General features: G+C 38.1%; 1 long non-coding RNA gene and 2 pseudogenes across 2 annotated transcripts; 1 reads left to right on the top strand and 2 right to left on the bottom strand.

Annotated features, from left to right (window-relative positions):
• The first annotated feature begins 15,573 nt into the window (after window positions 1-15,573).
• Window positions 15,574-16,503, top strand: LOC100688252 (annotated as a pseudogene).
• Window positions 16,504-48,963: 32,460 nt separating this feature from the next.
• On the bottom strand, window positions 48,964-54,839 carry LOC119867791. 2 transcript variants are annotated; one of them, XR_005384482.1, is made up of 3 exons: window positions 54,770-54,839; window positions 53,025-54,649; window positions 48,964-49,076 (listed from the first exon to the last, which is right to left on the bottom strand). It is a non-coding gene; the product is annotated as an uncharacterized LOC119867791 (long non-coding RNA). The 2 variants fall into 2 exon arrangements; XR_005384483.1 differs by lacking the exon at window positions 48,964-49,076 and adding an exon at window positions 52,041-52,608.
• Window positions 54,840-68,614: 13,775 nt separating this feature from the next.
• On the bottom strand, window positions 68,615-68,939 carry LOC106558279 (annotated as a pseudogene).
• Between the last annotated feature and the right edge of the window lie 3,150 nt (window positions 68,940-72,089).

The raw sequence follows: 72,089 nt of genomic DNA, 5'->3' as shown, positions 1-72,089 counted from the left end.
AGTCTAGCAAAGAAGTCAGGTTTGAACTCCTGTGCAAAAGAGAACAAAAGTCCAAGCAACTCAAATCACACCATACCAGCTCGAACCAAGCCTAGTGGGGCACCATCCATCAGAGGAAGGTTGGAGACCAGGTCAGTCACAGGAATATGGGCCTCATTTCCCATTCATCCTCTGGCAGCACAGATACTTGGAATCTGGGCAAGCATCAGACTCTGGGGAAAGGTAAATTCTTGCGGGGCTTTTAAGCTGCATGGTTAAGGAGGAATCTCTCCCACTAATGGTTTGATCAGAAGGCCCCGATCAAGGATATGACATTAGAGCCCAGATTTAGGCCTTATCTTGCAGAGTTCGTGTTTTTATTTGGAATAACACAAGCTCCTCTTTTGTTGTGATCAGGTTTGCGGTTCAAGGTTTACAGTTCCTGCTGAGTGAAGCAAGCCAGGGGAAGGATTCACCGCATTAATATTCATGGTTGGGGCTGAGATCCAAACAATGGAGTTGACCAAGATTGATGGTCTTAAGCAGTGGGCCTTGCCAAGTTTGCATGAAGCGTTGCGGAAGCCTCCTTCCACGGGGGCCTACAGAGATCAGTCAGTACTCAGTCCATACCCTGATCTTAAGGGAGTGCCCCCTCATTATCAAGCTACCCTGCCAGTAATGCTCCCCATTTCAGGCTCTAATACCTGAGGCGCTGGCCCCTCATATTCCAGTAGGAAACACTCAAGGATGGTGAGGAATTCCAGGTTCCATATCTAGTGGGCATGAATCACGTACATAGAAGCAGGCAAGAGAGAAGCATTTGTAACATTAGCCTGGGAAGCACATAAAGTCTAACAATGCTGGGGTCTGGGTGGCAGTCCTGAGGTCTCAGAAATTCTACTAGGACTTAGAACATTGCTCCCAAGTCCATTTCAATGATTGAGGATTTTTTTTTTTTTTTTTCTGAAACAAAGACAAACTACGCTGCATGGCTTGCTCGGCCTTAGATGCTAGGATCCATAACTGACAGTCTCTAATTAAGAATTAAGTCTCATAGCAAATCTCTAGTCCCAAGGAACTCCCGACTGAGAGAACCAGTCACAGGCCTTAGCCCCCAAGGAGTGAACTGGCTCTGATCTCCTGCTTCATATGGGGTAATTCCCATTAGATCACCCGAGTCTAATTCCCAGACTCCTTTCTGACTTTGGTCTACAAGCAAAGTCCTCACTTACTGATTGTATTTATGTACGTTCTGGTTCACAGAGACGTTCATCTCATTCTTACAACGGACTCCTTCCTTTTGGAAATATCTACCATTGCTTGATGTTTGGAAGGGAGTGTGTCGGGGTACGTTTGTTTAGTATTTGTTATGCGTGAACTCCCAAGACCTCTGCATCGAAGTCTCCTTATATTCTTTTTTAATAATAGTATATTATTGAGTATATTATTATTGAGTATATCAAGCCAAACCATGACCCTCTTTATTACACGTGTGTCCTTATTATTTTCCTTTTTCAGTGCCCATGCTCTTTACTTTTCCAAATGGTCCTTCTCTGTTTTGTCATTTTGTTCAAATTCTGTTCATTTTTTCCTATTCAACTCTCAAGTCACTTTCAGAAAGCATTCCTTATTCCTACCAGCCAGAAGTAATACTCCCAGCTCTGACTTAATATGACACTTTGTCTCTTTGAGAACCCATTAAATATCCTTTCAACAAATTTTTAGGGGCCTATACTGTATCAATACATGTACTTTGTTCTGCCACCAATAGAAGTATAATTCTGACATCTTGTATATTATGCCTATTTATTATGCAAATGAGTTATTTCCCCCATTGAGGTAAAAGTTCCTTGAAGCCAAAAAGTCTATTTCATTCTATTTATTCTATTTTGGCCTCTTTTTGCAAAAGTAATACTCACTGAACTAATACAAATTGAATAAAGGAATAAATTCATGAATAAGTCAGATGATATTTTCTCAGCCCCATGCAATTGCACTTACTGAGAATGACCATGTTTTCTACATTTTGGGCTCTCAGGGTCTAGAAATGTGGTCTGTTAAATAGTCACATTCAACAGGTAACTGTGGAGAGGGATAATGGTGTTATTTCAAATCATAGTTTAGTCAACTAAGGTGTGCAAAACCTCGTCACAATATAAAGTATATTTTTAAACCATCATATTATAAATATTCTATATTCAAAGGGCTAAAAAGTATGTTTTCCATTCATGTCTCAATCCTGAACTAGAACAACTTTGCTCCTTTCCTTCCTGTTGTAATGTATGCTTTATTGTTTTCCTTTGGAATTTTAATCAATCTATCTTCCCCCATTGTGCTAAATTATTTCTTATTTTATCTTTACCGTTATGTAAAATCCTCCAGAAAATTATTTGAAGACTCTGTTACTATTTTTCATCTTCCAATCGGATTTCCCTCTTCTGATGAAGCAAATGCAGATGCCTTTCTTCTAAATTCTCATATTTCTTCCTTTAATGCTCACTGTGTGGTTTCCTCTCATTCCTCTGCCATGAGATTGATGGAAAGGCAATTGTTGGTTCTAAACAATACCTGTTTAAGCCCCAGATAAATAAAGTTTTGATGAGAGTCATATTCTTCTTAAGACATCTAAGGACACTTTATTTCTCTTGCTAGTAATAATTTTTGAAAAAAACACTATTTTATATTTTAATGTTTTTGACTTCTTCATGCTGTCTGCAGTTTTCAAAAGTTACACACATAAGGGCAAAGTTAAGAATTATCAGAAATTATCAGATTCAGAACTACTGATTAAATACTTTTCAGAAGACAGGAGTTTTACAGGGTGAGGGGAATATGTGGGTAAGATAATTGAATGTAGTTACCTTAATCTTTATAACACACTGCTCCCAACTTCATTGCCTTTTATTCCTGCAGCTTCCCTGACACTAAAGCACTTTCCATTTGTTCAGTGAAAATTTAATAAAAGGAGAAAACTGCTATGTTATTTTCCCAAATGTTTACTGTGTGCATTTTTCATTTGCCAATGTTTTGATTGGCAGCTTTATATGACCCTGGATTTTAATTTTATATGAAATTTGATGGGAAGTATATTTTAGAAGTCATAATCAAAAATGACTGCAGCTCCCCTGTGTCTTTCTAAGAAAGCTTTTGTTTCCCTAAGTAGAGGCGAATAGTCCTGAGACACAATGAGAAGGACTGCACTGACTGGCCATGAGCTCTTTTGCTATTTGTGGAAATAAGTAAATAATTGCAAATCTCTTGAAACATTACTTTGGTGGAAATAATTTAGTACAAATTTGTTACATTTTTATAAGTTTCCTGAAATCTCCTGCATGGCTTTCTTTTTGGGGGGAGGGGGGAGGGGGGAGGGGATAGGTGGAGGAGGGTCTTTTGAAATGCCTTCTGACTAGATAGACCATAGAATAATGGGGGCAATTGCCTCACAGTGAAGAAGCTACTTTCATTATTGCCTTTGGTTATCATGCTCAAGACTCTCTGTTCTATGTTCTCTAGCATCTAGCTACGGCATGTGCAAGTGTGGCCCATGGACCAGGGCATTGGCAGCCCCTGGCAACTTGTTACAAACTCCGAGTCATAGATCTGAGGGGGGACCAATAATCTGTATATTAAGATAAACCTCAGGAAAAAAAAAAAGAGAGAGAAACCTCAGGTAGGGGTGCCTGGGTGGCTCAGTTGGTTAAGCATCTGCCTTCTGCTCAGGTCATGATCTCAGGGTCCTGGGATGAGCCCTGTGTGGGGCTCCTGCTCAGCAGGGAGCCTGCTTCTCCCTCTGTCCCTCCCTCCCAGCTCATGCTCTCTCTCTCTCTCAATCTCTCTCTCCTCCTCCCTCCCCCCTTTTCTATCTCTCTCTCTCTCTCAAATAAATAAATAAATAAATAAATAAATAAATTCTTTTTTTAGTAAAAATAAATAAATAAAAGAAACCTTTGCCTTTCGAATTTTGAGAAACACTGCTTTAGATAAATCTGTTGTATATTTTCAGACTATTCCCACACTTTTAATTAGCAGATTTTAAATGTTCCTTACGCCCCAACTTAGTTCCTCTTACCATGAAGTTCATATGGTCTAGGCATCCAGAGAGGGGAGTTTTCATTACAGTGGTGAGGAAGGGCATCCCAAATTTCTAGCTAATATGAAGCTATCACTTTTTGCAGCATTGTTTCTTTATTTTCACTATTTGGATGGAAAAACTGCCCAAACTCTATCATGTTATTTCCTAATCTCTGAAGATAGGGTGAACTAAACATAATTAAATCTTTTCTTAATAAATACTCGTCATTATTATGAACTTCCACAATAACACTGCTGGAAACACAAATAAGCTTAAAAGTTAGTGAGTTATTCTGGCATTAATAAATCTAAGAGGACTTTCAACAGACTACTATGCTGCTTTAATTCATTTATCTCTTAATTTAATTAACTTCTTTCTCCCTGTACTCTCCCCTCCATATTGTCCCTTTTTCATTAAGTTTCACCGCTTTACATGGGATTTCTTCTTCCCACTCATCCTATGTGTATGCTTACACAGCCCTCGCCTTATTATGGCAGGCTGCTCTTTCTCGTTTTACTGTGTTTATTTTTGCTGTTGTCTAGAATTTTTCTTTTCCTTGTTTCTGCTTTTTCTTTTCCTATGACATATTATCCTACCTGATAGCTTTAGTCTTTTAAATTACAATATTTAGTCCATTTACATTCAAAATACAAAAATGATACATTTAAGTTTATATTTACTATCTATCGATACAATCTCTATATCCATATATTTCCATTGAACCACCTGTTTTATGCTGCTTGGTTCTTATCTGATTTTTGCATTAATAAAATTGCTTTATTATTTTATTTCCTCTCTAAAATGTAATAATTGAAAATTTTTAATATTATTGCTGCAGTTACTCTAGCTTATACATTTTTGATTTATTGAGGTCTTATAAAAATTAATAATTTCACCACTTTCCAAATCATGTTAAAATTTTAGAATATTTTAATCCCATTTACTTTTTAAAATCATATTTTATTATTCTCATGCATTTTAATTGTACTTACATATATATTTAAATTCTACACACATATATATTTCTGTTCTCAGACATATTACTATTGTTTTTACATTATTGTGTTTATACACTGTTATTGTATTATGTCCAGTCAGTATCCATTTGTATTTACCCAACTATTTACCCCTTGTGTTGCTCTCCATTCCTTTGTGTAATTTTATATATCTTTATACTTTTCAGATTGCAATTTTCTTTTAGCACTTTATGATGTTACCCTATTGTCTTTTGCTTCCATCATTTCTGTTGATGAGTCAGCTGTCTGTTTCATTGTTGCTCTGTTGAAGGTAATATTCTTCCCTGGTTACTTTTAATTTTTTTTTTTTCATTTGGTTTTCAGTTATCTGGCTATGTGTCAAGGTGTGTTTCTCCTTATATTTGACCTACTCAGGCTTATAGAATGTCTTGAGTCTGTGGGTTGGGGTGTTTTGTTTGAGAAAATTCTTAGAATTATCTCTCAAAATATTACTTCTTCCTCACATTTGTTTTCATTATTTCTAGGACTCCATTGACACATACACAAGACATTCTCCTTATCACAGAGGTCCAGAAGGAACATCTGCTCCTGGATGGGGTCAAATAGTCTGCAAAAGAAATGTGCTGCTGAGGCCATGAAATCAGAGGAGCTAAAACAAAAAAACAGAACCTCAGAAAAATGAGGTATACACGCAGTTGCTTTTACTCAGTAATTTAGATTCTTGACGTAGGTAAAAGACTGAGAATCCAGAGTTCAAAGTGTCCACTTTTCACACATCTCATGGATTGCTAAATCAAAGAAAAGAAGTTATTTGTTTATTTATTTATTTTAGGATGATGGTCAGATTTCAGATCCTGTTTTCTCATGTCCTGCAGTACAATAATATAGTGCACATACCATTGGCTCTAAATTTAAGTACATCTGCATTTGAATCCTGGCTCCACTGTAAGTATATGACCTAGGGATACCTGGGTGGCTCAGTAGTTGAGCATCTGCCTTGGGCTCAGGTCGTGTTCCTGGGGTCCTGGCATCGAGTCCTACATTGGGCTCCCTATAGGGAGCCTGCTTCTCCTTCTGCCTGTGTCTCTGCCTCTTTCTGTGTGTCTCTCATGAATAAATAAATACAATCTTTAAAAGAAAAAGAAAGTATAGGACCTAGAATACATCAGATAATCTCTCAGAAAATGTTTAGACATATATAAGATTGGAATAATCATAGTAAAAATAGTTTGGACAACTGAATTAAATGTGTTTGGCATGAAGTAGGCCTTCAAAATGGCACCTACTGCTAGTGAGGAATGCCTAAATCATCACTGTTAACCTTTACATGATTGATGAATTAGTATCAGGTGCTTTAAAAATAGTACTATTCTCTGTGCTGAATCAGAGGCCTCTGACTGAAACTTTGCAATAATGACTCAGATGTGAACTAAAAGACAGGAGTGATATCATCTGATTTCTACATGACCAAATTGGTTAGCTCTCTAGGCTCTTATCTGTAGATGTGAGTGTGATTCTGTAGGAATGTGAATTCTCAGACCGGTCCTAGCCCTCATTTTACCGTACTAGCATTTCTTGATCTGTGTTTACTCATGTTGGAGACTCTAAGACAAAGAACTTTATAGGAAACAGGGAAAAATTGTTTCCATAGGTCCATGTATCATACTTTGATCATATTCAAAATGTTTGGGATGTGTACATGCTTTAATATTTATTAAGCACTTACTGTGTGTCAGACACTAGTCCGATTATTGCACATCTATTAATATGCTTTACTCCTCATAACAATGCTGTGAGTTAGGTACTACTGCAATCCTTATCTTGTAGATGACAAAGCTAAATGAAATGGATATTTTAAATAATTTTTCCAACATTTCACAGCTGGGATGTCATAGAACCAGGATAACAACCCTGGTGGTCTAGTTCTTAATCACTATTAATAATGGCTTTCACAATTACTACTATTTTCATTATGAACATTACCTGAGGGTTTGGAATATTGGCTGGTTAAAATCATTACTCATTATGGCCAGGAAAAGGAATGTTTGTAGGTTTTCTTACAACTAAACTTGGGAAATTCATTGTCTTGTCATGCATACATTAATAAAAATTCCCTGGGGAAAGCCATGCTATTCTTTTAAAACTATATTGCAACTCATCTCAATGTCAGATAAGTACAACCCTAAAAGTACATAAAAATATACACTGGAGAATTTTTTATCATAATTTAATATTTTTCAAGTGCTCATAGAATAATAGTTCCACATTTGGCAGTCGTCTATTTCTAGTATGAAATGCTTTCCTGGATCTATTTCTTCAATAATAAATATTTTTGAAAAAGGGTTATTGTTATAAGAGAGTACCTCTTTGAAATTATGTGATGTTAATTAACTCCCTTATTCACACCAAATCATAACGTTGGTTGGGAATCTTCTTGTATTTCTGCTCTACTCCTCACCTATTTAATTGAAAAGCCTCACAGACAGATTATGAAAAGGTTTAACAGTGTACTTATATTTTCAAAAGTATAGCAAAATTAAAATTCTGCGAAATAAAACCCAACATTTAAAATAGCAAATTTAAAATTGTCAGCAAGTGTTTTGGACGTGTGAGTAGGACAGCCAGTCTATCTATTCATTGTGCATATCCAACCCCATCATTTTTTTTTTTAACCTTAGGTGCCAGTGGAAGAGTCATCAGAGTCTAGGTGAAACCAACCTGAAATCAAGATTAACTCACAGTTTGGAAGGTTTCCTAGAATATAAAAATTCAGAACACAAATGCCACTGGTCTGATGGCCTCGCCAAAACCCTAGCTATTAGATGTGTTATATGTGAACAGTCAGATTTTTTGAGAAAAGGGGTAGAAATGGAATCCATGAAACATTTTCTGTCTTTCTGCGTTATGTTCGTAGCATTCCATGTTAACTAAACGTGTTCTTTTCACAAACTCTCTCTTCTGTTACTTGCACATTTGGGTAGCAGCCATTACCATAAGCTGGCTTCAGGAAGCTCAAATATGTGAAATGTAAAGAATAAAAAATCTGGCCACTTTTTCCAGGCTCAGGTTTTAAGCACATGAACCTAATCCTGGTGTTCTCTGGGTTCTCCTCCTTCTGCCAGTCGCAATTTCTAATTAGCTCTCCCAATAGAGGAAGAAGATGGATTATATTTTAATATCTAGAGACTAAAATTAGTTTATATTTTAGCAAGTTAGCACTTCTTAGCAGTTGATTTACTCTTGAAGCTACAAAATCTGTGAGCTTGCAATTAATCATACGTTGGTCATTTTCTTTCAAAAATGTTCAGTTTGGCTGTCTGTATCATAATAGGGGAAAACATGTAATTTATGCAGTTTAGAAATTATAGCCCTGTGTTTAACTATGTCATAATATATTTTCTCACCCGCTCATTGTTCTTAACACTATAAAAGAATGTCATTTCACTGGGATTTATTTAAGCAAAACCTTTAAAGTGAGATCCCTAGCAAAACAGTAACCTCTTGGAGTTGTGCTTTATTTTTCTTTAAATGGTTGCTTTTAGGATTGGTTTTGACCACTCTTGATTTTGTGGCAACTTTTAAAAATGCATTTTTAAACAGAGGAGCACATTCTTGGCTTTCTTCTTGCAAAAACAATACTTTATCTTCTGAAAATTGTCTTTAATATTCTCATGTGCATAACACATGTAAAAGTATTCTGTTAATATGCAGATACACAAAACAACTCCCCGGTGGCAACATGATAATTTAAAGACACTATAAATTCAAAGCAATAGATATCTTTTAATTCACTGAATTTTTTTAAAAAACGGGCATTTGTTTGAAAATCAAAAAACAGTACATATTTTAAGCGGTTTCCCCAACTAACCTCTGCCAGAAAATTAACCCAAAAACTGTTTGACATCCTTGAATAGTATATCACAATGCTGCCAGCATACTGATCACTCACTGTGCTCTGAAACAAATCAATTAGCCTGCCAATTGTGTTCATTAGAATTCATTCATATCTTTATAAAAAGTTAATTAAAAGTAAGAGTGAGGAGAAAATCATGTCTAACATTCTTATTAAATCCAAATTACCAAAGTAATTTCAAATCTAAATCAACAATCCTTACTAAAACTCTCCCTCCAAAGGTACAGTATACCTAAAAAATCAGATAAAGCAGATGTGAACCTGTAACTCTTTGAGAAAGATTTCCAAATTGTTTATTCTATTATTATGACAGTGATGATTATATTTTCTTGCCGATTTCCCATTATTCTGGTAAAGGTGTCTCTTTTTGGCTAAACCTCTGAATTTTATTAGCATAGGTGAATGCTGAGACTAGCACTGTACCTCATTTTGCAAGAAACTCAGCTTAACATAACATTTTAAAATGAGTGACAGCACAGAATAACCAGTGGAACATGGCATTCTAAACCAAATGAAATTATCTTGATATAAGGACCACAGCGTGTAGAAACCAGCTGCCAAAACAGAAACAAGTCGGCAAGCCGTAGCTTTCCGATTCCTAAGAGAGACTCTATTCCTAACATAATATCTAAATGCCTCTGGTAGAGCTGTTAAAAGCAAAAAGTGTTTGAATGTGAAATGTTCTGACTATAACACGAGGCTCTCTGGCCCAGCCCATCCCTTCCATGTTGGGGAAGGTACCAGTCCCTTTTGTTTCCAGAGGTCCAAGCGAGAGCACCCTCTGAGGGTGGAAGAAACGTCCTGACAAGCCTCGGAAAGCTTGAGACTAATTTCATATTCAGTTCTTGGCACTGAGGTCTGGGTGGAGGTGGGCAGGTCCACCCTGCCTTTCAGTCTCATTAATCATTTGGCTTTCCCTGGCTGCTCGCAGCATCTTCTGGAGGAACCCTTCTCTTTATTCATTCAGACAACCCTTTGGATTAAACAGAGCCAGCTAAATGTCAAAGCAAATCTGAGTCTTGATGCAGATAATCATTTCAATAATATTTCTCCATTTGTGCCCAAACACCAGGGGAATAAAGCTTTTCTGCTGTCAGGTACTGTAAGACTGCAGTTGGTGTAAATGCTTGACACTGAGCCAGATGGCTTAGCCGTGCCTCAAACATATGTTCAACAAGCAGGCTTGCACACATTGGAATTTTATTATTTTGAACTGGTGAGGCTTGCATATTTATTTACTTGACCCCCTTTGGTGTCACTTTGGTATTAAAACAATCAGTTATAAAGCTTCTCCAAGCAATAGGGTAGGGCTAGTTTATAAACTACTTGTCAGCTTCATATCACCACCTGCAGTGAAGTATTCCTCATCTGTGGCCTCCTCGTGATAATTTAAAGAAGAAAGGTGGCAAGGTGCATTTGGCTGAGGGAGGGTGGAGATGGAAATTGAAGGAGAGGATGCCGGCCGGCCCCCAAAATAAAGATGAGTGTACCCTTTCCCAACTCAACTCTCAATATGACCCGGGGACAACTAATTTTCTCATATATTACCATGTATACTTTCACTCACAAAAGCTTGTCTGGGCGTTAGGGAAATCAACCATGAATATGCACAGCTGTATATACCCTTCAAAATATCAGAGATAAATCTAAATATGTGTACACACAAACACACACGCACACACACCTTTGCACCTACTATCATATAGATGTGTAACTGTATGTTTACATGTGTAATAAAAATGAAAACTCATGGTACTGTTTTGCCAAGGAAGAGCTTGCAGTCATTATAAATATTTATCATGCGGCTAATATATTCCTCAAAATAAAATGTAAGTGGTTTACTACTTAGTGAAAAATTTATGTATATAAAAGCTAATTTCATATGATTTTATAGGTTCAAATGCAGCATTAAAAACTATGAATATTGCAAATGAAATATGCAGGTTTCTGTATGTAGATTCTACACCATGTAAATAAATTTCTACCCATAATAAAATGTTGTCTTAGGGATTTTAGAGCTCATCAATTCCAACACTTTAATAGAAAGAAAAATCAGGCCCAGAGAAGTCCATTGATTCACTCCAAATCACACAACAAATAAATGTGCATCAACTCCCACACCTTCCACCTTTTTTCCATGTTACATACATCTGCCCTCCCACAGGGTAAACTTTTGGTGAACAATTGCCCTGTTAGGAGACATAAATCTCCATGAGACAAAATGCTCCTAGGAGAGTTGTTCTCAACATTATCAGACCAAATACACCCCATTTTCTAATAAACATATCTCAATCCTCGCATTACTACCCTGAACTAAAATTCACAGATAGTAAAACTTAACCTACATAGATAACTTTTAAACATCAACTCAATGCCTTAACTATAATATAAAGAACAAATGAAAGAAAATCAGTAATTGATGGAATATGTACATATGTGGTAGGGAGTTGATATGTTAAACACTTGGAAACAACTATACTAGATAATACAGGAAAGTAATTAGACACTCCCCCCTTTAAAACTTGTCATGAACACAGAGCTACAAAATGCAGGGTATATAGTCAGTTACTCAAATACCATGAAGGATTGTTGCTGATGATTGACAAGATTTTCCATGAGGGTGAGCTAAATCTTGGTAAAATTCCAAACCAAATTGCAAGCACTGAAATTTTATTATTTTGATTACTCTTGTCGTATATGTGTTTTTGCATTCTTAGAAAATTTTGCAGGTATTAAAACTGTGCAGATGTTCTTCGTCTTAATATGTAAATTGAAATAGGTTCTAGGCTCCAATCATTACCAACAGGATTTTCAACTCCCTAAATGTCTACCTGGAGGAATATTTGAAGACTGTGCAGTGTTCAGGACAATTCTTTTTTGTAGACACTGTGAAGTATAGCATGTCTAACATCCTACCTCCTGTCCAATAAGCAACATTAGTTCTCCTCCATAACCGCAACAACCAAGAGTGTCTCTAGAACTGTCATCAGGGAATGTTGTGTTTAGGGTTTCTTCAGCATAGGAGTCAAGGTAACTAATATCAAAGCCATGAAAAAGTTCATCATATATGGAGAATATATCATTCCAAATGAATTTTTAATTTTAAACATTATGCATGCCTGAATTTACATTCTTTATACATCTGTAGAAAGAAATTGCATTTTAAAATCATGAGGTTGAGTGTCTTTGCAAATAGGTAACAACACAATTTCAAAATCAGAAGTCCTAAACTAACACTAATATGAAATATAGTTTAATTTAAAATGGAATTCATGTTAAATTTAATATTGCTTTAATTACATTTTATAAAAACCCAATACTTAAAAACATTATTTTTTTGTAATAACATGTTTTTCTTATGTATGAATAGTGAATAAATGCTATTTACTCATAGAGTTTACAAAAGATTTTTATGTCAGTCTGGGGAAACAGTACAACTTCCTTTGGAAATGAAAGATAACACATTATGAAACGTAACTTGTGTTAGTTATCCTACACATTTGCATCTTTATATTGGCCTGTGATTCATAGCAATCAGACCCAATAATTATGTACTTTCTGAATTCTTAATTGACAAGAATGCTGAGAATTCCTTTTGAAGATTTTATTTATTTGTTGAGAGAAAGAGCAAGGGGAGAGGCAAAGGGAGAGAGAGAAAATCTCAAGCAGACTCCTTGATGAGTGTGAAGCCCCAATGTGGGGCTCAATCCCAGGACCCTGAGATTATGACCTGTGCTAAAATCATGAGTCCAACTCTTAACCAGCTATGCCACCCAGTAGCCCCAAGAATTCCTCCTTATGTGATCCATTAGAAGCTTTGAACCCTCTCGACCTACTTGTATATCATATCATTGTGTAGCAGGTTGCTTACACAATCTGTAAGAGACTACCTCATTATATATGTAGTTCTGATACATCATGACCCATAATACATCTTATCTGTTCACTTTCTTTTCTGAATTGTTTAACTTTGAACATCCTTCTACAAAAAAAAAAAAAGATGCCATCCACCTCTTCCTCACTTCTTGGTTGTACATTCACTGTGTGTCCAAGATCGTTGCCATGTCCAAGAAGAAACAGGCACAAATGAGGAACAATAGCCCATTTCTCTGTCATGACAATTCTACACTGAAATGTATGGGTACCTCTTTCTCTTTTTCAAATCACTTCATGGGATCCCTGGGTGGCGCAGCGGTTTGGCACCTGCCTTTGGCCCAGGGCGCGATCCTGGAGACCTGGGATCGAATCCCACGTGGGGCTCCCGGTGCATGGAGCCTGCTTCTCCCTCTGCCTGTGTCTCTGCCTCTCTCTCTCTCTCTGTGTGTGTGTGACTATCATAAATAAATAAAAATTAAAAAAAAAATCACTTCATGTCACTTGGCCAGTCCCAGGACTCTAAAACATATGGAAAACTATCAAGTATAAGAGCATTCACAGTACAGCATTATGCTTAAGCTTGAGCATGCCACGTCCTAACAGAATTAACAATCAAGTCACTGTGATTTAGACTAGGAATAAGATTGTAGAGCCATCTTTCATTCCCTATCATAGCACAGAATAGATTACTCCTCTTCTGAGATTATTGTGCCAATAATATGTCCAGTCCTACCAATGAGACTGTTTTTCTCAACCGAAATAGCTGGATTAATACAAAAATAACTCCACTTGTGGTGGGAGACAAAAAAGAATGAAACTTGGAAGCTTAGTGGCTGGATAGCTGTAACATTATTAAGTATGTGTAATTTATTCTTTAGCTCGTACATGGGTTGTAGGGGATGATTTTCAAAGATGAGAACAGAAAATGACAGAGATAAGCACCTAATCTATTGTTTCCCAGGCACAGTCCTCTTTTTCCCACTCACAACCAAGTTGGCAGGATGAATACCCAAACCCAAAGTGCTGAGAGGCAAGATTGGAAAGATCATTGAATCTGAGCATCCATGTAGACACAAACAGCTGTTGCCAGGTTGATGTGGTCCTGGCTTTGACGGTGGAGTAATCAGTGGGGAGACTATTTCATGCAACTGAACAGCCAGAGAGAACATAGAGATGAGATCTGAGGGCATAGAGCTGGACAGATCCTTTAGAGCAGCATTTCTCTCATTTATTAATGTGTTATTCTTCAGAGACCTGGTTAAAATACAGATTCTGGTTCAGCAAATGGCATAGCTTATGTTGGGTTTTTCTAACAAGTTCTCAGGTGATGCCACTGCTGCTGACCTGTGAACCACACTATATGTAGTAATGCTTCAGAGCCCGGGAAACATAAGACCTATTGTTAGAATTGGGAGGCTGGTGGGGAAATGTAACCTAGTGATGTAACGCAAAGGGAAATTCGAGAAGGAAATGCTGATGAGCACGAGGAAACAGAAACCTTGTGAGGTTAACCTCAGACATCAAGAACAAAGTACAACAGGTAAAGAAAAGTCATCCTCCCCCTGACCAGAGAGAGAAATAAAAACCAACCAGCACTTTGATGCCATGCATAAATGTGCAAATGGAGCAACATAGAGCAAGATGAAAGATAGAGGCAACATAAGAGCAGTCAAGGTGGATTGCCTTTGTATATTTTTAAAAGATTTTATTTATTTATTCACGAGAGACAGAGAGAGAGAGGCAGAGACACAAGCAGAGGGGGAAGCAGGCTCCCCAGGGGGAGCCCGATGTGGGACTCCATCCCAGGACCCCAGAATCATGACCAGAGCTAAAGGCAGAAGCTCAAGCACTGAGCCACCAAGAAGCCCCGGTGGATTGCCTTTATCTTGTGTTTTGTAAACTTGACCTAAAAATATGCAGAGAAATAAAGATAATACTTTTAAAAAAAGAAAATAAGTAACTTATGATACAAGCATGAAAGCCAACAAGAAATATCAACAAAAAAATTGTATTTATACTGTAGGTCCCGATGGCTAAAAATTTCATCAATTTCTGGAGAGGAATCAATGCCAGTTAAAAGATTTATTCTGGTGTCCTCTATAATAAATTAGTTTTATAGATGCCTAAGAGAACACCCTAATAGTCAGTCTTTTTGCATTTAATTAAATATTTTGTTTTATTTCAAATGATAGCTTTCAAAGTTCTGAGTTTAAGAGATACTCTAAACAGGCACTGGGTGGCTTAGTTAAGCATCTGCTTAACTCCAACCAAGATGAGAAAGGAATATCCGAACAAGGGGGCACCCTGCAAGCCAACTTTAAAAATTGTGTTTGCCTACTCACCAATCATACCGAGGTTTCTGAGAAAGCATTTTCAAACCAAACTCCTTGGTTTCATTCAAGCTATGGGGAATGCACCAATTCTAATCAAGATTTTCCTTATAAAAGTATGTAATATCAGACAATATATAATGTATGCTTTAAGAAGACAGAGACCTTGGGCACAAATGGGCACTGAAAAATTTTTATCAGTTTTTATTCCGAAGGTAATAGATTTTGAAAGCCCCTGGAATTTAAGTTCATCTGGTAAAGAATTAGGATAAGGTAAACAAGTGTCCATTACTGAATGGTTTTGATCCTACATCTGTATCTTGCTAAACACTGTTGCATAGGAAATATTTCTTTTTTAAAAAATTTTAGGGGAGAGGGGCGCGTGGGAGAGGAAGGTCGCGAGTAGGGCCTCTTGCTGCTCAGGAAATGTCTTCCCTTTCAGAATATGCCTCGCGCATGACTGGTCTGAGCACCCGGCTGTTGGGTGAAGTTGCCAGGCCAACTGACTCCAAATCAATGAAAGTGGTGAAACTGTTTAGCGAGCAGCCTTTGGCCAAGAGGAAGGAGACTTCTGACTGGTATCCAAATCACAACACTTCTTTTGCACTCATGGGGACACTACGTTTCCTTGGCCTCTATAGAGATGAGCATCAGGACTTCAAGGATAAGCAGCTGCGTCTCAAGAAGCTTCGTGGCAAAGGAAAACCTAGGAAAGGAGAAGGGAAAAGAGCCACAAAAAAGTAATAGTGCTGGTCCATCAGAAGAGAAAAGTTCTTCCTCAGCAGCTGACCACAGAAGAAGGTGTATTTATCTTTCTACTTGCTGGAGGAGTGTGAGCTTCCAAGACTGAAGAGTTTTTGGAGGAACACGATCATTTCTGTGTTGAAGTCCAATTCAGTCGAGTTGTAACTGGTTCCTTGGACACTTTCTAATTCTGCAAAGTTATTCTGGCTTTGGTTTTATACTGTGAGGTTTACCTCTTTCTCTGGAGAAATGAATGCATAGGTGGTTGAAGACAGACTCATTTGGGGTGGGAATGGAAGGTTGGGATCATGGGAGGAGACTCGTTAAATGAGCATCGTTTCATCTCCCCAGGATCCCATTACACCAGCCCTTACCTCTGCCATCCCTCTGGCCCTTCAACCACTGTCTCCACCACCAAGCTCACAAAGTTTCTGAACCGTCCACGTCTCCTTGGAGAGTAGTATCTACTGAGCTAGATTTGGGGGAAAGGCTGTACCTGCTAAGAGAGTACTGAGTGTACACTACCTGCTGTACATAAGGTACTGGGGCCCTAGTAATACCATGGTTAGCAAGAGAAAACAGTCCCTACCTCATGGAACTTTGAGGCTTGTGTGAAAGATTAATATCATTACGTAAATAAAACTGTTTAAATGCTACAGAGGATCCCTAGGTGGCTCAGCAGCTTAGCGTCGCCTTCGGCCCAGGGTGTCATCCTGGAGTCCCAGGATCAAGTCCCACATCAGGCTTCCTGCAGGGAGCCTCTTCTCCCTCTGCCTGTGTCTCTGCCTCTCTCTCTCTGTCTCTCTCTCTCTGTCTCTCATAAATAAATAAATAAAATCTTAAAAAAAAAATGAAAAAAAATTTAAATTTAATTTAATTTTTTTTCATAGGAAATATTTCTGAATGAAGTAGTATCATGGACAATAAAATATAAAGCTTTTTATGACAAGCCAACACTAATTTTGTATTAATTTGGTTCTTTTTGTTTGTTTTTTTAAAGTTTTAAATTTTGATTCCATATAGTTAATATACAGTGTTATATTAGTTTCAAGTTACAATAGAGTGCTTCAAAAATTCTATGCATTACTCAGTGCTCATCGTGATAAATGTGGTCTGCAATGTATTAATTTTTATTATCATTTTGATACAGAAGACCACCTCTTATGTTCTGGAGAATACAAGCCTTTAGTGCAAAATTACTTGACAGTGATCTGAGATCTATAAAAATGTTAGCAATTGAATTAGATTCTAATTTGTGATTCATAAAACCATATTCCTCAATATTTATATACAAAATCCTTGTAATATGTACTTTTTTCCACAGATGACTTTAAATTGTATTCAGTAAATTGACTTCAACTTTAGCAGCTCCAGCACATACACATTGACCACCTACATAATACTCAGGAAAAACTAAATAAGTGAGAAAAAAAAATGTTAATAAAGAACAGAAAGCAGGGAGCTCTTTCGGAAATTAGGATATACTGTTGTCCCAACATGTGATAGGCCATTCTTTCTCTGGATCTCTCAGGGGCTCTAGGGAAAATTATAAAATGACTTATCCCCACTGTGAGATCATCCTCTCGGTCTAGCTTTCTTACTTTATGTATTAAATGTTTGGAACCGAATTTTTTTTTTAATGCTAAGTCTCTCTTCCCACCTAAGCTACTTCTTTTTCTTTCCTTTTTATTCTTGGCTCCTATTTCTCTCTCATATCCCTCCCTCATTTTAGCATCTTTAATCTTCCTACACCCACACACACAGACATGCACACACACACACACACACTCGTATCTACACCTATAATCCCTAGTGCACATGGAGAGCAAATACAACATGTCTAGTCTGATTTTTACTCGTGGGCCCTAAAAACTTTGCTCAATGTCATTTGCAATGAAAAGGATTAAAAGTAGCTAGCTATGGCCTCTCAAGGTTTCTATTTGTTTATGTCTTTGTTTTTAGCAGACAGGTTGGCTTTACTGACACTAGCACCATGATGGTATAAAACCAAGTACTCGTGATTTCAGGAACCAGAAATCGGCCCATAAAAATATTGCTACTATGTGCAAAGGGCTAGAGGGGTAACAAAAGCATATAGATGCCCTCCTCTCACTTGGGATGGATCTCTGCTCACACAGTGCAATTACTTCACAGTGTGTTATGGGATTCTTGGATGTCAGAGACTATACTGCAACATCACCCGAAAGTAGAATATGAGTAAACTGTAGCAAATGCATCCCCAAACGTTACACCACAACTGTTTCTAATACTCAGTCCTTTATTTAGACATTACCAAAGCTTTAGGTTTTATGAAGTGGACCTGAAACACATAGAGTCATTATCAGGGGATGGGGGCGGGGCAGAGGATTGGGAAATCATAGGTGCGGCCTTTAGGGAAGGATCCTAAGGAAAAGGATACATTAAAAATGCTGTCCTTTAATTCTGGTACTTCTTCTTTGGTATTTGGTATTTTATTTTTATATTTTTTTATTTTTTTTTATTTGGTATTTGTATTTTTCAGTGAACGGAAATGCAATTATTTCTGCTACAGGAAGTAGCCATGATTTGCAGTTAAAATAAGAATTAATGTTTTAAGGAAATCCATAGGCCTAATGATACACATGATAAACTTTTTATTTTCTAACCTTAGAGATGGTCCAGTTTGTGCAATACATAACTTTCTAAAATAACTAGTTTCCAGTTTACCGAACAGATTATACCAGTAAGGAACCTTTCCTCAGATAATTTTTAAAAATTGGTTCCACTGACGAATAACTGGCATGTAAAATTCCAAATGAACGCTAAACTCTTATAATTGAATTATTAACATTAATACAGCAGTTGGTCATTTTTAAATATATGTACATGAAAGTAGTAAGTTCAAGGATCTCTTTTAAGGGAAAGCCAACTTCTAACCGGCCTTAGAAAGGAGTGTGCTGAGGGGCGCCAGGGTGGCTCAGTCGATTAAGCATCCGACTCTTGATTTGGCTCAGGTCATGATCTCAGGGATGTGGGGTAGAGCCCCTGCTAGGGCAGTGTCTGCCTAAGATTCTCTCCTGCTGGGCAGTCCGGGGGCGGGGCGGGGGGCGGGGGCGGTTGTCAGCGGTTTAGCGCCGCCTTGGGTCCGGGGCGTGGTCTTGGGGTCCCAGGATCGAGTCCTACATCCGGCTCCCTGCGTGGGGCCTGCTTCTCCCTCTGCCTCTCTCTCTCTCTCTCTCTCTGTCTCTCATGAATAGATGAATAAAAATCTTAAAAAAAAAAAAAAAAAAAGGATTCTCTCCTGCTTCCTCTGCCCCTCCCCTCCCTCTCTCCCTCCCGCTCAAATAAATGAATAAATAAATAAATAAATAAATAAATAAATAAATAAATAATAAAGGCAGGGGAAAAGAAAAAAAGAGAAGTGAGTATACTGTGCTCTCACCGTATCTCCTAGTGTATCTTTACATGTGCTTTGATTTTTTTCCTTCTCCTTGCTCCCCGTATGAATACATCTATCTGCCTTATTCCATCAGTGCTTCTTTCATCTAGTGTACCTGGAATCCACTTCTCACTTCATATACTACCTTAAGTTCTTTTGACCTCTGCAATCTCCACCCTTGCAATCGGCTCCTAAGGAGTTCCTGATGGCTTACCCAGCTTCCAAAACTCTTTAGAGTCTAGTTTCATCTTATCATTCCTACTCAATAATCTTATCCTTGGGATAAATCTAGTATCTTTTATCCTAGCATCAAGGACTGACATAGTGTAGATGCAAAATGTCCTTCCAATTTACATTTCTGGTTATTTGTTCTTTTTTGCTCCTTCCATGTTCTCTATCCCCTAAATATAAAGTATGGCCATTCATGCCGTCATAATTTTGATTGTGGCGTGTATGTGTGTGTGTGTGTGTATGTGTGTGTTCAGGATCCTCACTTCCAATCATCTCTGATCCTCTGCAGTCATGAAAAATGAACTCATTCTCCACTTCATTCATAAAGTCTTATTCATCTTCTCTATCTACTCAGCTCTCTCTGTTCTGCAGAGTCTCATTACATTTACTTCTGCATGGTTATTTGTTAACTATCTACTGTCTGGAATTATCATTTCGTGTTTCCAAAGGAAGTTTTTCTTTAGCTAACAAATTTAAAAACTTGAAGACAAAGGTAGTGTACTTTATTTGCATAGTACTTGGCCATATTATGCACATACTAGGCACTATATATATGATATATATAATCAAATATGTATTTGAAAGATCAGGTAATGACAGAACAAAACTTTGATACAAGTATATGAAATCAATTTATCAAGATACACTTTCCATAAAATGGACTATACTAAGCATGTATTTTCATATCAAATTATATTTTAAAATGTTATTGAGACATATGTGTTAAAATGAAGGGTCCTTTTCAGTAGGCATAAATATTTACTGTTTACTGCATATTTTTACAATTCAGATATTCATACATTATTATTTTTAGTATACCTATAATGTATTTCCAAGGTAATTAGTTGGGGCAAAAGTTTTCTATAAATCAAATTAAATTATATACCAAATTCACACTATTAATATTCCAAACATCAAACTATAATAAATAAAAGTCAAGGAGAATATTTAAGCCAGACTATATCCAAAGAAACTAATTAATAATAATAGTATTTATGAATTTAGCATACCACTTCACTTACAGTATTTTTCAAAAATATTTCAAGATAATGTTCCATGTATTAACAGGAATTTTCATATTCTTCATAGAAAATAACTATTAATACAGCATAGCTCATGTAAATATGACTTTGTTCAAAACCGCTTACCTTGTCCTGGCTATTTTCAATCTTTCTTATTTTACAGAGGGATTTTTGTAACGCATTTAAAAAGTTTGTCAAATGAACTAAGTTATTAATTAACCAATTATCTAGTTAACATACGTGTTAGCAGTTCAAAAAGCAAAGAATTTTGACTGTTCTATTTTTGGTGTCTTATTTTTAATAGATATATGTGTTATAACTAAGGATCAAAAATAGTTAATTTCTGGAAAGACGTTACTGCCATAGTAACTAGTTGGACTTCAGGATGATTTTACCAATAAGACTTGTCAATTTTTAGCTTGACTTTAATTTTTCTTGAATATAAGTATAAATGTGGAAATGCTGCTTGCTTCTAATTCCTGCTGTGATGTGCAAGACATAGGAAATTAAATTCATGTAATAATAGCCAATGATGATTTAAATGAAGAAGTGGCAGCTTGAAATGGTGGAGCTGCCCTGACTGGGAATCAATAGACCTGTGGACCTATGTGCCAGTCTTCCCTGACATTCTAGATGGCCTTGACTGATCTCTGAGGCAGGTCTTTCTATCTGAAATTGCAACTAAGGTGCCTGGACATGGTAAGTATGAAATTCCAAAGGAAGGGCCTGACCTCATGAAAACTTATCAAGAGCTATTTCAGGTCTCTTAAAATTCCTCACTAAGTTTGAAAGTATGAAAAGGTGAAGAGTGGATTTCCAGAGGGTGTTTCTTTGGTGAGAGTTGCTGCCAACCTGTCATCACATTGTAAATGGGCTGAAGCCTGTGCGTCCACTATACAGCTATAGAACAAGAACAGCTCAGAGCCTTGATGTGACTCTCAGTGGCTAGCAACAGACTATCCTGATATCTGGCACGTGATAAGGAATTTCAAGGCAAGCAGCTACGCGGGAGGCCTGAGGTGAAAGAAAGTGGAGGTCCATTGCATAGAAATGCTCTCTTACCATGACTGGCACAGAATGTGTGAATGTTTCCTCCTCATTGGGCCCAAAAGGGTTAAGAATGACCTCAGTCACTTCAAATTCTGCTCAGAAGTGCCACTTGGCACTTAGCCTGCAGAGGCTCATGAGACCAGCGCCTAGGGAAGTGGCTGGTATAGCTACAATCAGAAGGCCCAGCAAAGGGAGTGTCAGGGAGCAAGAATTTCCTGTCCCCTCAAGGTCCTTCTAGCCATAATAAAATTCAAATCAACATGAGACAGATTAACAGGGGAAAATCAAATTTAATAGTGCATGTACGGGACACCACAGAGATGTGATAATTCCAAAGACAGTCAGGCCAAATGAAGTATATAAGTCATCCTGAGCTAAGGAGAAGGGGGTAGGGATGTGGGACTTCAGGGGAAAGGAATGTAATTTATAAAAAAGATGAAAAAAAAAAGGAAACATTCAGCCCACAAAATGTTTGCTGTTTCATGTAGAATCAGTGGGACACAGAGAACTTCGAACACAGGTTTTGCTAGGTTCCTTCCTACCTCCTTCAGAACGTAGTTACCTATGGTGATAGCTCTCCTCCTGGAGCAAGTCCTCTATCTAAATTCTTTGAGGCATTTGTGGGGAAGTAAAGAGCTTTGCTTGAATCTGCTGCTTTTATTGCTTTTCAACTCAAAATAATCTTCATGCCAAAGTGGCCCACCTTGGGGCAGCCTGCCCTTGGACCCTACAGGAGTCTCTGAAGAATCCACATAAGTTCCCAGGCAAGAAAGACTCAGAATGTGAAGCAATCTTACATAATATGATTTTCTTTCATTTTCTCCCTTTCTGCACACTGTCTTCAGAAGAGCCAGAAACCACTCTGCAAGCTGAGGAGGAGAAGCAAACAATGACAGAAGATGCTGCTGACCGTACCCACTTAGCAGGTGTCAGTAGCCTATCTGAAATCCTCCTCGACTGAGAGAATGGAAAAGATTTAATCCTCAATCAAGTTTGGAATGAGGTGTTCTAATCCCAAATTGAGACTGTTTAGTGAGTTAAAGGGAGCGTAGAAGTTATCATTACCTAAAGATGACAACAAAGTCATGGCATCCCCAGATTTTTCATCCAGCAGCAGGGGGATATTTGCCCTATGGTACATATTTTGAATGGGGAGCGGGAAACAAAAATAAATTTTTCTTTTGGGTGATTATAACAACCCCCCCCATTGTGTTAGTTCAATATACAAGTCATGCTACTGAATTTGTCTGTCTCTCGGTTTCCTCTTGTATATGATAAAGGTGGTGAAGTTGTTTCCAGAATTAAAAGTTTTATATTACAGAAGTCTGTCTTTCTTGGGAGATGGGAATTGAGGAAGAGGGTAAAATCATATTTTAGGAAAATAACTGAAGCCTAATAGCAAAATCTGGTAAAGGTAGCTTATGTGCACCCACAGACACAATTAAACACAACAAATCAAACTCTTTTAGTGACATAGAGGTAAAATTCCAAGAATAATAACAGGAAACTGGATTTGGAAGTATATTAAAGAATAATAAACCATGACAAAGTTTTTATTCTATAAATGCAAAGATAGATCAATAAAAATAGATCTTCTAATATAATTTATCATATACTTATCTTAGAGACTCTCAAAAATCATTTTATGAAACTCAACAAAGATGTCTGATTTTAAAACAATATTCTGAAATCTAAATGAAAAAAATTCTCGTAGAATAAGACTAATACTGCAGAAAACATCATGCCTGCTGTTAAGACTCAAATAATTACATTGTGTCAAGAAGAGATAAGATTTCCCACCACTTGGGACGTCTGGGTGGTTCAGTGGTTGAGCACCTACCTTTGGCTCAGAGCGTGATCCCGAGGTCCCAGGATGGAGTCCCATGTCGGGCTCCCTGCATGGAGCCTGCTTCTTCCTCTGCCTCTGTCTCTGCCTCTCTATCTCTGTGTCTCTCGTGAATAAATAAATAAAATCTTTCAGGAAAAAAAAAAGATTTCCCACCACTAATTTACTGTTTCACACTGCTCTTAGGTAACACAATAAGAAAATAAATATAATTAGATATAAGCAGAAAAAATATTATTTTCAGCTATCTTTTCTTTGATATCATAATTAAACTAGCTAGCTACCTTATCCCAGAATTATTAAAATAGTCAATTATATGTCTCCTAATTCTTTAATGTATTTGAAATTTCAGGTAGGTAGTGATCTAAATATTCTCCCAATATCCAGGCAATTAGAGGAAAAATGTTTACTGAACCTCACTCCCCCACCCAAAAAAACACACAGTATTTCAAAATACTACCATATCATACACAAAATGTTGCATACATATTCTTGAACCAGTTTTTGGACTTTCCGTTCTCTTCCAGATAAACTGTGTATTTTGGGGCCAGCATCTCCCTATGTTAGTTATTGTAGCTTTGTAATGCATTTTGAAATTTCATGAGAAAATCTGCCCACCTGTGCAGGCACACTTTCTACTTGACGGAGAAGTATTTGAAGTTTTGCATTTTATAATTACCATGAGGGATGATTTGTTCTACCTATGGAGTTACATATTCCTGAAATAATATATACAGCCCTGTTTATGTTCGGGAGATTTTTTGAAGATATGTAAGTGTTCCAGGAACACTTAAAAGAACTTTCTGTAGGATGCTAATTTAATCGCCATCATGATCATTCCAATTTCCCCAATCATTACTTATTTTGAAATTTCCCAGTTTTTGTCCGGCTTTTAATGTATCTGTTTTATATGTGTAGTGATTTTTCACATCTGCAATTCAGGAATATGAGAAATTCTTCTTCCCTAACTGAAATTTATTTCTCTATCAAATCCCCATTTCCCCTGATCCTGAAAACTTGACGATTAAGGGCAAAGTGTGTTCCTCCTCCAGGTCAAACCAAGGTTCTCTTGAATACAGACCCAGGAAAGTCTTTTCTTTCTCCTCCACCCATATTTTTCTTCTTTTTTCCTTCCTGGAAGCTCTGAACTCGGGGGGCTTACGTACTTTTCCAATGGCAGGCACCTGGGCTTTCCCAGGCGGCTTCAGGGTCCACCTGAATCTGGCTTGTTCTCCTTGTCCATACTGGCTCCTCTTTTAAGATCAATCTCTGGTTCATGGTCCTATTTCCCGACATGTCGCTTGCAAAACCATTTCAAGCCTGCTGCTCCAAACAATTTCTCAAGCTTTTTTGGAGCCAGGAAATGTTAGAGATTCTGTGGAATCTCTACGTGACTTAACATTTTGCATGACCACACTTCAAGTGTGATTTAAATCGTTATGATTAAAAACAAAATAAAATAAAAACTACAGTTCTACTGACTTCTCCTTGTCTCCTCAGAAGCTTCCTCCAACATATACACTCTTCTCTAAATTTACTAACAACATTTCTGTTTCTGCTAACTTGATATCTCTTCTAATACAATTTGCTCTAGGCGATTCTTCTGACTTCTAGGATAGTTTTCTCTTGTAAATACAACCAAATCAACAGCCATAGAAGAGTAACGGGTCTTACAAAGCACACAAAGAAAAAACTTTTGTTTACTATCTCCTAATCTAATCCTTCTATTATATATATAAATGTATATTTTCGTAGAATGCCTTTTGACAAAATAAGACTATAAAGGGTTTAATTTGGAAAACGTATATTTGATGTGCTGTTATTTTTTTTGTTTACCTTAGATATCTTTGTTCTTTCTATATTTATAATCTACATGTGTCATTTTGTTTCAGATGTTTTCCTTAGACATCAGTCCTTGTTTCTAAATAGGATGTTTAGCTCACTTATACTGTCATATCTGATATTTTTAATCTTTTCATTTTCCTATCTTAGTTTTTGGAAAAATTTTCCCTGCTGTTTCCCTTGCTTTCTGCTGATTGGTAAGTTGATTATGCTTTATTTGCCTCTTTTCTTCGGAGATTTAAAAGATATTACATTTGACTAATTTGGAGGTTATGTTTATAATTTTTCATATAAGTGTGCTTTATGTACGTGTGTATATATACATATATACATACTTATATGTATTTTATTTACTACCTGTGCTTTATGTACATATGTATATACATACATATATATGTGTGTGTATAAACATATATACTAGATGCCTGTGCTTTATGTACATCTGTGTATATACGTACATATAAACATACTTATATGTATTTTATTCACTACCAAAAACAAAATTGTCATTCATTGATTCTTTCCTTTGTACAATAAAAAACAAACATAATTTTAATTTCCTTTATAATTTATCTAAAAATGTTTTTATTTTGTTGCTACTATTAAGATTTTGGACCCAGGAAATGATTAATAAATATTTTATTCCATACATCTTGTTGTTCAAGAAATGTTTTACAAGTGCATTGGTTTTTAAGTATATTTTCCATGATTGTTCAAATGTAATTCTGTAATGTACAGTCAAATTATACCATAGCTTCCCATTCTTGAAATCTTCCAGTTGATGTAACTATTGGACAGTTGATTTCTATCTAAACTTTTTAGGAAAGGAACATAGGAGGTATAGTCCTATTTTTTTAAGCAAAGTACATAGGAAGTATAATTGTATATATAATTTTGGAATGGCACATGAAAGATAGGAATTTTGGATGCTGGAAGAACTGAGGCTCTTTAGCATGCTCGAGTTTTGATGACACTGTTTTCCTCTCTCAAGAGCTGACTGTTTGAATCACTATGTTGTACATCTGGAGCTAATATAATATTGTATGTCTGTTACTCTCTCTTGTCTTCTGATGATTAGTATTCCAGAGAAATCTAAGATTAGAATGATTTTTGTACCTTCCAATGTAAACTTTTTTTATCTAAATGCTTATAGAATGTGTCCTTCATGTTTTATTATAAGACAAACTCACCTGGAATTGTCTAAACATTATCCCCTCTTACAGACAATTTTCCTGAAGAGGTCTGTCAATCTCCAGACTAAAGTCCTTCTTTACCTGAGGAAGATTTTGCTGGACATTGTTGTGCATTGATTGCTTTATTCCTTTTCATCTCTTCATCAGCATCAGGGACATCAATTATTTTTATTTGACCATTTTTCTATATTTCTGGTAGCTATCATCTTCCCTCATATCATTTTAATATTTAATAACAAAATCCTGTGCTTTCTTGAAAATTTTTTCATGTTTATTCACAACATAAGCTTTCAAACTCTATAATATAGATTTTATTGTTTATTGCTTCTTCTTCTTTTTAAAATTTATTTATTTATTTATTTGAGAGGGCGTGGGAGAGTGAGTGTGCTGGGGTGGGGGAGTGTGTGGGAGCGCAGAGGGAGAGGAAGAGAGCAAATCTCAAGCAGAAGCCCCATTGAGCATGGAGCCCAACACAGGGCTCAATCTCATGACCCTGAGATCATGACCTGAGCCAAAATCAAGAGTGGACATCAACCCACTGAGCCACCCAGGCACCCTGCTCTTTATTGCTTCTAAAGCCAGTTATAACTGTGCCAGTGCATTTTGGATTTCTTTACAATCTTTCCATGTTTCTTGGTTGATTTTCATCTTTGCTTGATTCCATTTTTATCTTATCTTGTCATTGTTATTATTTTTCACGTTCTCCTCAACAAAAATGTTTTTCAAATAAAAATAAATGTCACAAAAATATTGTTTTCATACCATAAAATTTTAAATTTTTCCTATATCTTAAAGACAAAATGCCTTTCTTTTCATATTAAGGAATACTTTCAAAGTCATGTAGATTATGTTTCATTGTAGATGTTTTTACCACTTTTCTCACATTTACTTTTTTCTTGTACAGATATCATCAGGATAGAATCTATGACACATCTATACCCAGAAGATTGTGCTACTGGGACATCTTATATTGTATAATGGTTGGTAAAAAAATCTGCACATTGACTAATTTTGTTAGGCAGAAGTTTCTTATAAAATTATGCAGATAATTGATGAAAATCCCCTACTGTAGAAGTATTCCACCTTTAATAGCAGAGGTGACTATGAGCATTTCATAAGAGATTAGGAGAAGAAAAAAAGATGCTGCTAGTTCACTTCTATTATGTTAGACCATCCTCATTATATATATTTGAACAGAAATAAGAAATGTTTATTTCCCTTTTGGAATGTTTCCATTTTTCACTATTTTCAAACATAATTTATTTCTATAATTAGATATATTAGTGCACTTATTTAGTTATTTATTTGTATTAATTTAATTTTATGCTGAAATGAACTCTTAAAAAAATAGACTAAGAAAATAATAGATATGCTTTCCTCCTGCCTGAATGTCAAGTGGATCCTTAAAAGGCAAAAGCAATCCATTTCTAATAACTGATCTGCTATCAGTGACTCCTATAAAAACCTAAGTTAAAGAAAGGAGTCGCCAATTTTTGCACTATATGCTTTTGCATCTTTTAGATTTTTGTTAACAAAATCTGGGATTACAAATTAGTATAACATTTAAAATGTTATACTGTGTACACCTGCTACATGGAAGACACTGCACTCACTAAGTTATCAGATGTGGTCTTTATTTATACTGTAGATATAGGAGCCAGGACACACTCAAGAAAAGGAAATACACTATATTGCTTCTATTAATTGCAGTGTCACTCTTACCTAAGTGTTTTGAATTGGAGAGGTCCAAAAGTCCACAACCCTAAGGATCATAGTCATCTTCTTATAATAATTCCTGTTTGGCAAGCTAAAACTGAATTAGATTTTTGGAATCCTTATTTTCACATATGAGATGTATTCTCGATTTTTCAAAATAAAAATGGAGTTTCTAAATTAGAATTTTTAACTAATAAATAAATCTATGTGCTATAGGGGCCTATTATTATGACCATTTATGAAAGTGTCATGTTGTTTTGTCCATTTTCCTAAAATTCCTTCCCATCTATCTATGTGGCTAGAACTGAAACTCTGCTTTGAGGAAGATAACCCAATCCAATGTCAGCAGAGTTTTTCTTTAAAAAGACCTGTCACTTTGTGTCAATTGCAGGAATTTGTGTCAATTTCTAAAGTCATTTCATATTTGCTTTGCATTACATCATTTTGCTCATGTCTCAAGCAACTGAAGATATACCTGAAAATTTATTGGACAAGACAGCTACCTTCCCAAGCACAGATAAGCCTGAAAGGCAAATGTGAAAAACAGTCAATGCTTGAATAGAATCTATAATATCTAACTAAAATGAAACAAAACTTTAGTGTTTAAATTTAATTTGGTGTCATTACCATTGACTTTAAAAATAATAAAGTGAGCCAGAATTGACTTACACTTCACTTTGTGTTTTCCTAACTATTTTTGTGAACCTTTGGTTTAAACTATATATTTTAATACCTATCTTTTTAAGTAGTTGAATTTTATATTCAATAGTAAAATAAAAAACCATCGGCTGTCTTGCACACAATGGTCCCTATATATTGAGTTGCTTTTCTAAGAATAAAGAGATTTAGAATATAAGTTCTAAATACTAACTCTCATCCCATTTCTGAGAGAGAAGTGTGATTGGGAAGAAGACGTGATCCATATAAATGTTATTCCATCATCTGAACAGACAGCCTACTTAGCATCATAATTTAACTGGATTAAGTGATGTTTGGTTTATTTCCCAAGGCTAGTTATTTGAAAATAAATAAGCTTAAAAATGAGGGACTCTGAAGCATCTTACCATCCTGAAATCCTTCTGTCCCCCAAATTTAGAATTATCCTGGCATCTACATTTATTGCTCTAAAGCAGGACCATTGAAAATTTAGCATACCATGCCGTGTTAAGAATATAAGGATTAATATTCAGTATATGGACAGTATATGAAAGAATAGGTCTTTTATGACATTTCTTTTCATGAGTAAGAAGGGACCTAATAAATTACTTTATTAAATCTCTTACAAGTGAAGATAAATGTCATCAAGGGTTTAAGTTCCAATGTATTACATATAATGTACAGTTCTTCTGCCTATCTTCCTATATTTCCATATTTTGTCAATCTCATCCAATGGGCTTTACCTCATCATCAAGTACTTTCTCCTTTAAGACAAAAAAAGAAATGATGTACTGAAATAAAATGTCTGATATCATTTAGATTGTTACTCTACTTGGTGTATCTGTTTTTAGGTGATTCTGCTATTATACTTTTGTTCCTGTAATTTTTCCATCTTCAAGGGCTGAACAGATGAGGGTAGCTACAGCATTGACTTTCTATGTTGAAAAAAAATTAGGCATGTTTTGGATCTTTTCTTAAGCCTCCTTTGTGTCTTTTTCATTTTTTTTCATCTGAAGTGATATTGTTCCTCTCAAACTTGCACCGACTCTTGGAGTAATTACCACCAAATACTCAGAGATGGAAATAAGACACAGATGCCATCCTTTACTCTTCTGTGACTATCAAGCCACCCCACTAACTAAATTCTAATTCTATAGGTTCTACATTTTTATTATCCTGCATATGTATTTCCATTTGCTACCGCTATGGCTAACTCTTCGTAGCGTTTTACCTAGACAATTTTTATAGTCCACTGGAGCAGAGACTTTCAAACTGTTTTCCCATCATCATGAAGAAATACATTTACATTATGACTCATTATACACATACATAATTAAAACTGAATATATACTGGTAAAATAAAAGTTTAAAAAGTATTCTTAATATATGATGCACACTGTTTTCTATTCTGTTCCATTTTTAAAGGCAAAATTAATTTTACAACCTCACTGATGAGAGGTTGCGGCTAGTAATTTAAAAAACATTGCAAAAGAGTTGTCTTGTCTCCAGCCAAGACTCTGGCCAATGCATTTCTCATGCTGTTAGCAAAGAGTTCTGTGTTTTATGTATACTTCTCCCACGCACATAACTTTTACTATTAACATCCTTCTTTCAACCACTGGATGAAGTCTAAACTTATCACGATATTATGCATTTAGGGCTGTTTTTGCTTACATCTTCAACCTATATTTCATGTCCCCCAAATTCACATGCTCAAACCATTCCATTTGACATCTTTATGTCTTTCCTCACAGACTTCTGCTTGGAAAACTGCCTTCCTTAATTCTTCATATTTTTTATCTTTCAACTCTGTTCTAATATCTTTCTCCTCCTCTGTAAAGCTTTCTCTAATCCTCCCCAAATAGAAACAGTTACTTTTCTTTGGCACCACCACTGTATTTGTAAATAAAACATTCAATGGGAAAGACACAGAACCTACTCCCCAGAGATGCTCCCATCTTGCCAGTGTAGCCAGCAAGCTTAGATTTGTCATAATGGAATGATTATTTCCTTCTGGTCCAATTTCTCCAAATATCTTATTTCTCAGTAAGAAATTTTTGTATTTCTGTCCATGAGATATTTATATTCTGTATAAATGAAATCCTTCAATAGCCAGGGACAGGAGTTTTACTTCCATCTATGAAATAGTAAATGGTACAGGACTTGCTTTCCACTAAAAACAACAAAATAATTAGACAAGGCTAAATATATGAAACAAATGTTTTCAATCACTGGATGGTGGGAAGCACAGGAATGTGATCCCTGATAGAGAAAAAAATGAGGCAAACACTATAACCAACTTGGCTTTCTGCCAGGATAGGACTGACTCAGGTTCGTAAAGTTGAGGCGACAGACATAGGAGCTCAAGGAGAACAAGACAGCTGGATTCGGAGAAGAAACTATTCAGAAAAAAGCTTTCCAGAAATCTACCTACACACCTCCAAAATTTTTACGGTAAATCCTAGATTGACTACTAATATGCATATGTACCAGGTGAGACTTTATGAGGCCTGGTAAAGATCAACTGTCAGAGAACCATAAGCTTAATAATTCCCAAGGCTCACACAGGACTGGCAGACATGCAAGTTTTTACCAGCCATAGTAGAGAGATCCTGTTGAACTGTGAGGCATTCAATAGAGGTTTCAGAAGGATCACATCTTAGAAGCAACATTAAACTAACCCTAGAGTACAGGCTATTATAGAGCAAAGCTTAAAAGAAAACAAAACAAAGACCTCATAAGAATCATAGTGATCTGCAAGTAAATTAACTCCATGCCAAAAAAATCTTTACCACTCCTTAAAGAAAAACAAAAATTCAAAATAATCAACACTGTATCATTCATAATATCAGGCATCCAATCAAATGTTACATCATTTTATATAATACAAATATTACTACCTGAATAAGTTAGCAAAATTTGAAACATAACGAGTAAAAAATGATTAATAAAAATAGAACCAGAAATAACAGAGATAATGAAATATGGAGAAAAAACTTTAAAGCAGCTTTTAAGAATATACACAATGGGGGTGACTGGGTGACTCAGTCTGTTAAGCATTAGGCTCATGATTTCTGCTCAGGTCACGATCTCCTGGCATCAAGCCCCTCACTGAGCCTCCACCCCACCCTCCATCCCACACACCCTCACCACCACCCCAGTTGAGTCACCCATCAAGCCCCACATCAAATATATATATATTTATATATGTAGTTGGAGTAAATGGAGGAGGAGAACAATAAAGGGGCAAAAAAGTTACAGGAAGAAATAAAAACAGAAATATTTAAAATTTAATGGGTTATTAGCACAGATTCAAAGAAAGCCACAGCAGAGGGCATCATAATCAAATTGTTTAAAACCCATGAGAAAAAGAAAACTTTAAACCCACAAGAAAAAAATTGACATTCTAAATGTAGGGAAGACAAACAAGAATTATTACAAACTTCTCAGTCTTGATAGTAGGAAGCAAGAAAATACTGAACAGAAATTAATAAAATATAAAATGGGTGAACAATAAGAAAAGTAAATAAAACTAATAGCTGGTTCTTTAAAAAGGTCACTAAAATTGATAATCCTCTATATAGAAAAATCAAGAAAAGAAAATAGCTTTATCAGAAATGAAAGACATGACATTATTATATATACAAAAGACTTAGTGATAAAATTTAAATATATACCAAAAAATTTACTGAGAAAAATTAAAGATGACCTAAATAAATGGAGAACTGTAAAATGTTCATGAACTGGAAGATTCAGTATTGTTAAGATGTAAATTCTTTCCCAGATGAATCAACAGATTAATGAAATTCAAATAAAAATCTCAAAAGTCTTATTTCTAGAAATTGCCAAGTTTTCTGTAATAATTATATGGATGTGCAAAAATCTTAGACTAGTCAAAATATTTCTGAAAGGCAAAAGTAAGAATCACACTATCAAATTTCAAGATATAAAGCTATAGTAATCAAGATAATGTGTTATTGGTGAAATTATAGGTATATAATTATACTCGAAAGAGAAGAATAGAGCTTTCCAAAATATACTCACACATATATGGTCAATTGATTTTTAACAATGGTGTCAAGATCATCAATGGAGAAAGTATTTTTTCAACAAATTTAGCTAGAACAAGTAGATAACTATTTGAAAAAAAAAAGAGAGAGAGAAATATCCCCTTGCCTCACACCATACACAAAAAATTAATTTTAAATTTACCTAAACATAAATGCCAAATCTATAGAACATATAGAGAAAACAGAAGAGTAAACCTTCTTGATGTGGGGGCAGGCAAAGATTTCCTAGAAGAGGAAATCATGAACCAAAAAGGAAAAAAAAATTATTAATTAACCCACAAAAATTAAAAAATTCTGATTGCTGAAAGACATTAATAAGATGAAAAATCAAACCACACACTTGAAGAAATTATTTGTATTATATGATCTGACAAAGAACTTGAGACCAACAGTGTATAAAAACTCCTATAACGCAATATTAAGTAAGCAAACAACCCAATAAAAAATTGGCAAAATATCTAAAGTTATTTTTCACAGAAGTTATACAAACGACTAATAAATGAAAAGATGTTCACCATCATTAGTCATTAAGGAAAGGCAAATTAAAATCATAATCAGGTACCACTATATACTGACCAAAATGCTTACAATGAAAACAATTGACTATATCAAGTGTTGACAAAAATATGCAGCTAAAGAATTGTCCTGTATTTCTGGTGGAAAAATAAAATGGTACATTTTGGAGATCATCTTGGCAGTTTCTTTTCATTTTTTTATTTGAGTATAGTTGACATACAATGTTACAGTAGCTTCAGGTGTACAACACAGTAATTCAATCTCTAAACTTTACGCCGTGCTCACTACAAGTGTAGCTACCATCTGTCCGCATACAACGCTATTACCCTATCATTGACTCTATTCTCTATGCTGTGCCTTTTATTCCCATAACTTATTCAGCCCATAACTGGAAGCCTGTATGCTTCCTTCCTCTTTATTCCTTTTGTCCACCCCCCACTCCCTTTCCTGTGGCAACCACCAGTTTGTTCTCTGTAGTTACAGGTCTCATTCTCCTTTTCGTTTGTTTATTCATTGTTTTGTTTTTCAGATTCCACATATGAGTGAAATCATATGGTATTTGCCTTTCTCAGTTTGACTTATTTCACTTAGCATGATACCCTTTATTTCCACTTGTGTTGTTACAAACACCATATGATCCAATAATTCCACTATTGAGTATCCAAATAAAATGAAAACACTAATTCAAAAAGATAAATGCACTCTGATGTTTATCGCAGCATTAACAATAGCCAAGATTTGGAAGCAACCTAAGTGTCCATTCATAGATGAATGGATAAAGGAGACATGGTAATATAGATATATTCTGTATATCTATATATCAATATATAGATGATATATATCATCTATATATAGATATAATTCTATTATCGTCTTTGTAGTGGTGGTTACATGGATGTGTAAATTTGTCAAAACTCATGAAACTATTACGTGTTTAAAGTGGGTGCATTTACTGTACATAAATTATACCTCAACAAAGGTGGCATATTTTTAAAAAGACACTTAATGACAGAAGCTTTACATTCCACTCTCTCATTTCTAAGCAGAACGTACTTGAAAATAGTACCAATACAGTGCCCAGAGGAGAGTATGCAAAGCAAATATTTGATGAATAAAAGGATAAATATTTAAGTAAATAAATGAATGATACTAATATATTCAGACAAAATAATAAGGCAAAACTTTAAAAACAAATAATATTTTGGTAGTCATCAGGGAAAGACTTTCTATCTAGTTGTTCTTCTATGAACAGACCATGGGATGATTCCTGATACCCCACCATCAGAGACAGGTAACTTTGGGTAAGAGGCATTTCTTCATACGATCTCATGTTTTTTTAAAAAGATTTTATTATTTATTTATTTATTTATTTATTTATTTGAGAGAGTGAGTTGGGGGAGGAGCAAAGGGAGAGGGATAAGCAGACTCTGTGCCCAGCCTGGAGCCCAAGGTGAGGCTCTATCCTACAGCCCTGAAAGTACAACCTGAGCCAAAATCAAGAGAAGGACGCTTAACTGACTGAGCCACTCCGGTGCCTCCACAAGATTCTAGTTTTAAATACACATACTTTTGAAAAGGGATAAAATATTGAGCTACTAATACCAACTAAAATTAACACATCAAATTTGCTAGTATTTCTAGGAAGCAGCCTTTAGAATAGGTAAAAAATTATTACATTTGCTTTGGACAACATAGAAAATGAGAAGTCTCGTGGTCTTATTGCTGAAGATAATTGGCCTCGGTAGCATGTCATGGGAACATTTGGGAGGATGATTTTTTGGGACAGTGACCAACACTAGGACCATCTGTGTGAGGAGCCCAGAATGTGATGCTTCTCAAACTATCAACTTTCTTTTCCTCAAAAATCCAATTGTTGGGTTAAAATATACTATTGTGACACCTCCACATGATTCAGCAAAACAGACAGTAAATTTACCTGAACTTAACTGGTACTAAGCAAGTAAAACAAGCCTTGAGTTTTGGAAAATATTTCTTTTCTTCCAGAGCACGCATGTTAAATACAAATCATGTAGATAGCATACATAGTTCACTTAAAAGTTTGTATATTATGGCAGAGAAAACCTGCATCAGGCCACATTTCATATTCTTCCTCCCGGGATACCAGAAACACTACTTCCCAGCAGCTTTTCAGTTGGGCAGGGCCATGAACTAATTTAATTCTGGAAATTAACCGAGTCACTTATAGATGGAAACAGTGAAAGGTCTTTTCAAAATTCTTTTGTCCTCCTTTCTTCCCCTGCATCGGTAATTGTTAACACTTCACCGAGATGTTGGAGACTGCATGGCTGGAGTACCGGGGTCCCCACATTGGCCCACTTAAGATAGTATTTGGGGGTACCTGGGTGGCTTAGTGGGTTAAGCATCTGCCTTTGTCTTAAGTTGTGATAGCAGGGTCCTGGGATGGAGTCTCATGTTGGGCTCCTGCTCAGCAGCAAGTCTGCTCCACCTCCCTCTGGCCTGCCTCTGGTCATACTCTCTCACACACATGCTCTCTCTCTCCTTCTCAAATAAATATTCTTTTAAAATAAATAATAAAATAGTATTTATTTCCTATTTTTAAAACTTATCAATATATTTCTACTTCTTTTTAATATCATGGAAAGTCTTCAAGTGCTTGACAAGTCTAATTGTATTTGAAGCACAAAATCAGCATCACTGACAACTGAGAAGTATACTAATCAAAATACAATAAGGTTTGTGTGCATATATAAATATAAGACTTAACACAAAAGTATATGGAAGGCAATAGGTATATTTTTTTTTACCTTTTTTTACCTTTCTAAATCCTTATTTATTTTACTGGACTATTTTACATCATAGTTCTATATAAAGGATTTATAAAATGCATCAAATAAAAAGATGAGACTTCTCAAGACTAGCTAATAAAAAAGATAATATATTTTTTCCAAAATATAAAGTAATATTTATATCCTATAAAGCAGAAGTCAGCAAACTGGCTGAAAAGGGCAGAAAGTAACTATTTTAGGTTTTGTGAACCACATACAGTCTCTGTCACAGATTCTTCTGTAAGTGTGTGTGTGTGTGTGTATCTGTAAAAATGTAGAAACCATTCTTAGCACCCAGCACACAAAAAGAGGCCAAGGATCACCTGTGGCTCAAGGCTATCATTTTTGTCCTCTCTGCTCTAAAGAGTTTACATCATTAATAGCTAAAATAATGGTACCTTAGCACTTCTCTTTTGAAATCCTCATTTAAAGGAAAAGACAAATGCCTCAATTGATTTGTAAATTGCTGAATTTCTTTGCGTATTTGCATTCGAAAATCTCTCCATTCCCATGTAAAACTACCTTTTGCTTGAGGATTGAGCTCCTTATCTTTCCTTTGGTTATTGCCAGGATTCTGGATGTTAACAGTTATTACTGAATAATCTAATTGAAGGATGTACATTAACTGGGCAAGTAGCAGGTTGTCTAATCTCTCCTTAACGTCCCAGAAGCATCCAAGTTTCCAATTCTTGTGTTTATTCAAACCACCTTCTCATCTTTATGTTCCTTTATTTAAAAAAATACCCTATTATTTCAGACTTTGAGCTTCTAAGGAGGTGCCCTACACACTACACTCTCTTTGGAGATAAGGTTCTTCTTCTCACTTAACTGAAATGTAGAAGTTAGTAAATGTTTAGCTAATTCTTCGAATTCCTTTTTACTCTATTGCCTAGTATCACTTGAAACATCTGTATCTGCTTGGAATCAAGTATGTCTGGGAAAGTCGACATGCCCCACAGCAACGGAGGAAAGTATATCTCCCAGTCTGCACTCGTGAAAGCCATCCTGGCTCGCCCCTAAAGCCAGCGTGCCTTAAGTACCCTGTAGGGACTTCAGAAAGGCATTTATATCAGGATCTAGGTTTCCTTCCACGTAGCACAAAACACTGGAGACTGAGGGGCTGCTACATTACAGGAATTCAGGGCCAGTACTTTATAATGCCAGATGCCCCCAGAAATGAACTTTCCACGTCAATCCTTAGGGAAGCAGGTCCGGGTAACGAGAATGCTGGCCTGGATTCAGACTGACATGATATTAAATCCTAAATTCTGTCCTCCCCCCCATTCATCAGCTGAGTGACCTTGAACATGGAATTTATCTTTCTGAGCCATTATTTTTTCCCATCTATTTGAGTAATTATTCTCATCTTAAATGATGTTAAGAAGATTAAATTAAATAATACACATAGGAAAACTAGCAAATAGTGGCTACGATTTTACCCGCAGGTCCTTGAAGACTTTGGGATAGTCTAGCGCCTTCTTGGAGTCGTGTGAGGTGAGGACTGATTAAGCATCAAGCCTTCTCACACTGTGGCATGTCATCTGAATCAAGATCACATCACAAGCTAGAGAAATATTATTTCGTAAGACTTTCCTGTTTTCACTGAAATCTATTATTAATGGTTTCCCTTCTATGTGTATTTTCTCTTCTATCTTTAATCTTTCTAACTTGGAACTTCAAGATTGGGTTAAGTGCTTAGTGTCTGTTAACTTTGAACCACTATTTGAAGTGCTTGCATCCTAAATCCGAACAGGCTTTATTGGGAGGAGAGATTCTGCGCACTAAATGTTATTTTTCAAAAATGTGTAGCAGATTATGGGGATGTTGGTCCCATTGGGTTGACTCATGCTGAGGAGAGAAAGATATATTTCTCCAAGCATGATAATCTACCACCCAAACTGCCTATTTATTCCATCTAGGGCTGTTCCCTGTCTACCCTTTGGTATCTCTGATACCTTCCAGGACTTTTAAGAAACTCTAAAAATAAACCACTCAAAATAAACCTAGATTATCTAGTGGAAGCCATGGTAAAAGTGGTAATAATAATAATAATAGCAAAAATTAAATTAGTGTTTATTATAGCGTGTGCTTTACAAAAATTAATCTCATCTGATATTTACAGTAACTTTATTTTCAGTTTTAGTCAGTTTAGCACTATGCTTGATCCTTAATTTGCACTGCATGTCTGGTGCAAATTAACACTCTGGTAAAGCCATGACAAAACTTGCTAAGGTCTTGGAAGCCCCTTCTCTGAAATTGCTGGACTCTGACTGTACCTTCAGCTGCATCCAGAATCACTAGTCTTCCACCTACCGGAACACAAATATCATCCCTAGTCAAAGTCTTCCTAACCTCAGATGTAGCAATAGTAGCTCCACTCAAGACACAAATCACAGTGTCATTTTAAAAAGATTAACATAGACTCTGACTATCTCTTCAAAGGTTTTCTCTTTACCTCTAGAAAAACTCCCTTTACCTAAGCTGTTGTTGAAGCCCTTCTCCCAGATAGGAAGACAAAGCAAAGCAGGGTGTGACTGAGGGCTTGTAACCTGGGCTGAGTTCTGTGAGACCTGGGGCTGAGTAATAGAGAAGCTAGAACTGGCCCTTGATTACAGCAGTTTTGCAAAGAGAAATAGAAGTTTGGTTCACTTCAAGGAAAAAAGTAATAATGACGTTTAACTATACATGGATCTTCAAAGGTGTGCAAAAATAATTAGGTAAAGCAGAAAGAGTGGATTTAGGACCTGGAGCCTGATGGTACTTCTTTTTTTTTTTAATTTAATATTTTTTCTGATGGTACTTCTTAATACCACACACACACACACACACACACACACACAAACAGAGCAGAAGATTTTATATGGTACTTGCAAAAAATATATGGGTTGTGGTAAGCTGCTTCTAGGGTCAAGCCATTTACACACTTAAAGGTATGTTACATTCCTTTTATGCTTTTATTGTGTGTGATTAAAGAACTTGCCACTGACAAGTTTACTGGAAGATTCCTTCCGGTTCTTACAGGTCCACTCCTGCTAACAAATCAAAATGATCAAATGCCAATCTTGCAAAGAGCAAACGCATAGGACCAACAGTACATCCTTGACAATAGTGTTCTCTCATGTTCCCTAAGAGATTTCCTCTTAGGGTAATCTTGCCTCAACTCAAGTCTGTAAGGGATTTGTAATACCTCCCGGTTCTTATATCCCAACCTGGGACATAGAGGCACATATCAAGATAAGATATGAGAAAAAATCCAGAGTATCCCGCTGGTATCCAAGATGAATAGGCAAACCACCCTAATAATCTTCCGAGAATACTGTCTATAAAGCCGTGATTAAGATTCTTCTCTCTAGCCCACAGAGAAAAACAATACACGTTGTGTTTCTGACATAGAAAATGCCAAAATCCCAGATACTACCTTCTTGGAATAAGATGTTTCCCTGTTGGATTTTTTTTTAACATACCTCAAATTAGGGAAAAGGGATGTTTTTACAAGATCTTTACTTTGTGCTGTTCCGAGGGAAACTATATTCTTTGTTGGTCCCAAACAAAAGCAGCGTTTTGTCATTTTTTTATTCAACATTATACAAACAAATTTCTATTAAAGTCACAATTGTCCTTGATTTCAGGTACCATTTAAAAATCTCATGAACGCAGATGGTTTTTGTCATTGAGAAAAGCACTGCATAAGATTCAAATCCTCTTCCTTTCAGTTGTGCTAAATATGAGCTAAGAATGTGACATAACTTCTAATTACCACCTGTAAGTATTAGGAATCCAAACTTGTTTTTAAGACTTGTTTTCTTTACTTGAGAGAGAGAGAGAGCGCGCGAGAGAGCGAGAGTGTAAGCAGTGGGGAGGGGCAGAAGGAGAGGGAGAGAGAGAATCCCAAGCAGGCTCCATGAAGCCTGACGCAGGGCTTGAGCTCATGATGCTGAGATCGCAACCAGACCTGAAATCAAGAGTCTGACACTTAACTGACTGAACCACCCAGGTGCCCCTAGGAAACAAAACTTTTAATTAAGCATGGAAAGTGAGAATATAAACAGAAAAGTGGTGTAGGCACCTATAGAATTCATCACATCCCCAGAACTATACTGTCCTGTTCTGAAAACCTGCCAGCGAAGGCAGTTTTAAGTTATTTTAATAACTGGAGATAAAATTTAACTTTCTGACATGCTGCAAAGTTCTTCCTTCTAACTAGCGTAAATCCCTCTTGCTGCAAGTCGAGCTCATCTCCTGCAGTTTGATCCTTCGTGAGCAGGGAAAACAGCTGGTCTCCATCATCCTTATAATAACCATCCATATTCCCAAAGTTATATCCCCCTTGGGTTTCCTCTTCTCTAGACTAAAAAGCCCAGTTCCTTTAACTTTTCCTCAGAGGTCCTATTTTTCAACCATTTCATCATTTTTGTTGATTGCCTCTGGACTCTCTCCAAACTCTGTATCTCCTGTCAGTTGTGCTTCTCTCAGACTAGAACAGGACTTGATTGAAGACCTCGCCACTGCCACATACACTGGAAGGATCACTTCCTGCACTTGCAGATGGGCTTCTGCTAACAGGATGACCAGGATCAGGAGCCAGACCCTCACTAAACCCTGACCTGCCATCTTATTCCTAAAACTACCCCCACCCTCTGCTCTCCCACAGTATCAGTAGAGGTGGAAGGCACTTGCAGTAGGAAAATTATGAAATGGGGCAAGTCAGGCTTCCGAGACATATTAGGTTCGCACTCAGCATCCTTCCCTTCTCACACCTCCTGTGCTGTCTCTGACGCTGCTGGGTTAGCTCTCTTGCCAGCCTTTGAACGTTTACAAATCTACATCAATAGCCTTTGTGGCAGCTCCCTGCCTCATGGCACCCTAACCAAAGTTCTGAAAGCCCTCCAGATATCTCTCTTCATCCCCTCTGTCTTCCCTCACACTCTCACCATGCTGTTAGGGCTCCTTTCCGTGCAAGTAAAAGAAATTCAGCTCAAATTATTGATAATAAGAGAGATGCCTACAGTGTTCAGTTTTGGAATTTTGTGAACTTTACATAAATGGTCTAATATATCTATTTTTCTGCAGTTTTCTTGCACTTCCAATCACAGTATACTCATGAATATTGTCAATATAGATGTGTATAACTAAGGTTCATTTATTTTTACTTCTGTTTACTGTTACAATGTGTAATTATTGCTTTTGTTGAATTTACTTGTCAATGAACAATTAAATTATTTCCAGATTTTCTGTTATTTTAAACCAAGTTGTTATGAAAATTTTGTACATATTTCTGCATACATATGTGCAAGATTAGGATATATCACTCTGAATGGAATTTCTCAGTCAGTCATTAAGTATGTGGCTTTTTTCCCTTTTTTAAAAAGATTTATTTATTTATTTGAGAGGAGAAAGCATGCCAGCATAAGGGGGGAAGGGCCAGATGTTGAGGGAAAGAGACTCTCAAGCAGACTCCATGCTGAGTGCAGAGCCTATCCAGGGCTCAATCTCATGACTCAGATCATGACCTGAGCTGAAAACAAGAGTTGAACACTCAACCAACTGAGCCACCCAACCTTAAGAGATGTCCAATAATTTTCCTAAGGGGTTGGAACCATTTACATTTCTACCAGAAGTGTATGAGTTCTTCTTATTGCTCTACTTCCTCGCCAACATTTTTTTATGCTCTGATTTTTTTAATTATGTAAATCTGATGTGTACTAAATCATATTCCATTGTATGTTCTTTTTTATCCAAATCCCAACATGGGGCTTGAACTCATGACCCTGAGATCAAGAGTAGGAGACTTAACCAACTGAGCCACCAGATGCTACCCATTGTGGTTTTAATTTGCATATGTCTGGTGACTAATATAGAGAATCTTTACATGTGTTCATTAGGAATTGTGTGTTTAATTATTCACCTATTTTTTTCTCTGCTTGTTTATCTTTTCGTGTTGATTTACAGAAAGGTTATTTATATGTATAATTAATATATAATAGTATTATATATACAAATAATATATAACAGCACTATATATTATATAATATTATATACAATATTATATATAAATTCTGTATAAGTATGTGGGCATGCACATTATAGACATTATCCAATATCTGTGTTGCAAAATATCAAATGGCTTATCTTCTAATTTTATCTGCTTACTTTGATTAGTAAAAGTTCCAAATGTGACAGATTTTTTTCGCTTATGCATTATGCTTTTGGAGTCTTATTTTAAAAATCCTTCTGTAGCTCAATATTATAAGGATATTCAAATATAAAAATATATTTTAAGTTTTAAAGTTTCTATTTCATGTTTACATTTTTAATATTTCTGGCATTGATTCGCGCATGTATGAAATAAGAATTCAGTCTATTTTTATATACGGCTAAAAATTTTCACTGTATCATTTATTAACCCATTTATCTTCAATGCCAGCCCTGTCATACAGTAAGATTCCATATAAGATCCACATCTTATTTTAGACTTCTAGTCTATTCATTGATAATTTGTCTATTCAAATACAATTCCTCATTATTCTAACTACCTCAGCAAGTTTTCCACATTATACTATTCTTCTTTCAAAATGTCCTGATTCTTCTTGGCCTTTGCTCTTCCACTAAACTTTAAATTCAATTTGTCAATCTACATACACACATACACACACAGAACCCTATGTTTTGTCTGGAAATGCATTACATCTATAAATCAGTTTGTGGACTGTTGATGCATCTTTAAAATGATGAATCGCTTGATCCATGAATATGGTATATATTTTCATTTATTGGTTTACTTCCATATCTTTCACTACATTTTTATGTTTTTCATAATGTTTAGCATATCTTTTATTGTATTTGTTCCTAGATACTTTTCTATTTTGTATGCATAATAAATGTTTTAAATAATATTGCATTTATTAATTATTAATTAATGCATTTATTAATGTATTGAAATACAATATATAATATATTAAATTAATGTATTAAAAATATAATTGAGTTTTCATCTTGAATTCATTAAATTTGCTAAGCTCTTAATAATCCTAGTTATCTCTACATTCCTTTTGATTTTCTATTTCAACAACCATACATACCATCTACCTATAAGTTTTAATTTATGTTTCCTGGAAATCTTATTTCTTCTTATTACATTATACTGGCTAGAATATCCAGGAAAAAACTGAAAATAAATGGTGGTGTTAGGAAGCATTACTTTCCTCTTACTGTATTAAAGTTTTATTATCAATTATATTTGCTGTAAAGCTTTCTATAGGTACTGTAACATTTTAACATTCCTAATGTTCTAAAAATATTAATGTCACGAATCAGCATTAAATTTTATTAAATACTGGGCAGCCTGGGTGGCTCAGTGGCTTAGCGCCGCCTTCAGCCCAGGGCCTGATCCTGGGGACTTGGGATCGAGTCCTGCATCAGGCTCCCTGCGTACAGCTGGCTTCTCCCTCTGCCTGTGTCTCTGCCTCTCTCTCTCTGTCGCTCATGAATAAATAAATAAAATCTAAAATCAATAAATAAATAAACAAATTGTATTAAATACTATTTTTGCATCTAAGATAATAAGGTTGCTTGATTTATTTATATAATTTGGTTAATTACATCTATAGTTTTGCTAACATTCAATAAATCAAGTATTCCTGAGGAGACCTATTTGGCCATGATGTATTACATTTTTCATAGATTGCTGAATTTGTTTTGCTAATATTTTTTAACATAATATAATCTATGTTCATAAATTATATTGGCTAATTTTTCTTTTATTTTTCTTGTCTGGTTTTTGTGTCAAAATTATATTAGACTTGTAATGTGAATTTTGGAGTGGTTTTACTTTTTCTATTCTCTGGAGGATGTTTTGTTAGATTTTTATATCTGTTTCTTGAGTATGTATAGCAACTCAGTTATAAATTGTCTGGGATTTTTTGTATTCTTTTGGGAAAAAAATTGACTGTTGATCACTGAAAGTTGTAGAATTTATTGTATAAGTTTGTTTAATTCGTTTTTTGGAGACTTTGCCCATTTTATCTAAACCTTAAAATTTATTTGCACAAAGCTGATCAAAACATTCTCTTGTTATATTTTAATGCATTTTTAAAATCAACCTTGATCAGTATTTAATAATTTTATATTTTTCCCAAAGAACTTACTTTGGACTATATTGAACTTCTCTATTTTGCTGTTCTACTATAGCCTATTATTAGTATGATTTTCTTCTTTTATTTCACTTGTTCTTTTTTAAGGTTTTCTTTTACTAATTTTAAAGTTAGTTACTTAACTGTTTGATTTTCATCTTTCTTTTGTCCTTAAATAAGAACTTAAATCAATACATGGCCCATTAATCTTCCTTAATGGTACAAAATAAGTGATATCAGGGTTATCTTATTCAATTCTAATTATTTTCTAATTTCCATTACAGTTTCTTTTTGATCCACAATTATTTGGAAATAAAAAATGTAAAATCTTCATTTAGTTCTTATATGTTGATTTTTCACTATTATCTACAACTTATTTGCCCTGTGGTCATGAAGTTTGAGTGATAATAGTGTTTTAAAATATATTAAGATTTGTTTTATGACAAAGATGGTCAGTTGCTATTAATATTCAGTATGGCTTGAAAAGTATGTGCATCTTCCAACTGTTGAAATTTAGTGTTCTACATAGATTGAGCTTATTTGCTATGCTATTTGAATTCTCATTATCCTTACTAATTTTTGACTACTGAATATATCAATGATGGAGAAAGGAGATTTAAACATTTGCATTATGTCACTTCTTTCTTGTAGTTTACCATTTATTTCCTGGATATAGTTTGAGACCGTTACTAAATTCATATGTTATCTCCTTCTACTGAGTTAAGGTGTTTATCATTATAAAGCAATGCTATTTGCCTCTAGTAATGTTTTCTGCCTTAAATTTGAATTTGCCTAATAAGAATACACCATTACTATGTTACATCATTTGTTAATATTTTTGTGGTGTATCTTTTTCTAGGTATTTCTATGAAAACTATATTCTTTATTTTTTTAAGATTTTATTTATTTATTCATGAGAGACACATACAGAGAGAGAAAGACAGAGAAACAGAGGCAGAGGGAGAAGCAAGCCCCATGCAGGGAGCCCAACGCGGGACTCGATCCTGGGTCTCCAGGATCACGCCCTGGGCTGAAGGCGGTGCCAAACCGCTGAGCCACCCTGGCTGCCCGAGAACTATATTCTTATTTTCAGTTTGTAACTTATAATAGCACATATATGCTTATTTTGATATGTATAATACTTTAATATTAATTTAATTATATATATATGATTAAATCCATCCTGATGATAATCTTTTCTCTTAGCTTAAAAAATAATTAAAAAATTATTTTGCAAGCGAATGTGTTTAGCTTTATTTCTGATATCTTTTTCTGCTTTCTACTTTTTTCTGTTTCTTTCCTTGCCATTTTTTCCCTCCTTTGTTTCTTTCATTGAATTTTTGCTTGATTCCATTTTATTTCAGGGTGGGTCTGGATCTGTGCATTTCTTTGGGCATATATGTATTAAGACTTTTTTAATTGGACCAGAAACAGTGGATAAAACTCCACCAAATATGTGGTATTCATGACTGCTGTTCACCAAATATTTCCAGCTCCCTTTCTTTCAGTAGTGGGGTAAAACTGTACATTTTTTTTTTAAAGTTTTTAATTTTATTTTTTTCATGATAGTCACAGAGAGAGAGAGAGAGAGAGAGAGAGGAGAGAGAGGCAGAGACACAGGCAGAGGGAGAAGCAGGCTCCATGCACCGGGAGCCCGATGTGGGATTCGATCCCGGGTCTCCAGGATCGTGCCCTGGGCCAAAGGCAGGCGCTAAACCGCTGCGCCACCCAGGGATCCCAAAACTGTACATTTTAAAAACTGTTTCTTTGAACTTTAGGCTTCTCCAAGTGACTTCTTTTGACAAATGAATTGAACAAGGGAGTGATGGGTATTATTCTCAAGCAGAACTTTTAAGAGCCAATGCACCAGGGATCCTGAGTGTCTCAGCGGTTGAGCTTCTGCCTTCAGCCGAGGGTGTGATCCTGGGGCCTGGGAACTTGTCCCACATCGGGCTCCCTGCATGGAGCCTGCTTCTCCCTCTGCCGTGTCTCTGCCTCTCTCTCTCTCTGTCTCCCATAAATAAATAAATTTTTTTTTTTTAAAGAGCCAATGCACTATTCACATGTTCTTTTCCTTTGCATGGTATTTGCTGAAGGATATCTTAAGGATGAAACTGTCTGTCAGTCATTGAGCTGAGTCTCCCTGTCTACTACCAGTTATAGACAAAAAACTAAGGTATATAGTGTGATTGAAAAGTAAATCATTATTGTGTTAAGCCATTAAAAATTTGAGGCTGGGACACCTGGGTGACTCAGTAGTTGAGCATCTGCCTTTGGCTCAGGATGTGATCCCATGGTCCTGGGATCGAGTCCTGCATTGGGATCCCTGCAGGGAGTCTGCTTCTCCCTCTGCCTGTGTCTCTGGCTTTATCTGTGTATCTCTTGTGAATAAAGAAATAAAATCTTTAAAAAAAAATTTTTTGGTGCTACTGGTAAAGAAGCATTACCTAACCTTTTTTGCTAGTACACCAACTCTTATCTTTCTTCTCAGAAAAATTACCTTGGCTGATTCTCCTAAGTAAGCAGATTTTGGAAGCTTCTATTTATAGTGTCTTTGCTGAAAGTCAATATGTGTATATGTATGTATAATATATATATATTCAAATTAACATTTAAGCAATCCCAATAATAAACCTGGAGAGAGGGGTGTGTAGTACTTTAAATGTAGTACTTTATAAAAAAAAATCCATGTGAGTCATTAATTTTGAGAAGTGATGATTATCTACTTGGACATCCCAGATGACCAGATTTGCATTTTAAAGTATTAAACCTTCTATCAGGATGACCTTAGGCATCCCAAAGGTTAATCATCAGAAGGCCATATTCAGAGGGCCTGATGGCTGTCATTAGGATAAGATACTGTAGGCCATCTAAAGAAAAAAAAATTAACTTACAAACTGAAATAATATAAATTTGACCAAAATGGAGAACAAAAACTTCATCCCCAGAAAAAAGACCCTTGAGCAAAAGTAATTTAGAGTTGAGTGCTAATTCCTACACACTTTTGATGTGACCAGTGCCTTTTTTTTAAGAATAGTGTATCAAATAGACATGTTATCACAAAATGAAAGTAGTTCTTAAATATTTATAATTCAATAGCATGAGATGACTTGAGAGAAAAAATCAATAAGCATTGTTTGGCAATCAGAAGGAAAAGAAGCCCAACAGAATAAGTCAGAATATTATGTTTGTCAATAGCATAGGCGCTGGTGGGAGACTGCCTACTTTTAAATTAGGTACTTCCACTTGTTAGCTTTGTGACCCTGGAAAAATTACTTAACTTCTCTGAGCCTCAGTGTCTTCATCTCTAAAACAGGGACAATAAGATCAGTATCCACTTGATAGTGTTGTTGTATAAGTTCAACAAAATAATGCATCTGAAGTGCTTGGACTGATGACTGGGACGCAGTCATACTATTGCATTTCAATAAAACCTAGTTATCATTATTATTCTTTTGAATCTAAGCCTTCTAATCTTTTCTGAATATATTTCTTAAATTTTATGAAATTCTTTACTGATTTTCCCAAATCTGCAACTTGTCCAATCCATTATATTGTATCCTCATGCTGATGTAACCGTATTCATAGATTCCTAAGATATTATCAAGTCATATATATCATCTATTTCAATCATCTCCTTATGTCAAATAGGGAAGTGAGGCACTCTCAAAATAAATTTATCCATCTACATTTGTTTTACAAAGTATTAGCATATTTGCATACCTCTATCATATATACACAATTGCCCAGTTAATAAATATTTGTTTTACAAATACATGGATCAAAAAAAAAATCCACACAAATACTTGGCTCAATCAAATATACCAATATTTTATGGACACAAAGAAGATGACTTTAACCAAAGAAGCCCAGCAGTCTTTATTTGGCTGATTTTTAATTTTGACAACCTCTTGCATGAGTATGGCCATCTGGCATATCCTTGGGTGGATTTTACTGTGAGTTCACTTGTTTTTTCACATATTGTTTGTAGATTTCCATATCTAGACTAAAATATGAGACAGTACTTTTTGAGGCAGCAGTTGAAGCTCAGAAATCCTTTTCTAAAACGCATTACTATGAAAAATATGAAAAAACACCACCCACACATTTTCAGAGAGAAGGTTAGTGACACAGAGTGAACTGGGATTCTGACACTAGAATCCAGTGCAGACACTACTGCAGAAAAAAAACAAAATTAAGTAATATTCACCTGCTGTATTTCAATTAGTAGGAAAGCCAAGGTCTTGCCTAAGCCACACAACTTCTATCATCCCCGTTATTGTTTTTAGCACTTCCAAATATTATGTATGATATTCAGATTCCAGATGAGGGAGTAAGATCTAAGTAGTAGTTTAATTCAATAAGCATTGATAAAAGTCTACTGCATGTCAGGCACTGCACTGAGTGCTAAGGATAGAAAGGTGAGAACACATGTATCTGCCTTTGAGGAACTTTTCATCTTGAGTTTGAGGTTTGACAGCTCCCTAAAAAATAATCTGATGCAGTAATGTGTTAAGTGTCAAGAACTTTGAGGGCACAGAGGATGGTGGATGACTCACCCTGAGGATCAGAGATGCCTTCTGGAGAAAACGCAGCCCACACTCCATCCTGAGGATCACTACACGTTAGGTAGGTTCAGAAGAGGGAAGAGCATGTCAGGCAAATTCATATTTGCATAAGCCCCGTCACTGGGTGGAGAGAGGGGTGCAGAAGAGCATTAGGGAGAGAACTGTGGGTAACAGGGGCATCCTGTAGATAATGGGAGACACCGAGGTATTGTAAGCAAGGAGAAAAATGACTAAAATGTATCAGTCAGGGTTTAGTCATGTTTGTGTATAAACCGTAAAGAGGGGAGAGATGAGTTCGGCTCCCGTGTTTCTGGTTTGAAAATTGGTTGGATGATTTAATGACGATTGAATGAGAGAAAACCTCAAATGTAAAAACTAGCTAATGAGTTTGGAAAGAAACAGAAGTGACGATACAGTGATGTGTAGACTCTGAAGTAGCTCTGTGTCATCCTGGTGGATGTGTTCAGCCAACACAGAGGTGCGTGAACCAGAAACCTCAATGGGTTGTCAGGGCTAAAAATATAGAGATTTCAGTGTTGTCTGTACGGTAGCTACACTTATGAGAATAAATAAGATCATCTAAAGAAGTTGTGAAGCAATTATCTCATGAATTTAGGCTAAGCAAATAATCCAAACCTCCAAAATTAATTTCATTGTCTGAATTGCCCAATTTGGCAAAACACATTTTTAATTTAAACAACAAAAAACTTTCATTGAGGGGTGCCATCTTATAACTAGCAGTAAATTATTTTCCTTAGCTTCAAATGAAAACTAAAACAAAAACTTAATGGAATTTTTGTATTACTGTAGTGCTAGCATGGGTTTTTTTTTTCTGCCTCTTCTTAGATTTGGGGTACTTTCTTTGCATATCCAGATACCTCATATTTGTTTCTGACTCTGATATTTTTCCATCTTTCTGTGGGTCTAGAATCCTGATTTTATCAAAATTCAATGCCATACATTCAGTAAAAAAAAATAAAAATAAAAAATGTTAGCTTAGGTGTGAGCCAAAATATTGGAAGCAGTCTTCTTTTTACAGGTTATCACCAAAAAAAGATGAACATAAAGATTATTGATGACTAAGAATGTTTCTCTCAAGCATGCCAACCTTGCTAGTAAACCACAGAAAATATGACTATCTTCTTTGTTTTTTAGTTACTTTTTTATCTTCTTTTCTTTCTCCTCCTCCACTCCCACTAAAATGTGAGCTCAGAGAAGAAGGGAGCTTGCCTGTCTTTTTCACCATTGTGTCCCCAGCACTGAACCTGGCACAGCATAGGTTTTCGATCAGCATCTTTTGAGTCTATTGAATAAAAGGATAACATATCATAACAAAATAATCATTTTCTCTCCTATATTAGTATGAGAATCTGATCAGTCTTTGTTATAAAAAAGAAATGTTTAGGAGTATTTAATCCTTCCTTTTCTCATTCCCATCTTTCATTCATATGAAGATCCAATTCTTTGGCAAATTCTATTTTTTGTGCTCTCAAAACACATCCCAGATTTGACGACTTCCCCAAGCTGTACCCCCCTTGTCCTAGCCCCTACCCTGCTCCTTTCTCCCCTGGATTACTACAGTAGCTTCCTTACTGGTCTCACTGCTTCTACCCTGCCTGCCCACCCTCCCCCTCCCACCCACACCAGGCTACCCTTCCTGCCCACCTTCCCCTTCCCACCCACCCCAGGCTACCCTTCCTACCCACCCTCCTCTTCCCACCCATGCCAGGCTAACCTTCCTGCCCACCCTCCCCTTCCCATCCATGCCAGGCTACCCATCCTGCCTACCCTCCCCTTCCCGTCCACCCCAGGCTACCCTTCCTGCCCACCCTCCCCTTTCCATCCATGCCAGACTACCCTGCCTGCCCACCCTGCCTACCTATCCTCCCCTTTCCATACACCCCAGGCTACCCTTCCTGCCCACCCTGCCTGCCCACCTCCCTTCTCATCCACCCCAGGCCAATTTCAATGCAGAGCTCAGAGTGATAGTCCAAAAATGTAAATCAGATCCTGTCATTCCTCTGCTCAGAGGTTTCTCATCTCACTCAAAATAAAGGTCAACATTTTTACAAAGAATGTAGGCTACTGGCCAGTTGCCACCTTTTTGACCTTCTCTCCCATTGCTGTCATCCTTGCCCCCTCCTCTCCAGTGAAACCAAGCTTCTGGCTTTTCTTTAAAGGTGACATGCATGGCTCCACCTCAGGACATTTGCACTTGCTGTTTCTCTATTTCGAGTGCTTTGTTTCCAAATATCCATAGGACTGGCTTCCTCATATTTTTCAGGTCTTTGCTCCAGTTCCTTTTCTCTGTGAGGCATTGCCTAACTGCCCCATATAAAATCTCAGTACCCTCCTCTGCAGCACCCCTGCCACTTCCTCTCCCTCTAACACTGCTTCTTTGTCCTCATAGCATTATCACCATCCAACATATTATAAATTTACCTGTGTCGTATTTATTATCTTTCTCCCTGTGATAGAACATAAGCTCCACCAAGACAGAGTTTTTGCCTGTTTTGTACATGATGTATCACCCAAAATAGTGTGTGACACAGAAGAGACATAAAATATATGGTTTTTTGAGTGAATAAACTGTAACTCTAAACACCTAAGCTTTAGAAAGCTAATCAGTATCTCAGAAGCCCCATGGAGACAGGGCTGTGGGAAGCTGGGAGGTAATTTTCAATTCTAAGATAATTTTCAGTTCAGAATTCAGGGCTACGACAGGACATCTCAGTTCACAAGATCTTCAGTCTACTTTTACCTGTGTTAAGTCTTGTAAGAGAACATTTTTGACCCTACAGCTGGCCCTAAATCCTAAAAGCCTGACTGGGGCCCAGGAAACACCTGAAGTTTGAAAATTATTAGTGTTAAACAGTGTTTTCTCTCACCACCTCAAATAAGAGTGTAGTGGAATAAAGAAGTCCAATGACATGACTTTTTTTCTTTTAAGATTTTATTTATTTATTCATAGACATACAGAGAGAGAGAGGCAGAGACACAGGCAGAGGGAGAAGCAGGCTCCATGCAGGGAGCCCAATGCAGGACTGGATCCCGGGTCTCAACATGATGACTTTTTTGCTGCTTTTGTTATTACCTTTTTTTTTTTTTTTTTTTTTTTAGTGGTGGCTTCAGTGTAGAATTCAGTGTATACATTGCTTTTAACAAAATTATTTTAGTATTGTTGATGTGAGAAAAATCAAGAAGATGAGTGCTTCAGTTAAATAATGATAAATAGTCTTACAAGGAAAATTGTGTTAGGTTCTAACAATCTAACTTGTATTTCTTAAATATTTTAAATGTAATTTATACATATTAACTTCACAAAAAACTGCAAAGTTTGAACGCTATATAGGCTTTGAAATATATTTTATCTTCATTACATTGATGTTCTTATATTTACAGCTAACCATGGCATTTTCTATAAAAATATAAAACATGAAGAGGACATTTTCACAATTTTCAGTATTAGCTGATACAAGCTGCATTTCGGTGGCTAAGACAAGCAAAGGAAATGAGTTCACCAGGGGTGCCTGGGTGGCTCAGTCAGTTGAATGTCTGCTTGGGCTCAGGACTATGGGATGGAGCCCCACATAGGCCTCGTCGCTCAGAGGGAGTCTGCTTCCCCTTCTCCCTCTGCTGGTGTTCTCTTTATCTTAAATAAATAAATAAAATCTTTTTTAAAAAAAGAAAAAGAAAAAGAAATGATTTTACCAAAGTTTATACAAGCCCAATGCCCAAAAAACAAGACCATTAAAATAATAAAATACAAACTCAGCCCCCCTGGAAGGCAAGAATGCGACGAAGTTTATACAGAAATTTAAAATGAATAGATGTACACACAGAACTGTGTTATTTCTCTTCTAAGATACCATCAGTTCAATCTCAAACTCAAACAAAGTATTTGCGGTTAAAGCCATTCATCGGATGTCTATCAGAGAGTGTGATCTATTGCATTGAGTAGAAGATAGTCAAGAACAGAACCGTATTTACTCCACTAGTAGCTAAATCAATAGGTAGGAGAGGCAATTCAATTTTCTGTTCCATGATAGTTATTTGTACGTTACTCACTTTTTATGCACAGTTGTAAGTGGTCTTGGTTGCAGACCCACACTCTAGAGAGAAAATGCTTGAGGACCCCATAGAGCTCCAAACCTCAGCTCTTAACGGAATTGCAGGACTAACTTGCCCACAGAGAGCTCAGTGCTGGGCTTGGTCCTGCACTCATTATTCAGTAACCAAAAACACTTGAACAAATACCAAAGACAGATAATACTTGCAAATAATTAAGCTAAGAATTGGACCAGGACTTTAATCCAGGACTTAACGTTTTATAAGATCATACAACAACTCACCACCTCCATGTTTGGCTTTTCCTCTTGCATAAAACAAAGATTAAGAAAAGAGGATACTGGGGTGCACATCCCCTCTCCGTGGTATTTTCCTAATCTTATTCCTTTGAAATGAAATAATAAACCTCAGGATAATATTCATAGCTATTTTTTAAATTATCCACATGCACATTTCAACCCTTCCAACAACCCTACAGGATTAGTTATTTTCATCGCCACTTTCACTGAGGATTTTGCTTCTCGTGAAACTTCCCAAACTTGTCATATCCTTGGTAGGCAACTAAAGAGAAGGTTCATCTGACAGGAAGGCCCTGGTTTCTAGCCACCACCTTGCCCCTTCAGGGTGCCTGGGGATCTCCTTCCCAACCCCCTGCAGCACAAAGCCGCACTGCTCACCCTTCCCCAGGACCTGTGGCACCCTGTGGCACCCTGTGGCACCCTGGCTAGTCGAAAGAGCTGTCACTTCCCTGCCTTGGAAGGGCCTGTTTGAAGAACTCTGCTCGTTCGTTGCTGATTGGAAGGGCCTTGGGAAAGCCGAATCTTAGGTGACCTTTAGGAAAATCCCAACCTTCGAGCCAAAAGGCCCTGAAGCAGCCGCCAACCTGCTAAGCCCGCCTCCCGGCTGTCCTGACCTGAAGTTTTACAAGCGGCCCCTTGGCCTTGATGCCCTCCCTGGGCACCTGCCGACCCGGCGCTCGGCGCGGACACCGACGGGCCAGGCCAAAGGCAAGCGCGCAGAGGGGCTGCGAAGTGCCCTGCTCCTGGCTGGAAAGTTTGTAAAGAAAGTACTGAACACAGACTTCCCATAGTATCAAAAGGAAAATTTATGCATCGCCTTTGAGTTCAACTTCTCCATTAAAGCTTTTTCCCTATAATCTAGGGAGTTCTTATCTTGGTGACTTATGATGTTATGGAGAGGCTCATGCATGGAAAATGTCAATAGAAATAGTAACTCTGGAAGGGAAGGGCCTCCTAATTAGTCCCCATTTAGATTTTATGATGGCTTTGAGATCTGCTCATCCTGACAGTGCGCACTGTGGTTACATATTGTTCTAGCCTGAGGGAACCATAGGAAAATCCAGATTTATTGTACCTATCATACCAGCATATTTCATTTGCCATTATGAGCAGCCATCTCGCAATGATGCAGGAGTATTTATTACAGATTAAATTGTAGGACCTGGATGGTTTAGTGAGGTTCTTGAGGTATCATTTATGTCATTAACTGGCTCATTATCAGATCTGCAAATCTCCATTCTTCTCGGAGCCTGCTGCTGGAGCCCGGAGGCCCCAGGGCTCGGCCGCTTCCCCTCGGCCTTCGTGGTGGCGGCGGGTGGCCGAGAGCTGGAAATACAGACAAAGCAAATCGCTGGCATCCCCCCGCCCCATGCACACCCCCACGCACACCCATGCACACACGCACACGCGCTCCCGGCGCCCTCCTGAGGGGGGGGGGGGGGTTACCCGATTTCCCGGAAGGCGGCGGCCGGTGGCCCGGGCGCCTTCTGCAGGCGGTGGAGGTCGGGCCCCGGGCGCGGGGGCGGGGCGGGGCGGGGGCGGGGTTCAGGGCCTTGGCTTGCGGGGCGGCGGCCGCTGATTAGGTTAGGAGAGCCCGGCTGCCTCCGGAAGCCGCAGCCTCCAATTTTTCTTCTCTGATAAATAACCCCACGTCTGAAAACCAGGAAGGGAGAAGAGAGTGTGTGAAATTTAATTGTGGTTATTTAAGAAGTTAGCTGCTCTTCTGGGCTGATTATGTTCGGCGACAGGGTTCAGTGTTCATGTCCCGGTGCCTCTGGGACTGCGTTGTAATTCTGCCTGGGAAGCTGAGCGAGGAGGATTCACTGACGACGATTAGGATTTTTTTTTTTTTTTTTAAGGGAGCAGAATATTCTTGCCTCAAACTAGCCGGTGAGCATTTTCAGGAAGGAATACTGAGAGCCCCGGGGTTCACCCCCTAAGTCTCCCCTCTGCTGCGGTTCTTCTATTTGCATTTATTGTTTGACTCAAAGTAGGGGTTCTTTGTTGTTGATATTTGCCCTATTTCCTTTCCTATATTGCTTTTTCATAAAACCCAGGGAATGGCATTTAAGTTGCCGGTGTTCTTTGGTATTGAAATACTCGCCAGAGAGGCACAAAAGTACCCATAGAAATGCTGAACTCAAATTCATAGATTATCTGGGAGACAAATGCCTTGTGATTTAATTGTTGAGTATAATTAATTCCCTGCATAGACAATAGTTGCTGGTAACGGCACATTTCCACAAAGGAAAATCACAGGTAGAAGCTATTAGGTGTTCTTTAAAGAGGACTGATGTGTCATGGGACTGAATTTGAGACCGTGGACTCGGTTGACCATTAATATTTGCACAGATTAATGGTTGTAAAATATTGCTTCCCTTTCTTATTTCTACAGCCACACAATACAATTTTATTATTGACTGATAATTCGGGACAAGGCATACAAACTGTTTTACAGCCACTGCTATCCCTCTAGATCAAAAAAAGGGACACGATGCAAATGCCCTGGTTGAACGGAGATGAATATTAGTGAATGCATAGCAAGCGTTTCTCGCCACACACTGAATTTACCCTCATTTAGCACGTGAGCCGTAGCCAGAGTCTCCTGAGCAGATGCTGAGCAGCTACTTTTAATCAGTTATATCAGAGGCGGCTGCAGAAAGCTTCTCGTTTTTACTTGTTGCTTGCAAGTTAGACTTAATGAAGCAATGTAGAAAGGTCAGAAGGAATCATTTCTACTTTTTGCCACTAAGCAGGATAATTTAGAGGCATGATAACGATGCTATTGCCTCTATGTTGTTAGAGCCAGAATGAACGGCTCGGCTCTGAGAAGAACCTGTCACTTGTACTATGCGAGATTTGATAATAAGGATTATACAATTTCTGGTTTTTGCCCCTCTTTATATTCTGTGTTTCCCCCACGTACTGTTTTGAGATGTAATGGATCTTTTAGGACACATAATGTGCACTAATTATCAGCCACCCATCCACAATGTGCAAAATAAAGTTAGTTTGACTCTAAGAGTTTGGGGTCTCTGGTTGGTTGTGTTTTGTTTTCAGTTAATCTGATTTTTTTCCCTGAAGTTTAAATTATTTTTGATTATTTTAAATTTATCTCTTGTGGGTATTATACTACAATTGTATGATTTTTTTTTTTCAAAGAAGCAGATTTAGGCTGTAGTTCCTTACAACTGCCTCCTCCACCTAAATCTTTAAGGACTGTCCACCCTGTAAGCAGAATTCAGGAGAATACGCAGAATTTTGATCGACTGTTCCTGGTACCATTAACAGTGCTCTTGTTATTTATTTCCAAGTCACCTGTTTAGTACGAGTTGTGTAACGGAACTGGAATAAGAAGCTGATCAGAGAATTAGCCTCAAAATAACAGAAATGTCTAGATTTCAGAATCGTTTTTCACTAAACATTTCGTGACCTCATCTTCTATCAAGGCTAATTTTCAAGACTCCCTAATTTTAAACAAGTGCCGCATTAAAGGGAAATAACCAGAAGCACAATTGCTTATAATATTGTTTATCGAGTCCGCTGATAAGTGTGCTAAGCAGATTATAATTATATACATGCATGTGTATGTGTCTGTACATGTGTTACATCTACCTGAGCGGTTAGCCAATTAAGCAGAACTTAGCACTAAATGAGTCATCTCTACTCCCTGTATACCGTAGGCACTCTTGAATAAATAAAATCTGCGCTGCTGCTATAAATAGGCTCCTTGAAGTAAGAGATTCTTATTTGAGGCTTCTTTGTAATGCTCCTCTCACCAATCTTACCGCTTGGTCTTTTGCATTATAGTCTTAATATTGAGCTTGCTCATTAATCTCCATCTTTTTTTAGGTTAGTCTAGGCTGTTCTCGGAGCCGCACTACTCGCGGGGTTGCCGTAGGAACAAGAGATCCGAGTAAATATGCTTATGGAGAAGAAATGACTACTAATTAAATGTGAATAGCGTTTATAAATTGCCGAGTTCTCACAAAATGCAGAACATAATGTGCTTTGATGTACTTCATTAGCAAGAGGCACCTATATTTTTTGAATATATACTAGTTGAGAAAACCAAATTTTAATGCAAAAATGATCTTTCCGCGGTTTCGTCTTTCTGCCGACTATAAATCCTGTAATTTAATGCGGATATCCTTTTACTGCATTTACATGGCCGAGGAAGACATTTGGTTGGCCTGTGAAAGTGCTGGAAACCTTTACTAGTCCCTCACCAGAGTGTAATTCCTTTTTTATTGTTGGAGGTATTGCTTTTCTATTACACTCTAGGCAAAAAGAGCCTGGCCGCCGAGGCGCGCTCCGCGGCGGGGAAGGCAGTGCTCCCGGGGGAGCGCCGGGCCGCGCAGGGGGAGGCCGCGGGGAGGCCGCGAGGAGGGCATGGGGAGGCCGTGGGGAGGCCGTGGGGAGGGCACGGGGAGGCCGTGGGGAGGCCGCGGGGAGGGCCGCGGGGAGGGCACGGGGAGGCCGTGGGGAGGGCCGTGGGGAGGGCCGTGGGGAGGGCCGTGGGGAGGGCCGCGGGGAGGGCCGCGGGGAAGGCATGGGGAGGGCATGGGGAGGCCGCGGGGAGGGCACGGGGAGGGCACGGGGAGGCCGTGGGGAGGGCATGGGGAGGCCGTGGGTAGGCCGTGGGGAGGGCATGGGGAGGCCGTGGGGAGGCCGTGGGGAGGGCATGGGGAGGCCTTGGGGAGGCCGTGGGGAGGGCATGGGGAGGCCGTGGGGAGGCCGTGGGGAGGCCGCGGGGAGGGCGCGGGGAGGCCTCGGGGCGGGCCGCGGGGAGGGCCGCGGGGAGGGCGCGGGGAGGCCGTGGGGAGGCCGAGGGGAGGGCACGGGGAGGCCGTGGGGAGGCCGTGGGGAGGGCACGGGGAGGCCGTGAGGAGGGCATGGGGAGGCTGTGGGGAGGCCGTGGGGAGGGCATGGGGAGGCCGTGGGGAGGCCGCGGGGAGGGCGCGGGGAGGGCGTGGGGAGGCCTCGGGGCGGGCCGCGGGGAGGGCCGTGGGGAGGCCGCGGGGAGGGCGCAGGGAGGGCCGCGGGGAGGCCGTGGGGAGGTCGTGGGGAGGCCTCGGGGAGGGCACGAGGGCAGGGCGAGCTGCAGCCCGCGGCTTGGCGCTGTGCTTTGTCCGTGGCCGCAGGCGCCTGTCCCCGCCGCCCGCACCGCGTCAGGCCGCGGGTTCGTTATCCCCCCCAAGGCCCGGTCTTCCCGTCTAACGTTGGTCTTTCCACCTGGGGAGTTGAGACTTTGGGGTCCACAAGTGGCCGGAGGGCAGGACTCCGCCCGAGGTGGCCGCTGCCAGCCCTGCCCCCAGCGCCCCCAGCTCCAGGCCCACGCAGTCGCCCACCACCCCCAGCAGTCGCCCCCGCCTACCGGTTGCCGAGCATCACACACCCATGTGTTTCGGGGTCCGTCTTCGGGTGTCTGCCGTGACCTACTCCGCACCCCCTGTTTGCTGCCCCCCGCACAGACGGGTGTGAGCAGAGCACGCGGCGCTCACGGCCCGGTCAGCGACTGGTGCGGGGCAGGGCGACAGGTGCGGGGCAGGGCGACAGGTGCGGTGCGTGGACGGGGCCCCTGGTCCGGCAGCTCCCGGGTCGAGCAGCAGCAGGGGACGCGGCCGAGGGCCCGCTCGGTGCCTTTGGAGCCACTTGGCCTTTTCATCTTCTCAGCAGTTTTGCAACGTGCGTGCCCCCCCCCCCCCCCCCCCGCCGGGTGACAGGCTGGGGGTAGCCCCCGACAGGTGTCCTTGACTTTCCAGGCTGGCCTTACCTCCTGAAGCAGCTCCCCCTTATCCGTTCCAGGGAGGAGAGTAAAGAAAATGAGGCCGAGCCATGTGACTAACACTCTGGCTCCGCCGGTCCTGAGGAATGCTGCTTGCGGGTGGGCCTTACGGGGACTTAATTTAAAGCATCATGAATTTAATACTGTCTGATGAATAAATTATCGGTATTTTTGTAGATCTTCAATAAGTAAATTTTTAAAGCCATCGGTTCCTTGGAGTAAAATTTGAATCTCCATTTTTTGGATCAAATTTTCACTTATAAGTGTTATAGGAAAAACCCTTCTTAATCTTAAAATCACGTGATTAGGTTTTAACGAATTGGTAGGATTGTCTGAAAGGTGATTCTGCTCACTCGGTGAACCATAGATTTATTTGGTGGCTATTGTTGGTCTTGTGTTGTTTGGTGTGTTTTTAACTCAAAAGGAAGGCCATCGCGTAAGTGAACCCGGCAGGTTCTTAATTTTAGTTGCAACCCACCTATTTGGGGAATAATTGTTCTGGTTCTGATGTTGAAAATCTTTGCAATTCTATGTGTGACCGTGTTTCAATAATAATAGATAATTTTCGTTGAGCATTTGTTATGTACCAGGAACTACGCAAAACACTTCAGATGTATTATCTTTTTCTAATCCTCATAAAATCCCATGAGAGAGCCCAATTACTGCCTCATTTTTAGATGAAGAAGATGAAGTCCAGAAAGATTAAGTAATTTCCTCAAGCTGTAAGTGGTAGAGTCAGAATTCCAACCCTAGACAGCCAAATGACAGAGACTCGATGATTAACCCTTTTACCAGACTTACTACTTCATCTTCTCTTTCTTCCCTGAGGTTTTTCCTGCAGTAACCCATTCTTTGCAATATCATATGTTCTTTTTGTCTATTTTATACTTCTGTATTTAGCTATTTTCTATAAACAATGTGCCTAATTCTTTTTCTGTTCTCTGCTATGAATATAGACGGTAGAAAATGGTAGCCCTTTGCAAACGCTTGCCAAGTATCACATAATTATCTAGCCTGCTTCTACCTTTTAACCAGTTTTCCATTTGCATGTCTGAGGCGAACTTCCGCCTTGTGTTTTTAGTCACTTTGCCATCCGCCTAGAATTCACATCGTCTTTTAAAGATTATAAAGATATCTTCTTGACAGCATTTCAGGAGATAAAAATATTCATGTAAAGGTTGTGGTCGTCCCAAAGATTGATTTTTATATTAAAAATAAAATAAAACATTGATTCTTAAACCTATATGGGGATTAAATTATTGATTTGGATTAAGAACAAACATCAACACTTCCATAATTTTATTGCATCTGAGGTTCCATTTCTCACTTAGAAAATCAAGTTAATCTCTTAGAAATGCCTTATGCAGGGTCCCTTCGCATTTACAGAAGTCAAAGCTTATGATACTTTGGGAGTTGTAGTGACTCTTATCTCTAAGCACCACAAAGTGCCATAAGTAGATTGTGCTGTTGCTCACCTTCATTGCCTGATTATCCCGGCCTCTCTTCAGAAGAATAACATTTCAAGATTGGATTGTAGCCAACTCAACTGTAGCCAACTCAAGACACTGAACTGGAGAATTAATTTGAGAGAACATTTATGTTCCAAAATAGTTCAGATATTTTGTGTGCTGAATATGATAACCTATGATTTTTAAACTTCTCATGTAAAAAAACATAAAAAATAAATAAAATATTTAAGTCAGGAAGCCAACTGCATTTATTGGATTCCTCTTTAAGGAAAGGAGATGCTGGTGGATAGAGGACCCACCGAAGGGACAAAGACTAGGTCATCACCCCAGCTCCCTCTCACTCCAACCATGTGACATTAGATTCAGTCACATCCTCTCCAAGTGCCAGTTTCCTCCACATTTAGAGATAAATTTTAATCCTATTCTGATGACTATGCAATGTCTTTATGAGGATCACGTGTTATAACTTGTGAAAGTTTTCGGAGACTTGTTGGAGCAATGTTAGTAAATATGAGATCCAATTTATTGGCTGGTTTTTGTATCTTCCCCACACAAGCCAGAGTCTGCTAGCCCTTTTCCAATTCTCAGAGCGAGTCCCTGTTGTTGAAGGATAAGTTTTACCAGAGCATAATATTATTGTGTGGAAGCATGACCATGATGTTGCATTTTACACAGCTTCAATTTTTCACCTCTTAGTCTATATGTGTTTGATAAACCCCTAACAAATATTCAAGGACAAGCTAATAAATTACTGCCCATAGCAAGCGGTAACAACTTAGCATTATATAAACTGTGTCTGTGGTAATTATAAAGTAATAATAATTAGTAGAAAGCATTTGTTGAAGGCTCACTGTGTATTACGCATTGTGTTATGTGATGAATATATATTGTTTAATCCTCACAACAACCTTATGACTATTATCATTTCCTACAGTTCTCAGATTTGAACTCACATCTGACTTCAAAGGCTATGTTCTTTTTTTTTTTTTTAAGATTTTATTTATTTATTTGAGAAAGACAGCAAAAGCATGAGCTGAGGGAGGGAGAAGGAAAAGCAGACTCCCTGCTGAGCAGGGACCTCTGTGTGGGGCTCAATCCCAGGACCCTGGGACCGTGACCTGAGCCAAAGACAGATGCTTAACTGCTTAGCAGACTGAGCTGAGCGCCGCCCAGGGGCCCCCAAAGTCTTTGTTCTTAATGGTAATCCATATTACCTCAGTTTCAGGGAATGAGGCCTTTAAAACAACAACAACAACAACAACAAAACAACAACAACATAAGAATAATACATGTATTACTTGCCCTCAGTTGCAAAAATTTTTGCAGGATATATGCTTATCTAAATTATATTCAAATCCTTGAAATTCCACATTATGCTGGAAAGTTAAGCCTGCTGAGACATTTTCTAAAATATATCATTGCTAGAAAGTCTAATTGCATTCTCAGTTTAACTCTATCTGCAAACCATAGTATGCATTTTATGCATTAAATTTGAATAAGAGTAATTTTTCACTGGTTCCAAAAACCAAAAATACATGAAAAATTAAAGATTGTTTATTCTAAAGCATATTCAAATTTCATATTCTATTCTCTAAAGAAAATTACGAAAATGTCTTGATATACTCTGAGAGCTCTGAGTATCATTATAATATACCTTTTATGATGCAAGACGACAATCTTGGAGGGGGAAAAAATTACCCTAACTTTTAAGTTTCAGGAAGTTGGTTCAAAATGTCAACAAACAAAATGTATTGGCTTTTATTTCAATGCTTTTGTTTCATAAATGGGGACATGGAGGCCCAGAGGATAGATTGACTATCCCCCTTATTACTCAAATTCTATTTCCCTGGTGTTTGACCTCATTATGCTTTTTGCTACTTGTGTCTTGTATTACCCACCAAAACGACAGATAACTGACAATTCAGAATGGAGATTATATATCATACTCAATCGAAACACATGGTATTTCCCAGACTATCTAGATATTCCTTACTGAAACGGTGCATATACTACTCAATTATTTGTTTTGGAGTATAACCCTTTTTGCTTGACCTATAAGCAGCTAGATGTTCAACAACTTCAAAAAATGTGGTAATCGTAGAAATAATTCCCCCTGTAGCATTTCCCTCAACAAAAGAGCTTCCTGATATATGAGATTTCTGTAATAAACATTTAATGTAACAGCAAAATTCGAAAACGATGTGTTTCCTTCTAAAAAAAACGAATCAAATGAATGTGTGTCTACATTGATTTATGCCAAACAAGTAATTTGAAATTACAACCCTTGATGTTTAAAAACATCTTTTCTTCAATGTAGTGTTTCCAGTTATATTTGAGAACCTTGAGATTCCATTTATTGTACATATTTATGTCTAAAGTCCTTATTACGCAAAGCTAAACGAAGCTTTTTCATCATCCTTAGTGAGCTCACACTACAAATAAGATGCAGCCAGTACTAATACTGTGCGTAGGGAAGGGGAAGGGCCACAGAGGCAAGGTATTCCAGTCCCATGCCACAGGGAGCTAAGGGAGGGAAAGTGCTTGGTGAGTCTGGGAAGAAGGCAAGTGCAGAACTGGCGGAGGCCAGAGTCTGGGGTGCAGGGGGGGCGGTGAAGGGAGGGCGATTTGAATACCAGTGGTGGAGTTTGCAGAACCCCTTCACTAAAAAGTTTAGACTTTATGCTATAAGCAGTGAGCCGTCACGAAAAGGTTCTAATCAAGGAAAACTCTGATCGTATTTTTGTTTCAGAAGAATCCTGGTCCCTGCAATATAGAGAATGGACATAAAACAATGGGTTGAAAAATACACACAGAGTTATTAGAGAATTAAATTTAATCTTCAGCTCCCAAAACCTTTCCCATAGGTCAGGGTACTGTGCCAACCACCGAACCTGGTTTTAGCTTTGTCTCTTCAGCCTGTTCTCCCAGTTTAAATTCCACCTCCAGGGCAGCCCAGGTGGCTCAGCAGTTTATTTATTTTTTTAAAAAAATTTTATTTATTTATTTATTCATTAGAGACACACACACACACACACACACACAGAGGCAGAGACACAGGCTCCCTGCATGGAGCCTGCTTCTCCCTCTGCCTGTGTCTCTGCCTCTCTCTCTCTCCCTCTCTGTGTCTCTTATGAATAAATAAAAAATAAAATCTTTAAAATATATATATATAATAAAAAATAAATAAATTCCACCTCCAGAGTGGTCTCCCTCCTTTCCCTTAGGAGATTTTTATGCAAACATGGGAAGGCACCCACCGGGGGACAGAACTTCACCTGCTTATCCTCCCACCTCTCCCTTCAGGTCCCTGTGACGGAAGTACGGTGTTGCTTTCGCAGGGTGCATTTCTCCTTTTCCCGTGGCCAAGAAACTTGACTTCCACCAAGGTATCCTGTGCTTCACTCCGTCTCCAGATCTAATATGGAGACCTGGCCAGGACACAGCAAGTCAGGCTGTTCTCTTCCTCTGCCAAGGCCCTGGTTTAGCGGTGAGCGTGGCTTCTAGGTTGGTTGAATGAGACTGAATTTCAGAATGTGCTGGAAATACTGGGGCAAAAGCATTTTATTTTTCTTTGCTAAAGTAAATCAAGAAAGCACCTAGATCTTAAAGCTGGTGGCCACCAACTTCAATGACCAGGAGGGGGCTTGCTGAGGACGCAGCCTACGGTGGAAAAGAATGGAAAGAAAGCAACCAAGTCCTGAGTAAATGGCTTGAGCCATTGTACAGAGACTTACCTAAAGCCAGACTATCTCTAGATTTTCAAGTCACTTAAGACAATAAAATTTTCTTTACTGTTAAATTTCTTTCTGTATATTGTTAAATTAAATCTTCTATTGCTAAAAACATCATAGTATTAAATGTCCGTGCTCCTTGGATTGCATTTACATGTTCCATTTCTTTCTAGGTGTATTCTTGAACTTCAGATTCTGTATATCACCAGAAGAAAATATTTTATGTACTTAATAACGCGCATATCAGGGTATTTTAACCATTTTCATATCCCCTTATGATTAATAGTGGATAAACAAAAACAAATACATAATTTAAATTTAATATCAACCTTATTTAATTCCACTCAAATAAGATGAAATTGTATTTTTGAATGAAGAAAAAGACAATTTGACTATAAATACATTGAGAGGCACGTACAACTATGTTTCTTCAAATTTTTGTAAAGATGTTATTTATTGATAAGAGACACACACAGAGAGGCAGAGACGTAGGCAGAGGGAGAATCAGATGTCCTGCGGGGAGCTCGATTCCGGACTCGATCCCAGGACCCCGGGATCAAGCCCTGAGCTGAACACAGAGGCTCAACCACTGAACTACCCAGGTGTCCCTTTTTAATTTTTTTTATAAGGTTTAGTCTAAGTCCAGATGCATAGTTACTTGATTTCCAAGCAATTGGTTTTTAATGATATGTAGACAACCATGTCTGTTTCTGGTAATTTAGAAAATCTTTTTCAAAATGATGCTTAAGGAAACCTGAAGGAAACAGACAATCTTTTGGTGCTTCCAAAAGCATCCTCCTGCCCCCCCTTTATTAACCACATGGAAAATAGCAATCCTCAGTTTCATTGAACAGATTTTTCATTGACTAGTTCCTACATTAACTAGTTCCTACATTAACCAGATACTACATCATAACTATGTGTCGTAAACAGAATCTTCGAAAGTTTTTCAGGAGAGCTGCTACCCACTTATGTTACCCTAGGTTTAACCCATTATTGGTGAAATTCAAAGCATCTTGGGGTTTTCATCTCCAGAAGCTTGCTACTCAAAGACCGGTGTCTGCATGGCCTTTGATATGCATATGATATGTGGCTCTTATTAAAATGCAAACTGATTCACCTGGGGCTGAGGCCTGACAAAGTCTGCATTTCTAACAAGTTTCCATATGATGGGGAGTCTATGGATCCTGCTCAACCCATCTTGAGAAGCAAATATACACCAATCCTCACAAATTCAGGAAAACCTCTTTAATTGTTATGTTATTTTTAAAATCCTGTTTTTACTAACATGGGATTTTAGGCTGGGACGAATCTGAAAATTTCACAATAACTCCTTTCTTCTATGTGAGAAAGCCAAGGTCTTTGAGGAGGAACCTCTGACTGGTTTCTTCATCTCCTTACTAGCCAGCTTTTCAGGGAAGAAGAATTGTTAATCTGGTTGTTCAGAGCACAGGACATTAACCAGGAGACTCATAACTTGGACACCAATGTCAGCGAAAGGCCAGCACCCTTGCCATGACCTCTCTTCTTCCTGTCAGGCCTGCTCACATTCCCCACTTCCTCCATTTGTGCCGCCAAGTGGGCCAGGTAGCGGGGAGCTCTGGCCTGCAGCCCAGCACTCTCCCTCTGCTAGCGGGGCAGTGCTAGGCTTGGCTTCACACCTCACACAAGAGAGGAGGCCAATAGCCAGCTCCAGGCTCCAGGAAGCAGCCCTCTATTCCAGTCTGTCCCAGGGACCAGACAGCATTGTGAGTGTGGTGCTGCAGTGTGGTTTAGACAGCTAATATTCCTTGACACGTGAAATGAGACTAAATTTAATAGGAACTCTGGTTACTAACGCTCTGACAGTTTGTATTCTTTGTCCTAGCGAAGTGCCTGGAACATAGTAGATCCCCCAATAAAAGTGTTAATCAAGTAAATGGTTGCTCCACTTGTATGCAAGTTGAGTAGTGTTATATGCAGCGCATTTGATACATAAAAACACTAATTTTGCCCAAGTTTTAAAATTACTGCAAAATGATATTGCTTTCTCTCAGAAGAACCTAAAATGCTTACCAAATAATTATTGTTTCCTTTCAGTCACTAAACGTTACTTATATTCATCCTGAAAACTATCTTGTGCTTAAGTAAAGAAAGCAGTATGAAAAGACGGTATAAAGCCTCACAAACAGCATCAGCCTGGAATCTGTTTTCCTGTGAGGGTACTTTGCAACCCAGCCAAGTGGCCTCTGTCCCCAGAGACCCTGGGGATGTGTTTCCATCACACACCTTCCTTACAACATGGCTCAAGAGGTAGATCCAATGGTACATGTCAGGCTGCCTTTTCATTGAGGAACTCCAAAACCCAGCGTGCATCTGGGGTACCTTTCAATTATGGCAGTTCCTCTTTGGGTTTTCTCATTTCCTTACATGGTGACATAGGTAAAAGCAGCAGCAATGCAGAAAATCAAATTATGCAGAACACCAACCACTGAAAACGTGATATTTCATTTCAAATTGCTTATAGAAAACTGTAAACCTTCAGCTTGTCTTTATACCGTGGTCTTATGTGGGGGACTCTCTTTTTGTCTTTATTCTGAAGGTGAAAACATTCCCCAGGTTCTTAGCAGCCAATCATTCTGATCCTTATGTCCTGGATAGAAAGGAAAGTTTGCTGAGTAAGTTTGGAATTGCCTTTGTCCTTTTTTTTTTTTTTAATTTTTTTAAAAAAGATTTTATTAACTTATCTGAGAGAAAGAGAGAGAGAGAGAGAGATAGGGAGGGAGAACAGGAGCAGGGGTGGGAGTGGTGGGAGAGGGAGGCGCAGGCTCCCCACTGAGCCAGAGTCCCATGTGGGGCTCCATCCCAGGACCCTGCAGTCATGACCTGAGCCAAAGCAGATGCTTAACGGACTGAGCCAGCCAGGCGCCCGGAGTTGCCTTTGTTCGGATACGACATCAGGTGAAATGCTCCTCTAGGGCAGGACTGCAAGGGCTTGCGGAAGCGCTAAGTCCCAGGGTTGATCTTCAGTCTGCACTTGACATAGATCCACAGTATTTGACAAGAATGTTTACACCTTCATCCTGAAAACAGTTGCTTTGCTTAATTTCACGACACCTCGTTCCCTTGATTGTACTCACATTTCACTAGTCATTACTTTTCAATTTCTTTGACTGGTTTTTCCTCATTTTCCACCCAGTCCTTATGTGTTGGAAGCCCCACAGGTCAGCCCTTAGACCTATCGCCTTTTGATTTATACTCACTCCAAGGGAGAAACTCACTCCATCTCTTGGTTTTATCTTTTTTTTTTTATATATATTTTATTTATTTAGTCATGAGAGAGAGAGAGAGAGAGAGGCAGAGACACAGGCAGAGGGAGAAGCAGGCTCCTCGCTGGGAGCCCGATGTGGGACTCGATCCCGGGACTCCAGGATCAGGCCCTGGGCTGAAGGGCGCGCTAAACCGCCGAGCCACCCAGACTGCCCATCTCTTGGTTTTAATTGTGGTTGCGGGCTCACTGCTTCCCAGTGTACCATCTAGTCCACAGTGCTCCCTCCTGACTCCCAGATTCATAGAGCTACCCAGCTACTTAACATCTCAAGACACCTGAAACTGAAATATAGTCAAATCCGATTTACTTTTCTCTCCAATTATGCTTCTCTTACCATCTCCCCATCTCCGCCCCCCTCCCCGCGCCCCGTAAGAAAACAGTGACCCTGACAGTTGCTCAGAATCCCAACATTAAAGTCAACTTTGGCTCTTTTCTTTCTCTTGTACCCCACATACAACTGGTCAGGACATGCTTCGGCTCTAACTCCTAGACATCAGAAATGAGAAGTACAGGAGGAGGAGGAGGACAGCGAAGTCTTGCTGGAAGGGGGACGGAGGCGGAAGTGGTTTTTCGGGGAGGGCGTATTCTGTCGGGGCGGGGAGTCGCGGCTCTTGGGGGGGAGGGCGTTCTTGTGCGGACTTATTTTCGTTCTTCTTCTTTGTTTTTCTTTTTTGTCATCTCTCTCTCCCTCTCTCTCAAATAAAAAAAAAATTAAAATAAAAAAACAAAACAACCCCAAATAAACAAATAAAATATTTTTTTATAAAGAGGGGGTGGTGCCCTGGGCGGCTCAGTGGCTGAACATCTGCCTTTGACTCAGGGCATGATCCCAGGGTCCTGGGATCGAGTCCCACATCGGGCTCCCAGCAAGGAGCCTGCTTATCTCTCTGCCTGTGTCTCTGCCTCTCTCTCTGGGTCTCTCATGAATAAATAAATAAAATCTTTTTAAAAGAAAAGAAAGAGAGAACAAAGGCAATTCCAAACTTGCTCAACTTAGAGCTGGATCACTTGGCCCTTTCTCTTCTTATTCCCTCCTAGTTCAAATGCTTGCATCTCCTAATGGCCAGCATTCTCTTAGAGCTGCAGTTGGGCTCAACACATTGAAGCTTCAGTACAATCTTCTTTGTAGTTTTAGGGTTTTTCCGGGAAATCGGTTTAGTCTGCCCACCGTAGCCACTCTGCTTCCTGTCAGAGCGCCGCTTCCCCTGGGCCTACAGAGACTAGAGTCCCTGCCTTTCTTGTACTGTGTCACTTTGTGGGGTTGGTGCTTGCCACACTTCTTGCAAAAACTCCATCAGTTTTGAGGAATGTTCACCATGTTTGCGAGAGTACTATTGGCACGGAAAAAGCTCTATTTTTGAAGTAGATCATTATCCAACCACTTCTTTCTCCTTTTACTACTACCATCAAACCACCACAGCTTTCTGGTTAGGATTGTAAATAGTGTCCTGAAAGATGACCCTGCTTCTGCCCTTGTCTCTTTGTCACTTCTATGCTCACAGCCTCTAATTCATCTCCCTGTAAACTCGAAAACCCAAAACAATCCAACCAAACAAAAGGGACCAACAGTGCACCTCGCAACGGTCTACAATGTGCTATACAAGCTCCTCTGATCACCCAAACCACATTTCTCTTACTTTTCCCCTACTCACTCTCCGCCAGGCAGGCAGGTGTGCTGGCTTCCTGTTCTTCCTTGAACATGCCCCTCAGCTGGAATTCTCTTGCTTCCCCATAAGGACTGCTCTCCACCTCCCTCAAGTATTTACACTGTGTCACCTTCCTAACGAGGCTTTCCCTGATATTCCCGTTTATAAATGCATTGCCCTTCTAGAGCATTCCCTAACCTACTTTCCTCCCTTAAGTTTCTCCACGGTGAATTACCATCCTACTTACTACATATTTATCATACTTGTTTATTTGTCTGTCTCCTCCCACTAAGATGTAAACTCATGTGTGTCTGTTTTATTCACTATGTGAATTCTATTTTTCATGAATGAATAAATGAATAAAACCATACATAAATAATTAACAAAATGAATCATTTTGTTGTGTAAATGCATATACACTTATTTAATTAAGATGATTCTATCTCAGTCTGCCCCTTCCACTTACAAAGCTTACACGGAGTACCGCAGGATCAGCAAACAGGTGCTTCCCTGTCGTGTGTCATCTTCTCAATTGCAGAGTTTAGGTACATGGCATGAGTATGCTGATGAGTCGTCTTTTCTTCACCTTAAATTTCATGGCACTTAGATTTCTGAATAATGTATTGATACTGTTAATCATAAATACATTATCTGTGGCTCTACATCTTATTTTGAAATATCTTAGACTAAGGGAATGAAGCACAATAGAATGTTGTATTTTCACTTGTTTCTGGTCTTATAATTAACTGTTTCACTTTGATTTTCTCATTATGGTAAAATAAAAATATAAAAAATAAATATACACATAGAAACATAAAAAATATACACACATATAATATTTATGTAAAACATATGAAACAAAAATATGTTCATCTAAAAATCTCATCAAATGCATTTGATGTCTTATTAAGTCTATGTGTTATTAAGTCTATGTTCCAGGTAGAAACCTAAATTATTGATTACCAGAAGTAGTAAGGGGTAGGGATATGTTGCTTGCTACTGACCTGGCAGTTTTAAAAAGGATTGCATTGTCCTTACTAGATATGTTGTGGATCACCATAAAACAGATAAGGGTTGATTTGACCTTTGATTAAATAATCATATATAAATTTATGCAGACAGTGGCTATAGTCTCACCCCACTCTGTATTACTTAAGTGCACAATTAATAGGTATGTACAATTAAAAGAATGAAAACAGTGATAATGAGCTGAATACACCCTGTAATACCTACCAGCACCCTGACCTACTGCTTATCGGGGCAAAGATCCTATATTTACATTCTCATTATTTACTTAAGAGTTTGTGTAATTCACTAGTTAATAACTTAGAAATATGTCTTCAAAATCGTTCTCTCTGCAAATAGATCATGAAAGGAAAGTATTGCATTTGTAGGGCTAATTAATTGTCAGATCAAAATAAAATATTTATTAAAATTACATATTATCGATTTAATAGCAAATAATTAGTGTATAATTTTTTTTTCTTGGGATGAAGAAAAAAACTCAGTTTCCTAACTCTCTTCTAAGGTCATTACTGAAACATGGGATCAGTATTTGTAATTACAATATCATGAATACTTAAATTTCTCTCATGCTGGGAAAAGCCATGATAAGATTACAACTAGCACACTGATTTTGTTAACGACCTTTCAACTGGAAAACTCAAACTATCTTGCTTTAGAATGATGTGTTACTTTCTACTCTTCCTGAGAAACAGAAAAATCAGAGAAATGCCTGAGATCCAAAAATTTGCCATTTGCACAAAAGTCACAAGGGTAGTTGAAGCTTGTAAGTAATACATTCATGATCCAGTAAGCAAAACTACTGTTTCTGGTATGGACTCCATATACTCGCTCTCTTTTTTCATTTTTCTAGTTCATGGTTCTCTAAGTTTTCTCAACTGTAGGTACAATCTATAAAAAGAGAATGTAGACAAACTTTGTGTATGACAATGGGTATTGTAATTCCAGTGAAATTCAATTTCCTTCCATTCAGAGGGTTGCATAAACTCAGTTCTTCATGATCTTGTAGAATGAAACCTGTGTCTTTGTGGATAATGCCATTCTGATTCACATCCCGTTTGCCTAACATAAATGCATATTGCCAATTATGTGTCCTTTAAAATATAAGAAAATGGAATCAGAAATGGATATGGAGCATCTTTGTGTATACCATCCTATTATTTAATTGTCTGTACACCATACATTTGAGACCTGATGATATACTGTATTTAATTTGTCTCACTGCACGCCCCACCATAGCAACTAGACTAAAGCATATGAGAAGAGGAACCTTAATGTCACTTGCAAGCACTTTCTCCAACCTGTCAGATCATCCAGTGCACTCTTTGGTTTGTTTCTTTTCTTACTCTGTGGTCCTTCTGTGGAGTAGAGTGACTATTAAATTACTTAACGATGGACACTAATGGCAAGGGCACTGACCAATCGGAACAGATAGAGCCACAGCGCGGTAGCAGGGGCCTGGAGCCTTATGCTGGATAGATGTTAACTTTCTCATTGCTATTATGCAGCAGTGGTCCTAGGGACCGCTACAAAGGGGACAGGACAGCTAGGGTGCATTGAGGAGCTTGAGGCACTTACAATTACCATCTAATGCAGAAATAACTCAGTATTTTAATAATCACCATGATCATGTCGATGTGGTCTGTTGGCTAGCTCGTGACAATCTTACCCATTTCTAGGACTTTAACTAACATACTCCTCAGGTGACCAGCCAATCCCCAGATCTAGCTAGTTTGCTACTTCTTTTCAACGTAGACTTATATTTCCAACAATCTACCGATAGAGTAAAAATGATATCT

Source organism: Canis lupus, chromosome 36 (assembly GCF_011100685.1).
Source record: "Canis lupus familiaris isolate Mischka breed German Shepherd chromosome 36, alternate assembly UU_Cfam_GSD_1.0, whole genome shotgun sequence".
In the NCBI taxonomy this organism is placed as follows: Eukaryota; Metazoa; Chordata; class Mammalia; order Carnivora; family Canidae; genus Canis; species Canis lupus.
Note: the sequence above shows the minus strand (reverse complement) of the source record. Positions and strands in the feature narration are given on the sequence as shown.